The sequence below is a fragment of the Musca autumnalis genome, unplaced genomic scaffold (assembly GCF_047663935.1).
Source record: "Musca autumnalis isolate F117 unplaced genomic scaffold, ASM4766393v1 scaffold_2, whole genome shotgun sequence".
Lineage (NCBI taxonomy): Eukaryota > Metazoa > Arthropoda > Insecta > Diptera > Muscidae > Musca > Musca autumnalis.
Window position 1 is genome coordinate 67,485,623 of NW_027411755.1, and position 72,089 is coordinate 67,557,711.

Consider the following 72,089-nt stretch of genomic DNA (forward strand, 5'->3'; position numbering starts at 1 on the left):
AATCCTGAAATTTGAAATTGAGATTATTGTTGGAGCATAGGATTGGGGAAATTTTGGAAATTCGTATTTATGTGTACGAAAAGTACTAAATGGTACTAAATTTATTACAATTTGAATTTGGGTGAACGGATAGAACTGGAATCCTGAATTTTAATTATTTTAATTTTATTTATTTTAATTTAAAGTATGAATTTTAGTAAACGGAAAGAGTTAGAATTTGCAACCCGTTCGCGGTAGGCTATAGAGGTAGAATTTGGATTTGGGTGACGGATAGTGTTTGAGTCCTGAAATTTGAAATTAGGATAACTATGGGAGTGTAGGACTGAGGTAGTAAGGGTACGAAAAGTACTAAGTGGTACTACCTTTGGTTCAATTTGGATTTGGGGGAACGGATAGAGCTGGAATCCTGGAATTTGGTCAGACTGCTGTTGGAGTATAGGATTGAGATGGAAGTAGTTTTTGAAATTCGTACTTATGGGTACGAAATGTACCAAATGGTACAACTTGGATTTGAGTGCACGGATAGCGCTGGAATCCTGTTATTTGGAATTATGGTTACTGTTGAAGTGAAGGATTAAGGTTGTTTTGGAAAATCGAATTGTACAGAATTTGGTACAATTTGTTTTTGTGTAAAGGGGTTTTTGGAAATTCGTCGTAGAAAGGTACGAGAAGTGCTAAAGTGTACTAAATATGGAATCCATTGTATTAGGCAAACGCGAAGAGCTAGAAATCTGAAATTTTGAACGAGTGGTCATTGATGGAGAGTTAGGAAGATGTACCAAAGGGTATTTAGAAACTCGACCTATAAGTGCACGAAAAGTACTAAAAGTTTCTAAATTTGGTACCAATTGCATATTTTTAATGGATAAAGCTAGAATCTTCAAATTTGGTATGGGAATCAAGGTTGGGAAATGGCGTTGAAAGAAGAGCTAGAAAGGAAATGGTTTTGGAAGTTCGTATTGATGATTACGAGCAGTACTAAATTTGGATTTGGGTGAACGGATAGAGCTGGAATCCTAAAGTTTTGAATTAAGATTACTGTAGGGGTGTAGGATTGAGATAGTTTTAGAAATTCGTACCTTTGGGTACAAAAAGTACTAAATAGTACTAAATTTGGTACAATTTGGATTTGGATGAACGGATAAAGCTGGAATTCTGAAATTTGGAACTAAGATTACTGTCGGACAGTAGAATTGAGGTAGTTTTGGAAATTCGTACTTATGGGTACAGAAAGCACCAAATTTGGTACAATTTGAATTTTAGTAAACGGATAGTGTTGGAATTAGGAATTAAGATTACTGTAGGAGTGTAGTATTGAGGAAATTTTGAAAAGTCGTACGTATGGGTACGAGAAGTACTAAATGGTACTAAATATGGTACAATATGGATTTGGGTGAACGGGTAGACCTGGAATCCTGAAATTTTTGTTTGGGAAAGAAATGGTACTAAATTTGATACAATTTGGATTCGGGTGAATTAATAGAGCTGGAATCCTGAAATTTGGAATTACGATTACAGTCGAAGAGTAGGATTCAGGTTGTTTTGAAAAAGCAAACTTATGGTTACGAAAAGCACTAAATGGTACTAAATTTAGTACAATTTGTATGTATGTGAACGGATAGCGGTGGAATCCTGCAATTTGAAAGTATGATTATTGTAGCCCTGTTGCGTTGAGGAAGTTTTGAAAATTGGTACGAAAATTCTAAATTGTTCTAAATTTAGTACAATTTTAATTTGGTTTAACGGATAGAGTTTGAATCCTGAAATTTGGAAGTAAGATTACTACTAAAGTGAAGGATTGAGGTAGTTTTGGAAAATCTTACTTATGGGTACGAAGAGTTCGACTTGATACTAAGTTTGGTACAATTTAGAATTGGACGAACGGATACAGCTGGAATCTTGAGATTTGGAATTACTGTAATTATTATGGAATTTACTGTAATTATTTTGTATTGATGTCCGTGTATGGCTGAGATATGTCATCGAAATACGTACCATAAGCATACGAAAATTACTTAATGGTACTCAATTTGTTTTTGGGTGTAGGGACAGTGCTGGAATTTTTTTGTTTTCTTTGGAGTTAGGGTGTGTATTGGTGTGCAACGTTGATCTCGCTGTTAATGTGTAAGGGTGAGATACGGCTGATCTTTTTTAAAAACGAACTTAAGGGGTACGTACAGTACTAAGATAAAAATAAATATTGATTAAAATTGGTATTAGTGCGATCAAATTTTCAGTGTTTGTCATTTCCATTTTTTAAGCCGATATAAAAGTTATCAGCCACCCCGATAACTTAAGGCTAACTAAACCAATATAATAAACAAGTAAGCAAAGGCTATAGTGGGACGGGGCCGACCATGTAATACCCTAATCCATAACCTCAAGGAATTAGCTATGTGTAACCGCCTTGCACGCTGAATATCCGGGTTTGATTCCCAGGCCTGGCTCCACCGAATTTTCAACGGTGGCAAAATACCCCTTAGTAATGTTGGCGATATTTCCTGAGTATTTCAGCCATGAAAAACTTCTCTACAAAATGGTGTCTTAAGACACGCCGTTCGGACTCGGCGATAAACAGTAGGTCCCATATCATTGAGCTAATATGAATCGGGGTAACTCACTGAAATGAGAGAAGTCTCCCTTGTCCTTGAAAATTGCAAATTTAAGTGTCTAGAATAAAATATATTTTAGGATATATTTCAGAGCAATTCCTTCCTGGTACATGGTATAATTTCAGCTAAATACGTATAGTACTGTTAAAAATATTGTTATACTTGTTTTTGTTGTCGTCGTCAGGGTTTAAAATGCTAACGCCATATTAGCAAAAGCACCGAATATTTGCAGCTTTGCCTGCTAAAATTTCTACGAAATATGTTTAGCATCATTGAGGAAATAGTAGGCATTATGAGTCGAAAAAAATCATGGTTGCGGCGGTGCAGGAAACCAAGCTAAACAACAAATGAATCGTACAGGCCGATTTCGCTTTTGTCGCCTGTAGCAAAGACCCTTGAGGCCTTAGTCCTCCCCAGCGTCAGAAATAACTATCTAGTTGCCGATCATCAGCATGGATTCCGTAAGCAGACCAGCACGACAACAAGAGGAGGACTCAGTCTGGATAGGACGTGTGATAGAAATGTGATTGTTGTTGTAGCAGCATGAAAACTATGTAGAAGCATAGGTTTGATTCTGGGTTGGCAGTAGCATGAAAACTACCTAGAAGTAAAGTTTTGATGCTGGGTTGGCAGCCGTTAGCCGAAGCACAATGGTTTCGGGTCAATCCAGTACGTAAGAACCCGCTGCCGTGGGAATGTGTAGAACGGTGATGGCGGCGCTTGACTTATCAAAAGCCGTTGATACTGTCAGGCACTACACGCTGTTTGTGGACATTGAGCAGACAAACCTCCGACCAAGTCTGAAATATTGATAATCAATTATATGTGTGGACGCCAGCCGTACGTGGAATTCAGAAACAAGAACTCCAAGCCCCGTAGAATAAAACAGGGAGTTCCCCAAGGTGGGGTGATATTTCTGGAACTGTTTGACCTCTACTTATCCTATATTCCGCCCCCTCCAGACGGCATTGAAATCGTAATGTTTGTGGATGATTGTACGATCCTGGTGTCAGGTACCTACCCTGATGATATCTGTGATAGATTGAACTCCTATTTAGCCGATCCTACCACCTCTTTTTATCGCGATGAATATGCAGATATCCGCCATTAAATCTACGGCCACTCTGTTCACCACATGGACGGCGCAGTATAGAAGAGAGTTGAATGTCATGGTAGCAGAATTCCGACCACAAACTGCCCCAAAATTCTAGGGCCACATTCGACACTACCTTCACGTCGTTTGCCCATGTCGCAGCTATCTGCTACAAACTCAAATGTAGAAATAAGGTAGCACTCGGGGTGCAGATAAAGAAACCTTGTTGATCACATATAACGCGATAGGTCGGTCTGTGGCAGGTTATGCGGCGCCAGTTTGGTCTCCGAATTTAGTTGATACGCATTGGAAAGAGATTCAAACTTGTCAGAATGCCGTCCTGTGAACAGCAACAGGGTGCCTCTTCAAGTCTTCAGTGGACCATCTACATGAGTACGCAAAGATTCTTCCAGTACAGTAACACAATGAGATGCTTTCGTTGCAGTACTTGCTCGGATGTTACCGTGAGAGCTATCCCAATCACCATCTGCTGGCTAGGACCGACATACCCACGCATATCAGGAAGGATATTCATGCTCTAAAGAGGGAGGTCCAACAATATAGGAGAGAACCCCTAGGCTAACAGGCATATTAGTCAGGTCTGAATAGCATTCACACGGATGCAGTTGCTAATGCCATAAGAAAATACAGTGTGAATAAAGAAAGTCCTCGGAGTACATCCCCCATCTATCGCAGCTAAGAGCGTCAGCTGCCACGACAAACCAGAGTAGTTTTGGCTCAACTACGCTAGGGATCTTGCAGTCGCCTAAATTCTGAGGTGGCAGCCGCTGGCCGGAAAAATGATGTTGTGTAGTTGCCGGGTCAATCCGGTACAAAGAACCCCCTGCCGTGGGATTGCTCTCTAAATTTAGGCCTATTAGTTTTCCGTTGATTTATGGAAGGGCGGCGTTCAGAGGTGATGAAATCGGGCGGTCTGTTAATGGAGACAATTATGGGGATGTTATTTGTCAGTCCAGGTCCCATTATGGTTCTATCGAACTGTGACACTCTCCGCTAATTCTGGTCCTTATTGACCGTGCAAAAGATAAAGCTATCAACCTGCGCAACCAGCTTATACCCTCTAGTCATTTCCAGACCAGTTCGTTTTAACCTTCCAAAATCGGTCTAATGTTGGGCCTATAATCTAAGAAACTCAACTTCGGCAGTTAAGGCCTCGACACATATGAAGCATGGCATTCTTTGCGCAGCACCTGGCCAAAAAATAAAGAAACAAATAACTATGCCTTGTAAAGAATATATTGATTTTATATCACGAGTTTGCTTTAAAATACGTGGAATCTGTAGGTATCGTAATGAAGGGGTATACCAAAACAATCTTAGTAAGCTAACTTCTGATTTTGGAAAAAGTTTGAGATTTATTATACCCTACACCACTATGTGGGGGGGTTTTGACCAAAAAGTTTGTAACGCATCGAAATAATGGTCGTAGACCCATACTTATATATATCAAAATTAATGTCTCAGGTCTGAATAGCATTTACACGGATGCAGTTGCTAATGCCATAAGAAAATACAGTGTGAATAAAGAAAGTCCTCGGAGTACATCCCCCATCTATCGCAGCTAAGAGCGTCAGCTGCCACGACAAACCAGAGTAGTTTTGGCTCAACTACGCTCGGGATCTTGCAGTCGCCTAAATTCTGAGGTGGCAGTCGTTGGCCGGAAAAATGATGTTGTGTAGTTGGCGGGTCAATCCGGTACAAAGAACCCGCTGCCGTGGGATTGCTCTCTAAATTTATGCCTATTAGTTTTCCGTTGATTTATGGAAGGGCGGCGTTCAGAGGTGATGAAATCGGGCGGTCTGCTAATGGAGACAATTATGGGGATGTTATTTGTCAGTCCAGGTCCCATTATGGTTCTATCGAACTGTGACACTCTCCGCTAATTCTGGTCCTTATTGACCGTGCAAAAGATAAAGCTATCAACCTGCGCAACCAGCTTATACCCTCTAGTCATTTCCAGACCAGTTCGTTTTAACCTTCCAAAATCGGTCTAATGTTGGGCCTATAATCTAAGAAACTCAACTTCGGAAGTTAAGGCCTCGACACATATGAAGCATGGCATTCTTTGCGCAGCACCTGGCCAAAAAATAAAGAAACAAATAACTATGCCTTGTAAAGAATATATTGATTTTATATCACGAGTTTGCTTTAAAATACGTGGAATCTGTAGGTATCGTAATGAAGGGGTATACCAAAACAATCTTAGTAAGCTAACTTCTGATTTTGGAAAAAGTTTGAGATTTATTATACCCTACACCACTATGTGGGGAGGGTATTATAAGTTGGGTTTTGGCCAAAAAGTTTGTAACGCATCGAAATAATGGTCGTAGACCCATACTTATATATATCAAAATGAATGTCTCGACGAGCTGAGTCGATCTGGCTATGTGTGTCCGTCCGTCCGTCTGTCCGTCTGTCCATCTAAACCTTGTAATCACGCTACAGGTCGCAATTTTGATCGGATCGTCACGAAATTTTGGATGTTGATGGGGGTCCCGGAGGGGAAGAAGCCTATTGATTTTGGTGATGGTCGGATAATATTTAGGGGTCGTAGTGGGCAAAAAACTTATGTGGATAAAAAGACAACGTTTTTTTCCAAAGCGAATATCTCAGCTTCTGTATGGGGTATACCACAAGCAAAACCTGACAATGAAAGTAGAAAATATCACCTTTCTATTGATGTAAAATAAGTTATCGTAGGTGATCAAACAACGAAGATATCACAATAGTCGCAAATAAAACCCAAATTTTAATTTTTGCGATTTTAATTATAACGACGAATATTACAGCTTTGATTGGGGACTTTCCAAAAGCAAAGCCTTTTTATGAAATAAGAAAATTCCATCTTTACAATGATGCAAACTAGGTCGCCGTAGGTGACCAAATAACGGAGATATCGCAATAGTCGGTAATACATCCCATTTATCCATTTTTTTGGAAATCACGCTACAGTTCGCAATTTTGATTGGATCGTCACGAAATTTTGAGGGTTTATGGGGGTCTCACAGAGGAATAAGCCTATTGATTTTGGTGATGGTCGGATAATATTGTGGGGTCGGAATGGGCAAAAAACTTATTTGGATAAAAAGACAAAGTTTTTTTAAAGCGAATATCTCAGCTTCTATAAGGGGTATACCAAAAGCAAAACATGACGATGAAAGTAGAAAATATCATCTTTATAATGATGTTAGGTAGGTTCTCGTAGGTGACCAAACAACGAAGATATCACAATAGTCGCAAATAAAACCCAACTTTTCATTTTTGCGATTTTAATTATAATGACGAATATCACAGCTTTGGTTGGGGACTTTCCAAAAGTAACTAGGTCGGCGTAGGTGACCAAATAACGGAGATATCGCAATAGTCGGTAATACATCCCATTTTTCCATTCTTTTAGAAATCACGCTACAGGTCGCAATTTTGATCGGATCGTCACGAAATTTCGAGGGTTATTGGAGGTCTCACAGAGGAAGAAGCCTATTATTTAGGGGCGAAATGAGCAAAAAATTTGGGTATACAAAAAGCCAAACCTGGCAATGAAAGTACAAAATATCACCTTTACAACAATGCACAATGGTCCCAAATCCAAATTTTCTGGCCAAAACTATTTCAACGTCCATTTTGTATTGAAATTAATTATTATTTTTAATAAATGTGTACAGACAGCAATTCTTACGTTTTATCGACCAAAATGACCAAAAACTGTCAAAATTTGTTGAACAGGGTGGTCCCGTTGTGTGGGGTCTAAACCAAAACATTGACCTATGTTAACAATTTATGGTACGAAGGATTCATATCTTCCAAGAGGTCGAAATACCAAATTTCAACCGAATCGGTCATAAAGTGTCGCTAAAATTCACAAAATATCTAAAATCGGACGGTACTTTTATGTGAGGGCTATGACAAAAAATGGACCTATTTTCAAAAAACTTACACATACTTGTTTTCTACACTCTGAAACCCTTAAATATGAATTTTAAGAAAAATCAGTTGATAGATGTAGGTATTACCGTTCTATTTCAATTGGATACTACGTACAGTCACAACAGGTATTTACAAAAAATTCTCCCATCTTAAAATAGAAAAATCCACTTTATTTTAACTGTGGCAAATTTGAGCAAGAATTTATTTCTCAATTTATTAGTTCAGACCCCCAGCTATCTTCCAAAATCAATTTGGAGGTGGACAAACTTGGACATTTTTTTAAAAGTTTAAATATATTTTAAAAATATTTGTAAAAAACAATTTTTAATATATGTATAAAAATTGATTTTATTACGCTAATTTTACAAATTTCATCGCCCTTTTTGTAAATATTATGACATTAACAGCTTCCCAATTCATAATAACTTTGGTCTCACTTCTGTATATTTATGCAGCGACGCAATACAACAAAAATTGTATATTTTACAGCACAAAGTCCGTTTTATTTTTACATGAAAAAGTGTCAACTTTGGTAGTGCGCCAATCAACGAATACTAAAGTTATTTACAAAAACTAATTATTTTCAGATGACTTTAGGTGTTTTTTATTATTCCGTGCAAAAAAAAGTTAAAATTTCGAAACTTCAAAAATAGATTTTTGGCCAAAAATTGCCTGATTGAAACCTATGTGCAATGTCACGTAGGTTGTAGTAAGTGGTCAAAGAACGAAGATATCGCAATAGTCGCTAATAGAACCCAAATATTCATTTTTGCGATTTCATTGATAATGACGGATATCACACCTTTGGTTGGGGACCTTTTAAAAGCAAGGCCTGACTAAGAAAGTAGAAAATCCCATCTTTAAAATTATGCAAAGTAGGTTGGCTTAGGTGGTCAAATAATATAGATATCGCAATAGTCAGTAATGCATCGCTTTTTTCAACTTTTTCTGCAATCACACTCCAGGTCGGAATTTTAATCGAATCATCAAGAAATTTTCTCACAGAGATAGAAGCATATTGATGTTGGTGATGTCGATAGTAGTCAAATATAAAATTAAATATTAATTACTTTGTTTCAGTTCGCCTTAAGTCATTTGGTATAAAAGCCAGATAGATGAAAACTTTCGTATCTTCCTAAAAGAAATGTTTTCAAGTGAAAAGATTATGCACAGAGGGAGTGGTGTAGGGTATCACATAGTCGACCCCGCACCGACTAAAGCCTTTTCTCACTTGTTTTTTGTAAATTTTTGACCATTTTCTTAGGAAGTATGGACTTACTCCGGAAAAATTGTACCGTTGCAATAGGAACCGTGAAAAGAACCTTCTTGAAAAAAAATTAAATGGATCTGAGAGGGGTCCCCAAACTTCACTTTTCCCAAATTTCATGTGGGATGTACTAGAAGGACGGGGCCGATATAGTCCATATTTCAACCTGATACCTGACTGGATGAAATAATAGGATGTGCAATAGGGTTATGACTTTTTGACATTTTTCCTCAAAAATGATTTCCTGTAGCAGGGATGAATGAACTTTCACCTATTAATCACTATGCTATCGTTTATTCCATTGAAATATAAAAAAAGTTCACGCACAAATCGATTTTAAAAAAATAATTTTTTGAAAAAATATATGAAATGAAAAAAAAAAATTTTTCAAAAAATTATTTTTTGTTGCACGAATGAATAAATATAAGCCTACTAATAACTATAATAACGTTTATTTCATTCAAATATTAAAAAAGTCGCGAAAAAAGTCACTTTGAAAAAATTTTAAATTTTTTGTTTTTTGTTAAAAAATTATATTTTTGAATAAAAGCGTTTACGACATTTTTACGATTCTCAGAATTGAAGAAAAATAGTGAGAAATAAATTTTATGTCATTTTAATTATCTCATGTGGCTCTAAAGTTTATTTTCAATTATATATCTGTTTTCAGTGACTTCAAGAAATTGTCCATAATTTTGATAAATTCAAATTTTAAAATCATTTTGTGCGTGAGGTTTTTTCACCGAATCACCTTATAATTAAGATTTTATGTAATCTTATGGCAAAACTCATCACGCTATGATACAGGGATATGAGGTTGTAAAAAAGTCATAACCCTAATGTGCAATGTTTGGAGCAATCAGAAAAACCCCTTGAGAGCTATCTTGCGGATTTTCCATTTTAGCTTTTCTTTGTTTTTCAGGGTTTCTTGGAACTTCTCCGCCATAATCTCAGGAAGTATGGACTTGCTATTGCAATTGTACCATCGTAAAGGGCGCCGCGAGGACAATCTGCTGAAAAAAATCAAAACGAGTAGATATGACTCTTAAATGTCACTTTTCAGAATTTTGTGTGGGCGGTACTCGAAGGTGTGGATTGATATAGTCTTACCGGACATATATCTGGAAGGAATAATAATATATTGAAAGTTTAAACCAAATCGATTGCTCACTTCAACAGTTATCGTTTACACAGTTTTTCAGAAAAATTTTGAACTTTTGCGGGGGAGGTGACCAAAGGAGTAAACTGATATAGCCCATATTCGAAATTAAACTAAGTTTGAACAAAATATTACGAAGTGTAAAATGTGGTTCCCAACTGTAGATCCGTTCGACAGATGAACGGACAGGGCTAAATCGACTCCAAATTGTCTGAAACGAATTTCGTCCAAACATACTTGGGGTCTAAAACCATTATTTACCCTAAATGCCAAGGGTATAAAATAGGTGGTGAAGCGACCCCAAGCTGCAATATTTGTATAAAAAATCCTATTGGGCAACTGAGCAGAAATATTCTCTGTCATGACAGAGACAATTTGTAGTATGGGAAGAAATTGTGGTTCTCTACACAAAACCCATTATATATTAGGCAGTAGTGCCGTTATAAAGCAGAAACATAATTGCAATTTTCATCCGGGGAAATGTCTGTAGTTATTTTTCCATATGTAAGCTACTTTGCCGGTATATGCCATCCAGGATCCCGTACATCAACATTATTGACATCAATGGAAAGGTCAAGATATCGTCTTCCAACTATGGCTTACTTGGCCTGAATGTCTCTTCCAAGAATAAAGATATAAGCTGTATATTAAACATTTTCACAATTTTCACACAAAAGTTGTGGTCCATTTAACCCTCTAAATATCATCTGATCGTCATTTCTTATTGCAAGCTTCTTCTTTGTAATATACTCTTATTTCGCGTTGATCGGAATATTATTGCGACCTACAGAGCCGTTACAAAATCGGATAAAAATTATGTTTTTGGCCCATTTCACCCGCTAAATATTTCGCGATCATCACCAATAAGAATAGGGATCTATTCTGATCTGAATCCGACCTCCTTAGAAAATTTCGCGGCGATCGGTCCATAATTGCGGCCTGAAGTTTCATTACTACTTATAATGGACAGACGGACGGACACACATCTCAAAATCGCTTTTTCTCGTCGAGATATGAAGATTGGTATACCACATTGGGGGTCTCCGACGAATACTTCGCGGTGTTACATGAATTTTTACAAAAACAAACTTATAATAACCTTTCCACATACTGATCTTTGCCCTAATGCAAATTGCAATAATGTGTTTGCTAGATAACGGGCCTACTGCCTATAACACTGTGCGACAACAAAAAAAATGACAAGGAAAATCGAGCAGTTTATGAAAGTAGAGCTAAAAATATGAGACACGTGTATCGGCGTTTTTAAAGTTTACGTCGGAAAGTAACCAAAATAGGCGGGGCAAGTTCCGCCCATTTTTAATTTCTTCGAAATATTCGAATTGAGATATCTTGGAATCCTTGCATTTCAGGTATATAGTGTCTTTGGCAACTTTACACAGGAGGGTGTGGGGAATATTTTTGAAAAAAAATTTTAACACTCATGCGGTTCATCAAAAGGGTCTTTTTTGTCCTTTTTTTGAAAATCTTTCAAAACCTCCTTAAAAATGTAATCTTATCAAATCCAAATATTCTACAAAATTGTTGGCCATAAAATTTTACTATAGGTCTCAGAATACACCAAATCTGTAACTCTTGTCTAGTCGCCAGGAATCTCTAAAAATGAAAAACACGTTTTAGGGTTAAAGTCCGGCTTCATCTGAGTTTATTCAAAATTGTCCCACAAAACATAACTTTAGAGAGATGATGTCAGAGACAGAAATATTCTTCATCAAATTTCACTATGGGTCACCAAAGAAATGAAATGTCTATTTACATTTTATAGCATGAAAATATCAGTATCAATTTTGTTGAAAAAACATGAAAATATTCCCAATTTTTTTGATGAAAAATTTTTCCTTCTTTTTTCGAGTTGATACATGGAAGTAATATAAAACTTGGTTATAGGTGAAAAGTGTCAAAGGATGAAAAATTCAACACAATATTTCACTATGAGTTTCAAAATAAACCATATATCTATGTATACCATTTCCTTAAAAAAATAGATTAAAAATTTATATATATTAGGATGAAATTATATGTTTTAATTTTGGACTGTTAATTTTACATAATTCCATACTGGATCAAAATCTAGCAAAATCCTTTACTTTTTGGGAATATTGTTAAAGAAAGAAATGTTCCAAAAGAAATTTCATTGTGAGTCTCTGAATAAAAGAAATCTGTAACCATAACGTATAACATTCTTAGCAGCCCTTGTTTTTGGTGTAGGGTTTAGGGCCGTATTTTACAATTTTTAACCAGATTGTCGTTGTGATTAAAAAATATAAAAATCTTATTGATAGTCTTTCGTTATAAATTCATACAGAAGATGTTGTGTGTTCAATTTAAATAGCTTTAAAAACATTTGTGGTGAATATATATTTGAAAAATATAGAAAACCCAGATCGGACCTGCCAAAATTGCGTATTTTAAATATTTTTAACTTAAATTACGTATTTAGGATAAGCCATTGGTTGCTTATATTGTATGTGAAAATACATTAGAGGTCTACGGATATGGTCCAGTGAAAATACAGGTGTTATATAGGCTCTCGCATGTACAATTTGGTGTGGTCCAAAAAACTACAATGATGGGACTCACTCATACCTTTGGTGGCATTTACGTAATTAACTATAGCAATAGTAAATATAACATTTTTAAAAAAGTAGGGTATAGGAGAAGTACTCCGCCCCTTCCGAAATTCAACTGAATTTGTAGCCTTGTACATTTCCTGGCAAATTCAGGAAAATCGGTTCAGTAGTTCTTGTAGAAATGATAAAAATTGAAAATTGAAAAAATTGGTCGTAAATTTTCTTTGCATAAAAACCCAAATCGGGTTATGGCGCACATTTTGCAGAAAAAATTATCGAAATCGGTCCAGCCGTTCTCAACTGATGCCATGACCAACGAACGACATTTGATTTTTATTTTTAAAGATGTAAAAGTTTAGACAAAACGCATTTCCTTGAAAATCCCTACAGTAGTTTTGTAGATATAACCTAATTAGAAAGTGAGCGTGGTCGGATCTTAAGTCCCAAACTAAGTACGTAAGGTTGGAGACACAATCGCCATTAACTCGCGAATAAATTCCGAAACCGATACATTCGTATTTGTTGCAAATATTGCATTTTTACAAAAATAGGGCATAGGGGAGGTACCCGCCCGATCCGAAAGTCCAAAAATGTGTAGCCTATTTTTATCGGGGACCAACGCTGTACATTCGCTGAAAGTTTCAGGAAAATCGATTCAGTAGTTTCGTAGATATAAAATATTTAAAAAAAGTGGGCGTTGTCCAGTCTTAATGCCCCAAATAAGCACGTAAGGTCGGAGACACAATCGCCATTGACTCGGAAATTAGTTTTCAAAGCGATACCTTTATAATTGTTGCAAATATTACCTTTGTAATATTGCAAATCTGTTGAGTAGTTTCGTAGATATAACATATTTATAAAAGTGGGCGGAAAAGTGGGCGTGGCCAATTTTTCTTTGCATAAAAATCTAAACTGTCCTATGACTAACATTTCCACAAAAAATTATCCAAATCGCTCCAGCCGTTTTCAACTGATTCAATTACCAACAAACGACAATTTAGTTTTATATATAAAGATATACATATAAAATACAATTGTTCCACAAACATCCCAGGCTCTCTTATACCTAGCCTTCTCTCGTATCAATGAGTGCACCTCGATTCATTGGACCAACTGTTTATCACCGAGTCCGAACGGAGTGTCCTAAGATACCACCTTTAGAGAAGTATCACATAGCTGAAATACTTAGGAAATGTCGCCAACATTACTGAGGGTATTTTGCCAACGTTCAAAATTTGATGTGGTAATGTTGGCGACATTTTATGTAATTTCGGTAACAGAAAATGAACGGCTACGTTTTCCTCAATATTTAATTTTATGTATACGAGGGTTATCTATTATTGGCCTGGACAACATTAACACTGATTGGAAAGTTTGAAATTTTTAGCATAAACCTACTCAGTAAGGTTTGACGTATGACCATATATTGCGTTGTTTACAGTGACTTGTAAAATCAATTTGTCAACAAGTAGAATTACTTCGTGAACATTTTCGTGCGATCATATTTCACAACTTTCAACGTGTACTATCACGGCAAGAGTACATAGATGAACGAAGACGGGCCTCAGTTCATGTTGTTCAGTACTACTACTGACCTCCACAACAAACAATGTGCGAACATACACCACGATACTGCGTAAGAGCTCCAGGAAACCGCGTATCATGCCCTCGCACCCTCTAGATCTGCGTTGCATACGCCGTATTTACCCCAAAAAGGCAGCTGCAGATACAAAATTTGAGACCCCAGGCCCTATCAGCGTCATTTTGGGACAAGATGCCTCAGAAAGAATATATCTTGGGCTGCCAATATTAGAAGCTAACATGCCGTACTCACAAAATACAATCTTCGGGTGGACTTTTTTTGGCGAGGTTCCGCTGAAGCAATAAAACGCTTACCCTGGTCTTAATGCCGGCATATCTTCCGTCTTTCTCTGTCAACTAATGGATTCCGTTGCCACCATAACAGTTCCTGTCTATTGATCTCTTGGAGTAACCTTTTGTGTACCTACCTCATAATTATACTATTACACAATAATAATTATTATATGTAGTTAAGTAACTGAAATGCTATTTAGACTTGAATTCCTAATTTTTTTGATTAAATTTTTTTTGTTTAAAGCTTACGTTTTTAGGTCCTAGTCCCAAGGGGGGAGGATGTTTATGGGAAAACACACTACATTAGCAACATTGATAATTTTCATTGCTGGCAATTCCCATAAACGTCTTCTCCCCTCATAACCAACGGCGACATTGTTTGGTTGACCGTTCTTGCAGTTGTTGCCTTTGAGTTTGTTTGAGTAAAGAACATTCCTGTCATTGTAAACGAAAACGTCAAAGAAAAACAAAGCAGTGAGAAGAAAAAAAAGTAACCTTATTTTTTGTAACAGAATATCCCTGGTTTTTTCTTGCTAATTGAAAAACCCCAACAAAAAGTGAAATTAAATAAAATACAAATATTGTTGAAAACTAAAGCCTTCCTTGCTCCGTGTCGTTTTCCTTGGTGAAATTATCTAGCTCTTTGCGACGTCTTACTTTATTGCCCAACACGCAAGTTAATTGGTGTTCTGCGCAGACACACAAATTGGAACTTACAGTCCTCAACGAGAAAACGGAGCAACATCTGGCGGTGGGTAAAATATAAGTTTATAAGCGGTGATTTGGTGGCAAGCCGGGTGACCAAAGTGTTCCAATATTTGTGGTCCACCTAGACGAGTTGGGAGGATGTTTATGGGAAAACACACTACATTAGCAACATTGATAATTTTCATTGCTGGCAATTCCCATAAACGTCTTCTCCCCTCATAACCAACGGCGACATTGTTTGGTCGACCGTTCTTGCAGTTGTTGCCTTTGAGTTTGTTTGAGTAAAGAACATTCCTGTCATTGTAAACGAAAACGTCAAAGAAACACAAAGCAGTGAGAAGAAAAAAAAGTAACCTTATTTTTTTGTAACAGAATATCCCTGGTTTTTTCTTGCTAATTTAAAAAGACCCCAACAAAAAGTGAAATTAAATAAAATACAAATATTGTTGAAAACTAAAGCCTTCCTTGCTCCGTGTCGTTTTCATTGGTGAAATTATCTAGCTCTTTGCGACGTCTTACTCTATTGCCCAACACGCAAGTTAATTGGTGTTCTGCGCAGACACACAAATTGGAACTTACAGTCCTCAAAGAGAAAACGGAGCAACATCTGGCGGTGGGTAAAATATAAGTTTATAAGCGGTGATTTGGTGGCAAGCCGGGTGACCAAAGTGTTCCAATCTTTGTGGTCCCCCTAGACGAGTTGGGAGGATGTTTATGGGAAAACACACTACATTAACAACATTGATAATTTTCATTGCTGGCAATTCCCATAAACGTCTTCTCCCCTCATAACCAACGGCGACATTGTTTGGTCAACCGTTCTTGCAGTTGTTGCCTTTGAGTTTGTTTGAGTAAAGAACATTCCTGTCATTGTAAACGAAAACGTCAAAGAAACACAAAGCAGTGAGAAGAAAAAAAGTAACCTTATTTTTTTGTAACAGAATATCCCTGGTGTTTTCTTGCTAATTGAAAAAAAAACCCAACAAAAAGTGAAATTAAATAAAATACAAATATTGTTGAAAACTAAAGCCTTCCTTCCTCCGTGTCGTTTTCCTTGGTGAAATGATCTAGCTCTTTGCGACGTCTTACTCTATTGCCCAACAAGCAAGTTAATTGGTGTTCTGCGCAGACATATAAATTGGAACTTACAGTCCTCAACGAGAAAACGGAACAACATCTGGCGGTGGGTAAAATATAAGTTTTTAAGCGGTGATTTGGTGGCAAGCCGGGTGACCAAAGTGTTCCAATCTTTGTGGTCCCCCTAGACGAGTTGGTGTATTTCCCCAACATAGAACATGTAAAATCAACAATTGAAATAAAACACATAATTTTTTAATTTCAAATATAAAAAGTATCGTTTTTATTTTTTCAAAAGAACGTTATAAATGTGTTTAGTTTGTATATAGATATTTAGTAAAAATAAAGTTGTTTATGTGTAAAGTTAGTAATATTAATAATAATATCCAGTTAACGTTGGCCACAACCAGATTGGAATGCTATATCATCAAAGGCAGAGATTTGGCAAAGACCCAGTACCGAAAATGTGTGAAATGTGCCATGGTTCGAAAAAGGCTTCGCACACAACAAATGTCTGCGCTTCCTCCTGAAAAGACAACATTCGGGAGGCCATTTTCCACCTCAGGGGTAGACTTTTCTGGCCCGTTCGAGATTAAGAACTTCAATGTCCGGGGTTGCCGTATTTCAAAGGGGTACATATGCCTCTTTGTTTGTTTTATCACAAAGACCATACACTTGGAGCCGGTTAGCGACCTGTCCACTCCTGCCTTTTTAGCCGCTTTGTCTCTAGACGAGGCTGCCCAGCGCACATTTACTCAGGCAACGGTAAAAACTTTGTGGGGGCAGATCGTGAGCTCCGATCCATATTGGAGAAAACTATCGGAGAATTAAGGGACGAGGCCGTTACTCGATAAGGGTTTCAGAAGCTAGAGTGGCAATTCATCCCTGCTGCAGCGCCTCATATGGGTGGCCTCTGGAAGGCAGGGGTGAAAAGCTGCAAAACCCATCTTCGAAAAATGACTGGTCAGATTAAGCATACTTTTGAGGAATTCGCGACTATCCTGGCGGCTATAGAAATATGCTTGAACTCCAGGCCTCTGACCCCACTGTCTAACAATATAGACGATCTGACAGCTCTTACCCCCGGTCACTTCTTCATTGGGGGAGCCTTGTTGAAACACAAAGCAGTGAGAAGAAAAAAAGTAACCTTATTTTTTTTCTAACAGAATATCCCTGGTGTTTTCTTGCTAATTGAAAAAAAAACCAACAAAAAGTTAAATTAAATAAAATACAAATATTGTTGAAAACTAAAGCCTTCCTTGCTCCGTGTCGTTTTCATTGGTGAAATTATCTAGCTCTTTGCGACGTCTTACTCTATTGCCCAACACGCAAGTTAATTGGTGTTCTGCGCAGACACACAAATTGGAACTTACAGTCCTCAACGAGAAAACGGAGCAACATCTGGCGGTGGGTAAAAAAATATAAGTTTATAAGCGGTGATTTGGTGGCAAGCCGGGTGACCAAAGTATTCCAATCTTTGTGGTCCCCCTAGACGAGTTGGTGTATCCCCCCAACATAAATCATGTAAAATCAACAATTGAAATAAAACACATAGTTTTTTAATTTCAAATATAAAAAGTATCGCTTTTATTTTTTCAAAAGAACGTTATAAATGTGTTTAGTTTGTAATAGTATATAGATATTTAGTAAAAATAAAGTTGTTTATGTGTAAAGTTAGTAATATTAATAATAATAATAATATATTGTTATTTAGTAAAGCATTGATAAAAAGTTTAATAATAATAAAAAATTAATACAATTACATTGCATAATTTCTAAGAAAATATGAAAATAATGCTTAGATTTTAAAGAAAATATGAAAATAGTGCTGACATTTTAAAGATAATATGTTGTAATACTAACAATAATAATAATAATTGTTCCACAAACATCCCATAAGGGACAAGGGAGACTTCTCTCATATCAATGAGTGCACCCCGATTCATATTAGCTCAATGATATGGGACCTACAGTTTATCGCCGAGTCCGAACGGCGTGTCTAAGACACCACTTTTGTAGAGAAGTTTTACATGGCTGATATACTCAGGAAATGTCGCCAACATTACTGAGGGGTATTTTGCCACCGTTGAAAAGTGTTTTGATGTCGCTTGGCCGGGGAATCGAACCCACGACCTTATGCGTGCAAGGCGGGTGTGCATACCATTGCACCACGGTGGCACCCAAACAATATGACAATTAATATCCAATATTTATAGATTAGATTTTATTCCTTAATTTAATAAATTAACATTTTTAATCAATGTCCAATGTTGATAGTGGACTGTTTTTTAATAATTTAAAAAAGTCTTTTCCAAATGTATTTTTAGCATTTTTTCGGTGCATATTATTTTTTAATATATAGGGAGCTAACCAGGCACGTTGTTTAAATGACACAACTCTATGCACTTTCTTAAGAATCAGTCCATGTTGCAAACATTGTTTTAAAGCTGAGTAGTGAATTGTGTATAATTTTTTCTTCGGCAAGTCCGCAATTATCTTTTTAGTTTTGGAACCCCCAACACATTTGTTTTCTGGACAAAAGGGTAAGTCATTATGTTTGTCATGAAGATGCTGAGGGTAATCGAGATCAACCTCTAAAATATATCCCGTTATATTGTCATCTGGCATTGATTCTATTACTTTAGGATCATTAAAGTTTTCCAAGTCCTCTTCCCACTTGATGTTTTTTTCTGGGAGAGGTTTTGTGATGGCTGTTTCATATAAAATGGTTAACGTCCAAGTAATATACTGGTTTATTTTTGTCTTAATTGGGAGCATCTTCATTATTGGCTACAGAATGTCTATTTGAACACTGGGTTAGTCCATCTCTAATCGCATTTTTAAAGAAATTGTACATATTTATATATATAAACAGTTCAAGCTCAACCTTGGTGCAGAGAAGCATTGCATCCCAAGATAGAGATGGAGCTGTGAAATATTGACAAGGATCTAACTTGTTAATATCCATACAGACATTTCTAAAATTTTCAAAGACGTCTGTAATAAGAGGACATCTGTTTTCAGGTACAACTCCATGTAATCTTGCAAAGTCTGACAATAAAAATGTGACCAAACTTGTTTTGCATGGTTGTAGTCTTCTACTGAGCATTCAGAATCTGTCATGTTATTTTAAAATTCTTTAATGGGTGGTAGTTGGGTATCTTTTAATTTTTCAAATGATGAAAGATAAGCATAAGGGAAAACACCTTTCCTAGTCAATAGATCGAAATCTTCTTTAATAGGGAAATGTGATTTCACCGCATGGAAATCCTCTTTAGACAAATTCTTGGCCAATTTATCTAAACTAGTCGACATGAACCTAACACTGTCCAGGAAACGTAGTTCAAGTCTGTTTTGTCTCTTCTTTTTCTTCCTGTCTTTTTCAATTTGTCTTTCCTCCCTTCCTTCTTCTTCCTCTGAATCCTCTTCCTCATCACTCCATTCTTCTTCATCCTCTTCTCCTACAACAACACTTCTATTGGAACTAGTAGTGTTATTCGACTCATCATCTTTCATATTAATAAAATAGGACATGGATATATAAAGTTCCTTATTTTGAGGAAAAACTTGTATATCACCACCAAAAGTACATAATTCTTTAATAAAAAGGTGGCAGTCATAAGATAGGAAATTGTGGAAAAAATGGGTTTGAATTTAGGCAGTTGGTCCTGCAGATTGCAGCGATTATTTGCAGGCCCGCGATATTTACCACTTAGGTGGCAATCATCACGAACTCTATCACCACCTAAAAGTTCATCGCATATGTGACATCTGACACTTGTTTTAAATTGTGATACTTCTTTGGGTGTTAAAGCGATCATTAGTTTAACTTTTGTCAAATAGTTATTATAAAAAAACTTGCAATCATTAATTTAATTTTCTAAGAAGACTTTTGGCGCATCGGGGCCAGTATAACTAAAGAACTTATTTAAATCGGAATTAAAGCTACATTTTATATTATAACTAAAAGCACGTGGAATGTGCTCTTTTACCTTCTTTGTTTTCCACTGTTATTGGGACTCCATCCACATTTCGAAGAACACTCTCCGCATCAGCATATATACTAATACCCACTCTCTGCATCTTGTTGTAATAACCAAATTTGAGTATGGCATCCTTCTTCGTCTTGGGCATGCCGCAAACTAGACCCCCACATTGTTTTTTGAGAACATCGAGGTCCTTCTCTTCATGAAAGGGTTAGATGCATCCATTACAGATATACAGATATATTGTGATGATAAAAGTCTGAAATTAACAGAAATATACAATTAATTTGTCAATGATTTAAGTAGTTTTAAATGTTCTTATATTACCGTAACATGTTCTTTCACCATATGTAATGGAATTTATCTCCATCGTTGATTAAAATCATATTAACATGATGTGTCCTTTCCTCTTTTGTAAGGTAGTATGGGCCTACGATGGAATCTCGTTCATATACGAAAACGTTTACACTGATTTCAGGGTTGTTGTTTTCAAACACTTTTATATTTCTATGTGCTAATGGAAAACTTAAACCCCTAAAATTCGGTGTTATTCCTGTTTCGAAACGAATGACATCTTGCTTTATATTGTCTTTATATGCCAACGTTCTATTGGCATTTTCTTTTTTCGGGAAGTCTAGTGCCGCTACCATACACTTTTTAAAGCAATATTCATCGTAATTTTTGATATTTATGCATGCTTTTTTTGGTTCTAAAGTTGATGGTGTAGGGATGAATTGGGCTCTCCGAGTTAAATTGACTTTATTAATATTAACGTCAATTTTTAAAAGTTTTTCCAATGTTCATCCAGAATCTATTTCGTGAAACCCATCTGATTTGTCGACAAGCTGATTTTCATGGTTGTTAAAAATTTCCTCTAGTTCATCACCTAAGGATACTATTACAGACTTGGATATATGATTAAACACTTGTTCTGTTGTTGTCGCCTCGGTAGATTGTGACGGATTCTCTTTTACGACGGTGGGCTTGCAGCTCCATATTGACCTCGATACAATTTTTTTCATCCAACTCAAATTTTAAACATTTTTTATTGAGTCTTTAGCGTCTTTCAGGAAATCTCGGAGTAATATAATGTTTTTAGAATTCTCAACTTCATAACATGTAATGTTCTGATTGAATGCAATTTTTATAAGTTTTATATTTTCTTCTAAATTTTTATCTAACAACACTGCGATGATTGTCACTGCGAATATGAGATTCTTAACTGTAGTGTTGCATTCTTCACATAATTTATCACCACGTGTACTTTATTCTTTATATTTATACGACACAGTTGGTTGTTCTTCTTGTTTTGAGTTTTGATTAGATTTTACAGTTGGTTGTTGTTGAGTAACAGTTAAAGTTTCTTGTTGTTGTTCTTGAAGTTCTGAGTTTTGAATAGATGTTTGAGTTGGTTGTTGTTGAGTAACACTTAAAGCTTTTTGTTGATTAATGAATTGTATATTTCCTGCATTTAATTGGGCATGTTTTGTCATATGCTGAAATTTAAGTTGATAATTATTTAGATGAATGAAAGTATTGACAGTATTCTAGCATCAAGATCCCTCTCAAACATACGCTTTGTGGGTATTATAAAGCTTGGGTATGTTATGGATGTTGATCATCCCCCTCCCACAATATGATGATCAACAATCATAACATACCCAAGCTTTATAAAACCCACAAAGGACAATAATTCCTATGAACAAAGAAATATTCTTGTAGCATTGAATACTGCAGATTTGATTACATTTGCTAAATGTAAACAAATTGCCTACATTAGGCCGGGGCGATTTGAAAACTTTAATGGGCCCTTCGCGTTTCTGATTCCTGGGATTTAACTGAGCAAAAAAGTCCACTGGACCATACGTCTACCGCGAAAATCGAGCCTACCGATTTTGACATTAAGTTTTTTATTGGCGTTTTTTGCATATTTTGGCATATAACAGCCAAATTGTAGACAACACAATAATTAAGAACTTTCTAGTACATCGCGAAATTATAGGAATGCTCCTTCAGGCAGTTTTGGCCTTGATAAAGTGCACATTTGTCGGCAAATATCGATAAATGACATTGTGCTACAAAAGTTGACAAAAAAATATTCAAGCGTTCTGTTAAAAAATGCTATCGTGTTTGCAGTAGCCTTAGCACACAATTATGCAGTTAGCCTATCTATTGATACCATATACCCATCTATTACTGATTCATCATGGCATACCAACGTTTTTTTTTTTTTTCAGGCAAATATTTCCAAAATAGTTCACATTCATCTCCATTAAAGTTTATTTAAGGCTAAGTTTTTCAATCTACAACATAAATTGAAACATCCAATGTTGGTTGATCAGCGGTTTTTAAGGCTTCCCGGTTTTGCTACAAAAAGAATGGCTTTCTGCACAAAACTATAAACGATTTTCTTTGTGTTAGCTCACTGGAGATAGTGCTTTTGCAAATCAGAGGACGACTTGTGTAAATATTTAATGTACATAACCTAATGTACAAGGTCAGCCATCAAGAAAAGTGATCATGGTTTGAGCCATCAAAATACACTACTGCGATTTAATCCCAGAACAATTAGGAACAAAATTCGACATTAACATTTATAAATTTCATATGCTGGAGGTCGTTCCTACAAATCCTGTGAAGAGGAGAATGATCGATTATTCAAACTAATTCGAAAGTGCACATTTACTCCCGGATAATGGAGGTAATAACGAATAAAAGACGTAATGCAGAGGAATACTAAAAATTGTGTTCTCTCCCGGATAATGGAGGTTCATGGATAATCGATTCACGGATAATAGAGATTCGACTGTGTTATCTTTATTTAAGTCGGATACGAGAGATAATTGATAAATTAGTGAAATTTGTTTTCATTTTCAATTTGTTTTTCATTCGAAGCAATTTTAATAAAGTATTTTCTGCACCCAAGATTTATGGTGCATGCTACGAAGTAGAACACATACATACAGTGGCTCCAAGCGAAAGTCGTACACCTAATTAAAATTTTTTAATTGACATATCTCCGATACAAAAAGGGATATGAAGAAAGAATTTACGCAGCTTTATAGTGCATTTAGTCGACAATTTAGAAACACGATACACTAAGAATTTTTTCACCAAGCGAAAATTGAAAATCTCTTCTATAAGGATGTCTGGAAGTATAAGTCGTCTGGAGACATTTTCCATTTATAGAATCACTATAGACAATTTATTGTTCAAGCTTGGACTACAGTCCAGCCAACTCATGTTATTGAAACAATTATTTTATACCAGTGGTCCCAAATAATAAGCTTTTATGCTTGAAGTCAGAGTTTTGGCAGAAAGAACAACGCTTACCTTGACAAATACATTATTCACCAGGTAGTGAGAACTCATTTTAATTATAAAATCTCATAGTTCGATTCCCAATGACTTCAAAAAAATTATAAAACAAAGATTCAAATCTAAAAGATAAGCCCCACACACTCACAGATACACTGATGCGTTATCTTCTATTATTCGTGTATTAGACATGAAGCAATTTGTGGTATTTTTCACAATGTAATGTCAGGTTTCGCACAGAACTTGTTGCATCTATGAAAATTACACTATTTTAAGAAAATTTATGCATTCAACGCTATTGTCTTGATATTCTAAACATCGCTCTTGGATAAATTTATGTACAGCTTTTTTACGCCTTTATTTATCACTAATTGACTAGGTATTTAGGTTGTAAAAATTTTACTGTACATTGGAAAAATAAGCTTCCAAATATTTTTCTCAATCGATTAGAGTGTCGGGAAACTAAAAATCAACTCATTTTGCACTTCGTGTATTAAACTATCCAAAAGAAAATATTATTTATTTAATGTTTGAGTTATTCTAAATATTTCATATTTTTTTTCTTATTAGTAGACATTAAAGTATTGATTAGCTTTGCAGTTTTAATTTTCAATATCTGCTGAATCGAGAAAAATTGTTTTTGTAAAGTTGAATAAATCATTTTTTCATGTTGTTTCATAAAAATAATTTTTATTTCATTTTTACGCTTCTTTCCCATTTAACCTGATACAAGTTTCCAGAATTGACCCTCTCAATTGTAAAGAAGCACTGATGTTACACTAAATCGATCGTAAGATTTAACAAAAACAGGAACATTTACTAGAATTAATTATATTAACAAATACTTTGTCTTTATAATTACTGTACGTCTTTCGCTTGGTGCTAAAATTCTTAGTATTTTAGTTAGTTTAATTTTTCAAGATTGTAAACGGGTTGATTATTTTATTATATCGTGTTTCTAAATTGTCGACTAAATGCACTAAAAGGCTGCGTAAATACTTTCTTCATATCCCTTTTTGTGCCGGAGATATAATTCAATTCAAACAAGTAAAAAAGTATCAGTCGGCTTTGCCGACAGAGATATACCCTCAGCCTGTGTGGATTTAAATACTTTTTCCACGAAAAAAACTTATGTATTTAGGGGGGTTTTCAAAATGTTGGGGGTATGAACCGACTAAAGTATGGATAGGATTGAAGGTAAAAAATCTGCGGGGATATCGATAGATAGAGGTTTTTTATCACACTAGCCTACGAAAAACATAATATGCATGTAAACAGGGCCACTAGGAAAACCTTCGGTAAAACTGTCCAAAGGATCCTCCAACAGACCCTTAAACACACAAAAATGTTGAACATTTGTGTGGGTGGTACCAAAGGGATTGGACAGATATGGACTAAATTTGAACATAAACTAAGTTTCGACAATTATTATAGATCCAAATTTTGGACCAAATCGGTTGCTTCGTCTATGAGAAATCGCGCGTACCATTTTAGCGAATAGTTTCGAACTTTTGTGGGGGAGGTACTGGAAGGAGTGGACCTATAAGCACCACCTTCGAAGTTGATCTAATATTCGAAGATATATTATAATATCCAAAGTGTGGACGACCGCAGTATTCGGTTCGAGCTCTCCAGCCACTACATATGTTGCCATAGGGATTTTTTTACAACTTTCGGGCTGTTTTCTCAAGAAGTATGGACTTACCCCTAAAAAAACTTTTACTGTCGTAATTGAGGCAGCGAATGCAAGTTGCTTCAACAAAAACTAAAGTGATTCGAGAGCAGGTCTTAAAGTGAATTTATCTAAAATTTTGTGTGGGGGTACCAAAAGGAGTGGACAAATATAGTCCACATTCGATATCTTTTAGATATATTAACATGTGTAAAGTATGGACCAAATCGGTCAATCCCATCAAGAGTTATCGTGCGTACAATTTTTCCGAACATTTTGAACTTTTCTGGGGGAGGTACCTGAAAGAGTGGACCGATATGGCTTATCTTCGAACTTTAACTAAGTTTGCACAATATATTACGAAGGCCACATTTTCGACCGAATCGGCAGATCCGTTCGAGAGTTATCTTGCGCTCCAACCACTACACACGGTGTCATAGGGTTTTTGTAACTTTTAGGCTATTTTCTCAGGAGGTATGGACTTGCCCCTGATGAAACTTGTACCGTCGTTCGGGGGACAGTAAATACAAGTTGCTACAACAAAAATCAGAGCGATTCGAGAGCAGGTCCTAAACTGAACTTTTCCGAAATTTTGTTTGGGAGGTACCCGAAATTTCACGATATTCAAAATATGGACCAAATCGGTTACTCCCTTCAAGAGTTATCGTGAGCACAAATTTTCCGAACATTTTCGAACTTTTGTGGGGGAGGTACCGGAAGGAGTGGACCGATATAACCCATCTTCGAACTTAAACTAAGTTTGGACAAAATATTGCGAAAGCCAAGTTTTGGACCAAATCGGTTCATCCGTTCGAGAGTGACCGTGAGCACCAGCCAGCCAGACGGACAGACAGACAGACGGACATTGCTAAATCGACTCCAAATTGTCTGAAACACATTTCGTCCAAACATACTTGGGGTCTAAAACCACTATTTCGATGAGGCACATTTTGCCCGTATGAAAGTGTATATACCCTCGTTAGCATAAATGCTGAGGGTATAAAAATGTCATTAGGTGTACGACTTTCGCTTGGAGCCACTGTATGTTTAGGCAAATTCTTTTAGAATACGATTTTAAGTTTTTATTTTAAATATTTAGGTTAGGTTTTAACCTCCTTAGAGTAAGTTAAGTATGGGGTTGAAATTTCCGATTATGTAAATGGTCAAACTCTAAGCTGGCTGCAAATATTAAATATTTATTTAAGGTGATACTGATGTCAACATGTTAAATTTCTTTAAAATGCTTTCTAATTTACAATTTGTCGTACAAATATTATAAGAACTGTTGAAGTTTGTGCAGTCAAGGAGGTGAAAATATAAGACAGACCATTATTCGCACTACATGCTTTATGAAAACATATTTAAAAATAAAGTTTAATCAATGTAGGAGACCTATATAAGTTATTTTAGTTTTAAGCCGTTTGAATCATCTTTGTAGGAGTTGACAGACGTTTGTGGTTTAAGAAACATGCATGGCGGTGTTTAGGGCATACATATATTGGCATAGCAGAGCAGCAGATAATGTTACTACCGTCATTATATGGTACAATATCGAATAAAATCAGAAAACGAAAGACAAACCTCGAACTTAAATCGCCGTACCTTTAAATATTCCAAGAGCTAGTTATTTAAGGCGCTTTTTTAAGGCATCTCAAAAAGCAAGCAATAATTCATTTTGTAAATATACTTCTTACCACAAATTTCATTAATGTCTGTATAAAGACTGACTTGAGCCTTAAGGGAGATCACAAATCAAGTAAATATTTCTTCGTATTCTCTAGGATGACAGTACACATTTATTCTGGAGTTTCTCACAAACTATTATTTGCATCTGATAAATTCTTTAGAACCCATTTACGACTGGAACCCGCAACCTATCATTCTGCAAGGGAAATATAATTAGGCAGCAGAAGTATGACACTTTAGTTCTGTTTAAATTGCAATGTAATGTGATTTAACCGACACATCTCGTGTAAGGGTTGATCATATAGTTTTGCTTTTAGAGGTCAAGAAACAAAGAATCCTCATAAACAAGGTATAATATTGACAATTTTAAATTTTCAGCAACTGAACATAAGCCAATAGTTATACTACAAAAGAAAAACTCATACAGAACATGACAGCTAATGAAATCAATTCATACATCTCATCATACATAATACATCTTATTATTGGTGAAACTTGATGCTGTTGGTGTACATTTAACCAGGGTTTCGGAGTCGAGACTCTAGAGTCGACTTTTTGCACGACTCAAAACTCCGGAGTCGACTCCGAGGGTAATTTCCAATACCACCCAAAATGAATAATATTTGTACAAGTTTATGTACAATTTTTTCCATATGTTGGCATTTTCATAAGATATTCCTTGAGAGAACATTCGTTCTAATATAACACTCATCTACAAAAACTCGAAATATTCGGAACATTTGTGCGAAGTACTACCTGAAGGCAGTAACGGATTTGGTCCATACTTTGCACATCGTAATATTTCTACGAGACATAGATCAGGTTCGAATATGGACTATAAATGTCAACACCTTCGCAAAATTTCGGAAAAATGCAGTTTAAGGTCTGCTTTCGAATTGCTTTTATCTTTGCTGTAACAACTTGTATTCGCTGTTCGGTTCAAGTCTTTTCAGGGGCAAGTCCATACTTCCTGAGAACACATTCCGAAGGCTGTAAAAACTTCTATGGCACCATGGGTACGATATCTCTCGAGGATCCTTTGGAAAATTATACCGATGCTACTCTTTATACCAAATGAAATGACTGGTGGGCACACCCAATATCCACCGAAAAGAATCCACTTCCAAAATGGACTATATCGATCCATTCTTTCAGTATATCCTCCATAACACTTTTGAGCTTCAAACTTAATATTTTTGTTGTCGACAAGTTCAAAGGGCCACAAGATCGGCATAGCCAGTATTAGATTCGATAGGTATAAACGAGCAAACAACATTTTTGTTATTTTTCGTATAAGAATAAAACAAACCGTGTGTTAATAAATGTAGGAAAAAGTTTTGCCCGGAATCGGAGTCGAGTTATTTGTTCTATTCAGACTACTGCTCCAGCAAAATTGCTCGACTCCGGCTCCGAAACCCTGCATTTAACAATATTGGATGGATCGTTGTTAAACATAAATCGAAGGTACTACAAACGCTCACGACAGTAAATTTATAACTGCTAAATTCTTCACATTTCTGGATCCATAATAATTGGCTACTTTCTTGATAAACGAGACCAGCAATGAATGAATTCAATTAGGGTGTGATACTTCATGAAGAGCCAATGAAATCTATTCATAAATAGTACCGTTGCACGGTGGTCGAAAGCACTGATCTAGCGGCGCGAAATTAATAACTTGAAAACGAATTGAGATACGTCACTGAAATTTGGTACAAACTCAGCTTGTACCTGTGGGCAATAATGGTACCTTAAGATTATAAGGGTACCTTAAGATTTTCGGTATTTTGAGTATGTAACCACAATTTCGTAGCAAATTGCCTGTAATTTGGTACTTAGGGTTCCTAGTGGTCACAAAATATTTGCACCAAAAGTTATGGACATAGGTGCACGTTTTGATATAGCCCCCATGTAACCGTACCTCCCAATTTAAGGTATTTTGAATATCATGGCCACATTTTTAAACCAACTTGGCTGTAATTTTGCACTCCGTGTTCTCACTGCCTATAAAATCTTCTTACAAAACATTTTCAACACGGATTTATGTTTCGATGTAGCCCCTTTTATGGTACCCCCGATTCGTTGAATTTTTACTTGTTATCCCATATTTAATAACATATTTAGCTATAATATGGTATTATAGTGTCTCCGGGGGTAGAAATCCTCCTTGCAAACATTTCTCAATATAGGTCTATATTTTGATTTAGCTCCCATACAAATGCACAGCTAAATTTGTATGCATTTCATGCACAATCCCTTATTTTAAAAGTGCAGTTATCAAAAGATTTCCAAATATTTGCAGCCCTAATGTAGTTATTCCGTATCCAGAGGGTCCAATTTCATTCCCCAAAAAATAATCGAACCTAAGTTCGGCCAAGTTTACAAGATGCACTCTATGGAACAAGCACGTACAACCCATAAAAACACTAAAAAATTGAATTTTTTGAAAACTTATTGCTATATAACTAAGTACCTCCAGACCCCAAACTAATATTTATAATTTAAATCTCACCCTCTGCTATTAATTAAAAATAAATCTTGTCCAGTTTCATTACGAATTTATTTAACATTTAAACAAATATGAAGTCAATTTTTTTGCAACAATTTTTAAAATCTTATGCAACAAAAACTCTTGTATTTGATAGTGAATTACTGAGTGAATATTTACAACAAGAAAAATGAAAAAAAAAAACAAAATCTTTGTATGCAAAGTGTCTGTAATCGATACAATGGAAAATATTTCGCAATTTTATAGTTCGATTTTTTGACTTTCGCGTCGCTAGATCAGTAGTTTCGACCAGTGTGCGTTGGTGCAAATGGAAGTTGTTGGTGTATATAAAATAGGCTTAGATTCTCGACACACTCTTTTGATGGTACTGCAAGAGCAGACGACTGTTTAGCTTTTGAATTCCAAAGATTCCTGGAAAATAGCTGGCAACTTTCCTGATCAGTAGGTTCCCCAAAGATGAATTCATTTAGGTAAATTGCCATACTTGACCTATAAATTAAACGTTGAGCACCATAATTTCAGACATTTATACCGAAGTTAATGATTAATTAAGGAAAAAAACTTGGGAATGTTTCGGAATCTGTAAATCAAAGTTTAACGTTGTGTTAAATTATATGTGCTATGCAGATGTAGATTGAATTATTGCAATATTTTTGAGCCAATCGCGTGCAAACAACTGCTGTCCAGAATTTTATGAAAGTAGAGGACCAATAGGCAAAAATAATTTTTGGGTTTTGTTTTCTTAGATCGGGTTTGGATTTTATGGCCTCATCTAAACATGGTTAAATATCGAATTTTAAAAAAAAATCGGGGCTGAATCTCTGAAACCAATACGAATCAGCTTTTAGGTTAATACACAATAAACAAAATACGACCAAAGATGTGCCCATCGAAAAAATGGTTTTAGACCCCAAGTATATTTGGACGAAATTCGTTTCAAACAATTTGGAGTCGATTTCGCCCTGTCCGTTCATCTGTCTCTCTTACTGTCTAGCTGGTTGGTGTGCACGATAACTCCGTAACGGATCTACCGATTCGAACCAAATTTTGCACTTCGTAATTTTTTGCCTAAACTTAGTTTAATTTCGAATATGGGCTATATCGGTTCACTCCTTCGAGTACCTCCCACACAAAATTTGGAAAAGTGAAATTTACGATGGTACAATTGCAATGGCAAGTCCATACCTCTAGATATTATGGCCAAAAAGGTCCAAGAAACTCTGAAAAACAAGCAAGAAACCGAACTAAAATGGCACCAGTAATGTATCAGGTTGGAATATGGACTATATCGGTCCCGTCCTTCGAGTACCTCCTACACAAAATTTGGGAAAAGTGCAGTTTGAGGACCAGTCTCGGATCTATTTGAATTTTTTGAAGAAGGTTCTCTTCACGGTACCTATTGCCACTTGTAACAAATGGCTGAAATACTCGAGAAATATCGGCAGGATTACAAAGGGGTATTATGTCACCGTTGAAAATTTGATGTGGCCAGGCCTGGGAATCAAATCCGGACATTCAGCGTGCAAAGTGGTTGCACATAGCTAATTCCTAGAGGTTGTGGTGTAGGGTATCACATGGTCGGCCCCGTCCGACTATAGCCTTTGCCTACTTGTTTTTTGAAATAAGTTGTGTAGAAGGTATGTTATGAAATATCCCTTAAACAACGTGAATTAACCATTTTAGCGTTTCAGAATGTTCTGAAGAATTGATGGTTACATTATTTGGAAATATTTTCGACTGGTTACTTGCTTTAACTCCCAACAGTTTAGTTGCTACTGACCGGAATTCCAGAAATTATGTAAACTTTTCTATATTTTAACGAGTTTGATTCGCTAGACGCAGCTTTTCATCTGTTTGACACGTAAGTTCTACTACTCGTACTCGTATTCCTGAAGCAAAATTCTTATTAGTTTCGGAGATAAAGGTCCAATCATTGGAAAAAAGGCCATAAAGATGATGGCCATAAAATCCAAACCCGATCAAACAACACAAACCCCAATTAAGGCTTTTGTAGTGTCAATATGTACTTTCAAAAACTGCCCATTAGAAGTTGTTTGCATTTCCAGTGTTGCACAGTGTAATATACCTTGAAAAAATATCAATTGAAACATTATGGCAATGTGTCTACAAAGCACAAGCCTCCAAAATATAAAGGTTATGTACGCTGAGAATCGCAGTAGGAAGACACGAAGAATTTCAAAATGTAAAGGATTTGTGCGCTACACTTGAGAATCGCAGTGGAAAGACAATTATCAAAAATTTGTATACCCTCAGCATTTATGCTAACGAGGGTTTATACACTTTCATACAGGCAAAATGTGCCTCATTGCAATAACGGTTTTAGATACCAAGTATGTTTGGACGAAATGTGTTTTAGACAATTTGGAGTCGATTGAGCAATGTCCGTCCGTCTGTCTGGCTGGCTGGAGTGCACGACCGGATGAACCGATTAGGTTCAAATTTTGGCTTTCGTAATATTTTACCCAAAAATGTTCGGAAAATTTGTACGCACGGTAACTCTTGAAGGGAGTAACCGATTTTGTCCATACTTTGCCCATCGTGAAATGTGTACCAGACATAGATAAGGTTTCAATATGAACTCAATCGGTGCACTCGTTCGGGTACCTCCCACACAAAATTTCGGAAAAGTTCAGTTTAGGGCCATCTCTCGAATCGCTTTGATTTTTGTTGTAGCAACTTTTGTTCAACGCTCTCATACGACTGTACAAGTTTCATCAGGGGCAAGTCCATACTTCTTGAGAAAATAGCCTGAAAGTTGCAAAAAAACCCCTATGACACCGTGTGAGATGGTTGGAGCGCAAAATAACTCTCGAACGGATCTGCCGATTCGATCCAAAATTTGGCCTTAGTAATATTTTGTCCAAACATAGTTTAAGTTCAAAAATGTTCGGAAAAATTGTTCGTACGTTACCTCTGTAAGGTAGTGGCCGAATTGGTCCATACTTTACACATCCTAATATATCTACCAGATATAAATCAGGTTCAAATATGGACTATATTTGTCTACTCCATCCGGTACCCCCACACAAAATTTCGGATAGGTTCACTTTAAGACCTGAAATCGAATCACTTTGATTTTTGTTTAAGCTACTTGCATTCGCTGCCTCATTTACAATGGTAAACATATTTTAAGGCCAAGTCTTGAGCAAACAGGCCGTTTTGTGTAAAAACCCCTATGACACCATATGTAGAGGCTGCAGATCCATTCTTTTTAGTATCTCCCCCGCAAAACTTTTGATCTTTAATACTAATCAACATTTTTGTCGGTTCAAACGCCTAAAATTTTTTAAACCCTCTAAATACATGTTTTTGGGGAAAACATTGTTTCAATATACACAGACTGAGGGTTAGGCCGGGGCGATTTGAAAACCTTAATGGGCCCTTCGCGTTTCTGATTCCTGGAATTGAACTGAGCAAAAACGTCTACTGGACCATATGTCTACGATGAAAATCGAGCCTCCCGATTTTGACTTGAAGTTTTTTATTGACGATTTTTGGATATTTTGGCATATAACAGTCAAACCATTGAGATATGCGATCCAATAACGATACCAGAACTGTAGCCAACACAATTATCAAGAACTCTCTAGTACATCGCAAAAGTATTGGAATGCTCCTTCAGGCAGTTTTGGCCTTGAGAAAGTGCAAACTTTTCGGAAAATGTCGATAAACATTGTGCTATTCATTTTGTTCTTTATAACGCTAAAAGTAGTGAAAATCTGTCTTTCTTACATTTTCAAATTTAAACGGACATATCTTCTTTTTTCACAACGGATATCTATTGATCCATTTTCCTTTTAAAGTGGCGAATAATATCTTTCGAACAAGTTATTATTTTTTTAAATCGGTTAACAAATGGCTAAGTTGTAGTGGTTTAAGTCTGAAACCCCCCACAAAAAAAAACTATAACTGAATTTCTCACAATTTTCAAAATAAATATTGAACAAAACAAAAATTTAACAGCCTGTTCATGTATGTCGACCGAAAGGTTTCTTGCGCTTCGGAAGTGGAAAAAAATCATTTTCTGTTCATGTAAACACTTTCGAAACGAAAATCTATGCGACCGACAAGCCATACGAAATAACACGTAAACGTACACTTTTCCATTAAATTTGGGTTTATGTATGTCGAAAGGACTGTCTCTTATAGAAAGAGAATGTCAAAATCACTCACTTGCTTTGTAGCTGCCGAGTAGAACGTAAACTCGCGAATAACACCGAAAATCTTAAAACAAATTTATGCAACACATTCTTGAAACAAAATAAAAATTTTACAGACACATTTCAATGGCGGCTTCATTTATTATTTTGAAGAAATCAATTAAATAAAATAATTCAAAATACCGACACATTTTATTTTTCAAACAAAACAAATCACACATATTCCAATATTTGTATGTATATGTGGATTTTGTTTTCATTTCTCATTTGGCTCTCATTTATGGAACATAGTTGTACAAATGTACATTCAAATTAGTAGTATTTCGCATAGGATACGTAACGGCAGTCGCACGATAGTTTGCGAAATACATGAACGCATTTTTAGACGGAAGCGAGCGACTGCTTTCCTTTCGTACAGGTTTCCGTGCGACATACATGAACAGGCGGTAAGACATTTTAGAAAATTATGTGAAATTCTGTTATTTTTTTGTGGGGGGTTTTCAGACTTAAGCCGCTATAACTTAGCCATTTGTTGAAAGATATTATTCGCCCACCACGTAATGTCGCAGATCTAATGAATATTGTTGTTAAGATGTGTAAGATTTACGTAAGCAAGAAATTTAAATGACGCATTTTGATGTATTGGCTTTATTGTAGTTAGAAATATTATTAAAAATCCGAACGTTGAAAGTAGTCAGGGATTTATTGGTGCAATTTTAGAAACGTCACTGCTGATGGCTTGTTTGTAGATTTTCGGGAATATTAATTGGCAGTTCATTAGCAATCAAAGTCTTCATTCTTAAATTATTTCGTAGTATTAAACCTAAACCTGGAAGTCTATAGAAACTAGCAATGAAGGAAAGAAAACAGTTTTCAGGATTTCAATCAAAGCCTTAATATTTTTGAGGATATTGCCGTTTTTCTTAATCGGACCTGTTAATGCTGTAACTGATGTTATATTTTAGGAATAATAATAAAGACTTTGGTGCTGGAACACCCACTGTTCCTGAAAGAAACTATTGGCTTTCATTCTCCAAGCCTTGCACAGCAGGAAGGTTGTCAATGCAATTGGGAGTACAAACACCTATTCATGCATCTACAAATGTTTTGCAGATCTTGTTAATTTGCGGCAGAATGTTTTTTCGAATTGAAGAAAGAAGTCATCTGATGTGATATTTCAAATATAAGGTTGGTAAAGTATAAATTGATAACTGTAAAATAAATGAAAACAAGAATAAATCTATAACATAACAGTGCATGTTATAGATTTACTATTGTTTTCATTTATTTTACAGTTATCAATTTATACTTTACCAACCATATATTTGAAATATCACATTAGATGACTTCTTTCTTCAATTCGAAAAAACATTCTGCCGCAAATTAACAAGATCTGCAAAACATTTGTAGATGCATGAATAGGTGTTTGTACTCCCAATTGCATTGACAACCTTCCTGTAGCTGTATTAAGAAATGTCGGTTAGTCAAATAAAATAAACAATATGTTGCGCCGAATTTCGAAAATGTTTATAAAAAAGCTAGATGGAAAATTTTCCGAATAGAGACATAATATTTGGAGTTTTGCCAAAATATTTGGAGTTTAGCAAAAAAAAAAAAACTTGTAATGAACTGGAACAAGTTTCTGAGTAGTTGGTACAAATGACACCATGAAAAAAACTTCTTTCTAAAAATTGTTTCATATCACAGTAGATGCGCCCAAAAAACAAAAAATCCATGTCATCATTTAACAAATTTAAAGATGCAATTTGCTTCCAAACCTTAGGAGAAAAAGGCTTACAAACATCACTAATTTTGGAGATTTTTTTAAATAAGAAAAAATGGTTATAGTATTAGCGAATTTCTGAAACAAAGGACTATTATTATTGCCCACCTATAACAATTCATCTATCTTTCAAGGGTTTCCAAATATTTAACTTATAATATTGGCCAAAATAAAAATATTTAATATAGATTTATGGATTTCCTTAAAGTTTCAATTATTTTCAAGCATATGCAAGAATCGCCACTACTATCAAATTAAAGCCAATATCCTGTAGATTTCGGTTTTTATGAGCTGAATTTAGTAATTTTATTATCCTTTCATATATTTATGTTCAATGTAATATTTTTTGTGCTATTAGCGATTTATATTGTCATTGTAACTTAGAGCCTCAATAAAAACTCGTGAAAGAAAATGAAAAAATGAAGGTATTCACTTTAACAAATACTTTTTCTCTGTTGGGACAACCTACTGTTGGCCCCACCAAAACGTGGGAATTTCCCAGCAGAAAAAGGTGATAAAATCGTATACAGTACCGAAAAATGGATGGTAACCCTATTATATAGAGGCTGTGGCCAAAAGTGGACCAATATCGGCTCTGCGAACAGTGGCCCCAAAACAAAATCACCCCAAATTCAAAGTGCAAAATTACCCCAAAAAACTATATGGGCTACAACAACACGAAATTTGGGTCTATTTTTCGCCTTTTTTGGGGTACTTTTGCATATATTTGTTGGGGCAAAATTGCATTGAAATAAAAATGAAAAATTGCCCCATAACATTAAGAAAACCCCAAAATTTATTATTTATTGTTTGGGGCCATTTGCCTTTCATAGTTATTTTGTAGATGTAAATTTTTCTGAAAATGCAAAATTGCACCAAAAAATGCCTTGTAATTTTTGGGGTCATTTTGCACTTGGTTAAAAATTTTTAATTCAGTTTACATTCTGACTAATATAACGGTACAATCGTAGTTTCTAAAAAAATATGAATGGTTTGTTGTAAGAACTTTCAATTTCATTATTCTTAAAAGTTCTGTAAAGCTGTGAAGAAGTGCCAATCTGAATAAACAAAATAATAAATATTATGGAGTGCGTATTTGGGTCTATTTTTCGCCTTTTTTGGGGTACTTTTGCATATATTTGTTGGGGCAAAATTGCATTGAAATAAAAATGAAAAATTGCCCCATAACATTAAGAAAACCCCAAAATTTATTATTTATTGTTTGGGGCCATTTGCCTTTCATAGTTATTTTGTAGATGTAAATTTTTCTGAAAATGCAAAATTGCACCAAAAAATGCCTTGTAATTTTTGGGGTCATTTTGCACTTGGTTAAAAATTTTTAATTCAGTTTACATTCTGACTAATATAACGGTACAATCGTAGTTTCTAAAAAAATATGAATGGTTTGTTGTAAGAACTTTCAATTTCATTATTCTTAAAAGTTCTGTAAAGCTGTGAAGAAGTGCCAATCTGAATAAACAAAATAATAAATATTATGGAGTGCGTATTTTTTGCGAAAAAAATCAATTCAATTCTTCTTTTTTTAAAAGAAAATAAGATGATTTACAAAAAAAAAAAAAAAAAAATCAGTGTATAAAGACGTAGTTAAGTACGAGTGTTGGAGAGATGGGTGTTAGTCCCGACTTAATTATTTACCTGACGGAACGTGCGAATATCCAAAAAAGTTTGTAAGCCATAACCATCCCCACGAGGAAAAGAATTTAAAAAACTTTGTGCCCCCAAAATTAAGGAGGAAAGCGCAAACATTTCAAAAAATCTTGGGGCTCAGACCAACGCTATAAGCGTGGCCAGAAATTCTTTTAGAAATGTCTCTGAAAATTGGGGAGACAAAGGTGAGTACTAAGTGAACTATTGAATGATGAAGTGTTTATAATTAAAAAAAAACTCTTAATTCGAGGTTATAAAATGAAACAAAATACTTGGAAATCCAGAAGTTAAGGCGGGGGCTACAATTCATTGCGTCCAAGAATTTCATTACATATTCAAAAAAATGGAAAGGAGATCATTGACGCATTTACAATGGAGACAGTGTGGGAGGCTTATGGAAAGTCCCAAGATATGGAAAATCCTAGACCTTTTTATACCGCCTGTATTGTCGGGGACGAGTTTACATATTGTATTTTTACATCTCAAAAATCTCTCCATTTAATTGTTGAAAATGTCACTGATAATAAACGAAAATGGCTGTTTCTAGTGGATGTTTTAACCAGCTGTTGGATATATACATCGAGTACTGTGACCACGTAAGTAAAACATCATTCGTTCTATTTTTTTAAATATGTTTTTAATATATGATTTTTTTCAGATATTTCCAATATTTTTTGAGCTAACTGACAAAAAATCGTCTCAAATGTTCTCATACATTTGGGGTAATTTGGTCTTTTTTTGGTGACAAAATGCTAATGGGGCCAAACTTCGCAATGCACTGAGACCCCAAATTTGGGGCCATTTCGCACTTTGAGTTTGGGGTGATTTTGTTTTGTGGCCACTGTTCGCAGAGCCATATCATATGTGTTTATAAAGTGGGGTTTTGAAGTCTGAGTTCATTATTAAAGTCTATTCGGTTTGAATGTTTGGTTAACATCTGCCGAAATGAAGCGAGATGTAAATCATATAAGGAGTATACCAAATCATGGACCAATACTGATAATTTTTCGCGGGAAGTTTGCTGTGCTATAGGAACTTCTGGTACCGGATTACAGATAATTCGTTGAACAATGTGTTAGTAACAGTAAAATGTTTCAATTCAGTATGATTCGTTATATCAGAACCACGCGAAAATATGGACCAAGGACTGCAATATTTTTGTTAGAGCATTTGTAGGTCACTAGGAACCGTTGTTAAAATTTTCATTTCGATATATTATCAAGAAGTATTTTTGTCACACCTTCGCTTGTAAGTGCCACCACTGTGCAATGACAGGAAATTCTTCTAGTTCGTGTGTATATTTGAACTTAATCCAAAATGTTACTGTAATCAATTTACAATTTTATAAATTATCAACATGGTGAATGAATATTTTCATAATATTGAGAAATTTCACTTATAGTTGTATGATGAATAAACCGACGTATGAAGAATATAGTAGAGCTGTGAAACGCTGCGACGATAGGAAATTTTTTCTTGGCATATGTTTTTGCAGGCTTTTTCTTTATTGACCGACCGAAAACTCTTCCATGACGGGACTACAATCCGCAATGTCCATAGAATGTTTCAACCGACCGATGATGATTCCACGATGGCCCCGAGAGCCGTTATGATCACTTATATTGTCACATCAATCGATTAACGTCTCTAAACATCTGTTGAGATTAGTAGAATGCTGGACCATTACACTGACGAAGCCACCGATTGTTAGTTGACGTCACGACGTTTTACCACCTTCGTCGTATGAGCAGAATCAGCTACAGTTTTCGACAATAAAGAAATTATTTGTTATATTTTGTCAGAATATTAACGACTGTACTACAGTCAATGATAAATTTACGAAAAGAAGAAAAATTTACGGAGATCGGTTGATCTTTGTTGAATTGTTGAAGGGGAAAAAATTTAAATTAAGGACAACATTATTTCCAGAAAAAATTGGCATTCTAGACAACTTATCCAAATGAATTAATTGTCAGATGGAGCCGCAGGGGTGTTTAAATACGCACGTAATTTTTTTTTCAACCTGTGGAAGCCAGGTTTGGAGAAAAATGAAAGACAGAAGACATTTTTAGCTTCGTCTCAGCACTCAGTAAATATTTAATTTTACGAAACTATTGAATTTTTAGAATAAACACAAATACCGCACGTTCCGTACACGATAGTCGCAGAAAACCAACTGAGGATGATCGAAATTAGTCGCTGGTATTTGTACTCGTCTTCGATAGACAGGCAGGAATAAAAACATCCCTTGAAAATCGAAGACAGCTGTTCATTTTTTCAAAGGGAAGATTAAGAAATAAGACGTCTGCCTGCATATTGCACACAGCAGGCAGGCCGTGGAGATAAGGAAACACAAACGACGCAATTTTTTTAGTTTTTGGTCACTGATTACACTGTCCGACAGCCAAAATTACACTTGAACCGGTCAATATACATTTGAAAGTATAGGCAAAATGGAGTATAATGGTATTTTTAATTTTTGTTGTCTCATCGTTTTGATCTTTTAAAGGTCAAACAAATTTAAAAGGTCAACATTTTTCAAAAAATATTTTAAATACTTGTAATCGTCGTACGATGCTGGTATTGGTGTCATATTAAGGAGGAGAGAAGGAACCGTTGATAAGATTTCAGTTCGATATATTGTCAAAAAGTATTTTTGGCACACCTTCCCTTGTAAGTGCCACCACTGTGCAATGACAGGAAATTCTTCTAGTTCGTGTGTATATTTGAACTTAATCCAAAATGTTGCTGTAATCAATTTACAATTTCATAAATTATCAACATTTTGAATGAATATTTCCATAATATTGAGAAATTTCACTTATAGTTGTATGATGAATAAACCGACGTATGAAAAATATACAGTGAGTCAATTAAGTATTTTGCCTATTTAGAAAATTGAAAAATTTTCAATAAAATCGTTTGAAACCATCAAATTAGTGGTCAAAAAGTCGAATATTTATGTGTAGTATGTTTGTGGGTAGTTTAGTATCCAATATCTGCAAGAAACGCAGCGAAATGCTTAATGGTCTTCTAGATATTGACCAGAATTTATAACAACATGAAATATTTTACCTCAAAAAAGTATTTTGCCTTTTACATATTTTTTGAGAAAAAGACATTTTTGTTAAACTCTAAAGATTTTTATTGTAACCGTTGGAGATTATGACATTATGCAACTGTTTCGGCACCAGTTCTACCACCTTGCGACATGTTTACGCGGTTATTTTCTCCAATTTTCCTACATTAATTTCTTTGACAATATGTTTTAATAATTTTGGTCATTACCGACATTAATATCTAAGAAAATCAGTGATAAATGATTCGCCGCTACCTTCAAATCATAACAAAAGCGAAAAAAATAAATAAAAAGCTAAAATACATCGCAAATAGTGAAAGAAATTACAGTTTAGAACTATGAAAATCAAGAACAGAGGCAAACAATTATTTAAAAAATCGCGAAGATCCTTCCTGACCGCTTCCAAAAATTAATCGTGTCTTAAATATTAATCTCGGAACCAATGTCTTGCATAAATTGCCCACAAGTTTCCAAAATCCAGAGATACTGATGGTTTTGTAGCAAATAAAACATTAGAAAATAATTGGAAAATATAGAGAAACAATCATCCCTTGCCAAGACCTCTGAAGTTATAGAATTGGATTTTAAAAATGGTGCGGTTTAGTGGCGAAGGTATTTAAATATATTTGCATCGAATGACCCTCACATGTTGCGGGAAAATACCAATAAAGAGCGATCTATTTTGTCTTATTTATTAAAAAATAATACGGTTTTTTTCTTTCTATAACACCGTCAATATCTTTGGATTTTGAAACCTTGTGGACACTTCATCCAAGACATTGGTTCCGAGATTAGTATTGAAGACACGATTCATTTTTGGAAGCGGTCAGGAGTGATCTTCCCGATTTTTTAAATATTTTTTTGTCTCTGTTCTTGATTTTCATAGTTCCAAACTATAATTTCTTTCACTATTCGCGATGCATTTTAGCTTTTTATTTACTTTTTAAGTTTTTGTTATGATTTGAAGGTAGCGGCGAATCATTTATCACTGATTTCCTTAGAGATTAATGTCGGTAATGACCAAAATTATTAAAACATATTGTCAAAGAAATTAATGTAGGAAAATTGGAGAAAATAACCGCGTAAACATGTCGCAAGGTGGTAGAACTGGTGCCGAAACAGTTGCATAATGTCATAATCTCCAACGGTTACAATAAAAATCTTTAGAGTTTAACAAAAATGTCTTTTTCTCAAAAAATATGTAAAAGGCAAAATACTTTTTTGAGGTAAAATATTTCATGTTGTTATAAATTTTGGTCAATATCTAGAAGACCATTAAGCATTTCGCTGCGTTTCTTGCAGATATTGGATACTAAACTACCCACAAACATACTACACATAAATATTCGACTTTTTGACCACTAAATTGATGGTTTTAACCGATTTTATTGAAAATTTTTCAATTTTCTAAAGAGGCAAAATACTTAATTGACTCACTGTAGTAGAGCCTTGAAACGCTGCGACGATAGGAAATATGTTCTTGGCGTATATTTTTGCAGGGCTTTTCTTTATTGACCGATCGAAAACTGTTCCATGATGGGACTACAATCCTCAATGTCCATAGAATGTTTCAACCGACCGATGCCCTAAGAGCCGTTATGATCACTTATATTGTCACATCAATCGATTAACGTCTCCAAACATCTGTTGAGATAAGCAGAATGCTGGACCATTACACTGACGAAGCCACCGTATGAGCCGAATCAGCTACAGTTTTCGACAATAAAGGAATTATTTGTTATATTTTGTCAGAATATTAACGGCTGTACTACAGTCAATGATAAATTTACGAAAATAAGAAAAATTTACGAAGATCGGTTGATTTTGCTGAATTGTTGAAGTGGAAAACATTTAAATTAAGTACAAAATTATTTCCAGAAAATATTGGCATTCTAGACAACTTATCCAATGGAATGGATTATCAGATGGAGCCGCAGGGGTGTTTGAATACGCACTTAAAAAAATTTTAGGGCCTGTTTATGTATGTCGATAAGAAAACGAATGCGGAAGAAAAACTACCAAATTTGAGTGTGTATTTCAAATTTGTTTTTTGTTTTGAAGCAAATGAAATAATATTTCAAAAACTAAAGTTTGGGTGTCTTTCATGCGCACAAATTTTCGTTTCGAAATACATCAACTGGGGGTTAAACTGGCTTCCACAGGTTTGGAGAATAATGAAAGACATAAGTCATTTTTAGCTTCGTCTGAGCACTCAGTAAATATTTAATTTTACGAAACTATTGAATTTTTAGAATAAACACAAATACCGTACGTTCCGTACACGATAGTCGCAGAAAACCAACTGAGGATGATCGAAATTAGTCGCTGGTATTTGTACTCGTCTTCGATAGAGAGGCAGGCATAAAAACATCCCTTGAAAGGCGAAGACAGCTGTTCATATTTTCAAAGGGAAGATTATGAAATAAGACGTCTGCCTGCATATTGCACACAACAGGCAGGCAGTCGGAGATAAAGAAAAACAAACGATGCAATTTTTTTAGTTTTTGGTCATTGATTATATAGACATTTCCTTTAAATTCTCTAAATACTGAAGTGCCAAGAGCAAACACGATTTACTTACTATGTACATTAACAATATATGTATGTAACACGTCAAGACAAGCCAGATGCTGAATTTTTGAATATGTCATTAAAACAAAACATAATAGCTTTAAGTGTTTCATTTTATGTGCGTTTTAAACTTGTATGTGATACAAAAAAGAACTCAATAAATTTGAATTTCCTTTAAATTTACATTTGTATTTTTGATAGAGTTTTTAAGGAAGAAGTAGTTAATACACGAATGAATTACCTTGGGGAAGGTAAACGTGTTTGTGGAAAATAACACTGATCAACATTTTAATAGTTGTTCTTTTAACATAATCACATCTGGACTGATATGTTCCAGGTATGGCAGCAATGGTTCAATGAGACGAAGCTTAATCATCCATTCTATATGTTAAGCATAGTAGGAGATGACCCAAAGACAGTATTGGATGTTCCAAATAATTGTTTTAGACAAAAAATGAAATATCTTACAAATATAGTCTCTTTATAACGAAGTTTCCATGTAACCTATTAATTTGTCGTCCCCAACAGCCACGTTATAGAGATAATTGACTGCACATGCCATCTCAAGTTACCCTTATGCGGGAGCTACATATATCAAGAATTAAATCATATGGTACACCTTTGAACTTAATCTAAGTCGGGAGAAATATTATTATCTTGCCCTCAGATCCACCAGACAGACTGACAAGTGGACGGATCCATATCTTCCAAATGAAATAAAGTTATGTAAAAAGTTCAAAATGTCATTATAATGATCAACTTGCGATTTTTCAACCAATAAAAACATTCTGAAATAAATCGCGAAAATGATTTTAATCGATTTGACTAGGCAGGAAAAGAGTATACACTTTCAGGGCAAGGCCTGTAAGTAGACTCTTGCGGTGGCAACTCCCTCAAATGTATCGGTGGATTTAGTTGTGAAAAATGAAATGCAGATTGTGTCATCAAATTAAAAATGTAATGATGCAGTAGGTTTTTTATTTTAATCTGGATGCTTTGGAACAAGTAAAGTTTTATATATTTTCGAACATTTTGGTTTTTATAAAAAGCTAATTAAAAACAAGTAAAAAAGCGTTAAGTTCGGCCGGGCCGAACTTTTCATACCCTCCACCATAAAATATTCTGAACTAAAATGGAATAAAATCCTAAAATCCTCATAATACCGAAAAACGGTACATAACTGGGAACTTCAAATGTCATTAACAGCTAGTTCGGAGGTACCCCTATATGTGAGCTATACAAAAATATGAACTTAAATGAACAATTTTTGTTGCAGAATTCTTGTTGGCTCTCAAATTTCAAATTACAGAAAGTTTGTCCAAAAACTAAAGCCGAGGTACGGAAAATCGGGAGGTTTGTTTTGGGGCTATACCAAAACATGGACCTACGTTCGGTTAAACATTTTAAGTAAAATCCTCAAAGTACCGAAAATCAGGAGGTATCGTTATCTTGGGGCTATGTTGAAAATTGTTGATGCAGATGTGTGGTGACCACTACAACCTTCAAATGTCAAGTTACAGTTAGTTCGGTTCAAAATTGTAGCAAAAATTTCCAAATTACTGAACATCGGGAGGTACCGTTATATGGGAAGTATATCCAAACATGGACCTATGTTGAAAATTTTTGATGGAGAGGTGTTTTGACCACCAAGAACTTCAAATGTCAAATTACTGCTAGTTCGATTTAATATTGTAGTTAAAATCATCAAATTACTGAAAATCGGGAGATACCGTTATATGGGGGATTTATCCATACATGGACCTTTCATGACAATTGTTGGTGGAGAGGTGTGGTGACCACTAAGAACTTCAAATGTCAAATGTTCAAGTTACAGCTAATTCGGTTAAAACTTGTAGATAAAATTATCAAAATACCGAAAATCGGGATGAACCACAAGTTTTGTTATATAAGTTTATTGACACTTAGAAACCCTAAATGTCAAATTATAGCTGAATCGGTCTGAAAATTTAGCTAAAAACGTCAAAATACGGTAAATGGGGGTACCGTTATATGGGGGCTATACCAAAACGTGGACCTATGTTCACAAGTTTTGTTACATAAGTTTATTGACACTTAAGAACCCTAAATGTCAAATTATAGCTGAATCGGTCTGAAAATGTAGCTAAAAACGTCAAAATACCGTAAATCGGGGGTACCGTTATATGGGGGCTACACCAAAACGTGGACCTATGTCCACAAGTTTTGTTATATAAGTTTATTGACACTTAGGAACCCTAAATGTCAAATTATAGCTGAATCGGTCTGAAAATTTAGCTAAAAACGTAAAAATACCGTAAGTCGGGGGGTACCGTTATATGGGGGCTATACCATAACGTGGACCTATGTCCACAAGTTTTGTTACATAAGTTTATTGACACTTAAGAACCCTGAATGTCAAACTATAGCTGAATCGTTCTGAAAATGTAGCTAAAAACGTCAAAATACCGTAAATCGGGGGGTACCGTTATATGGGGGCTACACCTAAACGTGGACCTATGTCCGCACGTTTTTTTTATATAAGTTTATTGACACTTAGGAACCCTAAATGTCAAATTATAGCTGAATCGGTCTGAAAATTTAGCTAAAAACGTCAAAATACCGTAAATCGGGGGTACCGTTATATGGGGGCTATACCAAAACGTGGACCTATGTTCACTAGTTTTGTTACATAAGTTTATTGACACTTAAGAACCCTAAATGTCAAATTATAGCTGAATCGGTCTGAAAATGTAGCTAAAAGCGTCAAAATACCGTAAATTGGGGGGTACCGTTATATGGGGGCTACACCAAAACGTGGACCTATGTTCACTAGTTTTGTTACATAAGTTTATTGACACTTAAGAACCCTAAATGTCAAATTGTAGCTGAATCGGTCTGAAAATGTAGCTAAAAGCGTCAAAATACCGTAAATCGGGGGGTACCGTTATATGGGGGCTATACCAAAACGTGGACCGATATAGCCCATCATCGAACTTGACCTGCCTGCAAACAAAATACGCATTTTCCCAAAATTTCAGGGTCCTATCTCCATTTTTGTAGATGCTAGAGTGATTACCAAAGACGGACGGACGGACGTGCACAGATCGACTCAGAATTTTACCCTGATCAAGAATATATATCGTCTGCTCCGTCGGAAAAGGTCGTAAGTCCACTTTTTTTGGAAATCGCGTTTTTGTTACAGGATGATAGTACAGGTCAAAACACGTCGTATGATACAAAGAAAATGGTAGGATGTCGCGTTTTTCTATATGTTTTGCCCTTGTCGGAAAAGGTCGTAAGTCCACAAAACGAACAAATTTTAGTACGAAAAGGTCGTAAGTCCACAGGAAAACGATACTTTAAAAGAATACTACAGCTAATGTAGTTCAGATATAATGTTTAACGTCATCCATGGTTGGGGTACAATGTAAAGAACTAGCCTACACTTTTGGATGATAATCGGGTGATATTTGGCGGAGCCTGTGGACCAAACTTTTGAACAAAAATGTGATAATTTCTATATTGCAACGAAAATTTACATTTGAAATTTATTTTCCCCTATAAGCGAACTGATTATGAAAGATGGACTTCTCGCCTTTTCATTGATACAAACTGGGATGCTGTATGTGTTCAAATACCTCATATATTGAAAAATTTAAAAAAAAAAATCAAAATTTTAACTGTTTCTACTGTCGTATATATTACTTAACTTTATCACCTGACCATTTGTGGTTTCTCTAGGGACATTCATAGGACATAGGACATTTACATAACGAGATTAGTTTGAATTCCGAATTCAATAAAGTAATACCTTTTAACGGACGGGTAAGTGCAATGTTTATATTATTAAATGATTCTAAAATAATAATTGATTGAAATGTTATTAAGCTAAGAAGTTATCATGGTTTTTGCTATCAAAGAGCAGTATGAATTTGGAATGGAATTAGACGATGGTGTCATGGGTCTAGTTCCCTATGGTTTTCACGGTGATTCTGAAAGCTCTGATGACGTCAATACCAAACATCCTAGAAGTAATAGAAACCACTATACCAAATCACGAAGATCTATCTTAAAAATTGCGAGCTGTATCTTTATTTCAAAAGACGGACAGACGGACAGGGTTATACCGACTTAGAATTTTACTCTGGTCGGGACTTATTGCTAAAATATGTACCCAGGATTGGAGAAACCGAATCGTTCGTAAGTTTTATATATAGCGCATTTAAAAAAATAGAGCACAGTTTTAACCCGCTCCTCCGAAATTCAACAAAATATATAGCCTACTTCCACCAAGGGACATTCCTGTGCATAATCTGAAAACTACATGGAAGAAGTACTTAGGGTCGGAGATTCAACAACCTCGCAAATTAATTTTCGGAACGATACTTTCATACTTTTGCAAAAAAGCGTTTTTTAAAAAATAGGGCCCCCTCCGAAATTCCAAAACTAAAAGGCCTATTTTCACCTCGGTTATTCCTTGTATATTCTCTGAAATTTTCAAAAAAAAAAAAAAAACAAATCGGTTTAGCCGTTTTTGAGTCTAACATACACACATTGTCTTTTATATATAAGATTTCATACAAAAGTTTTGGTCCATTAAACCCGCTAATAATTATCTCATCACCATGTTAAATTGCAAGCTTATTCTTTGTCTTAAACCCAAATCATTCTTAAAATTTCGCTCCGATCGGAATATTACTGCGATCTACAGGACAGCTACAAAGTCGGGTAAAAAATGGGGTCACTACTGGTCGGAACCCGACTTCTCAACAAAATTGACGATCGGCCCAAAATTGAAGACTGGAGTTTTATTACAATTGTTAATGGATAGACGGACACACATAGCGAGATCGCTTTATCTCATCAATATATAAAAAAATGGCAAGGGGAGGGGGTCTACGACGAATACTTCGCGATGTTACACGAATATTGGACAAAAAAAACTTATAATACCCTTTCCACATTGTTTTGCAAAGTATAATTATTTTATTTTAAAAACGTCCGTAAATTGTAGGAAAAGGTCGTAAGTCCCTACAAAAATACAAAACTGTACAAGGAAAAGGTCGTAAGTCCAAAGACATCCAATTATCTCCCAATCGCGATGGAATTTTATCAAACAAAGTACAGGTATTGATGCGGAATAAATAAACGAAAAATACTGCCTTTACCACCATAATAAAATCTTTAATACAGAAAGCGCTGGAATGTTTTTTCTTCCTCCTGAAAAATTTATTGAGAGGGACTTACGACCTTTTCCGACGGAGCAGACGATATACTTTATAGGGTCGCAAATGAGTATTTCAATGCGTTACAAACGGAAAAACAAACATAACATACCCTCCATACTATGGTGGAGGGTATAAAAATGGAAAAAAGTACTATTATTTATAGCCTTTTGTCTATATGAGTAAAAGCTCTTTTAGATCAAATGCTGCCATGTTATGATTATTCTATTTAATGTCTGTTAAAGTATTTTAAAATTCAAAAGTTTAATTCATAGTTTGGAATTCATTAACTTACTTAAAATTATTTTGTTGGGTTCAACAAAGAGAGAATGTCCAATTAAAATGACAAAACCAAAAGATAGAAGATTGAATTTTTTCCTTACGGAAAATATGTTTTTTGTTTTGATTACGTATTCCTAGTTATGTTAGGGAATAAGTTGCAACCACTGATCCACAACATGCTTTCGAAAATGTTCAACAATTAAGTCCTGATATCATTATTAATGTTGTTAATGGGATACCCTACTGTCTGGATTCCATAAGACTGTGCTTCTGATTCTATTGTGGGCACAATATCCCAACAAAAACGTCATTACAGATCGATCATTAATGTATTAAGGCAATGTTACCATTAAAAGTCGACGAATAAGTTACGACTTTTATTAACAAAGAGTAACTATATATCTATGTGTCTAATTTTAGTGGCCAAAACTAACAAGTTTTTTTCCTTTCCTGGGATGCTGAATAAGTTTCTAAATTTCACCAAAAATTATGCAACTGACTTATTTTGCATGATTTCCTAAGACGATCCGAAACCAAATTCCCTCGAGTTACTCCACAAATTATTACATTACAGGAGACATGTTAATGGGAATAAAAATAATAGTTTCTTCAAATTACCCGAACGAATATTTATTGTTTGTCAAATACTAAAGAAGAATGAATGTTTTAAAAAAAAGATCTCACGATTTTGAGGGATGAAGAAATTACCAACATATTTTCATACATTGCTTCCAAAGAATTGATTTTCGAAATCATCCCTTAGTTTAAAGAATATATTATTTGACTTCTGAAAACCGAAAAAGTTTTTGGTGGAATTCTTAAAGAAATTAAAAACAAAGAAATTTATCTTAATGCCACCTAAAACTGATGTGCGCCCAATAATGACAAGACAGCATACAAGGAAATGTTATAACTCCCATGTGTTCACAATTAAAGGAGGAAGATTGGTATAATCTTTGAAGAATAAATGCACTAACAAACTGTTCTTGTTTTTATTTTTGATACGGAGTCTTATTAAATATGCCGTACAAATCATGGAATCGTCTCAAAAGTATGAACGGCTAATATAGAGAAATATGTATTTGATATTTACCTGATCGTTTGTCGATTCTCTCGTGTCTGTCACAGGTGGTACAACATCACTTTCTGGATACTTTACAGATCTGAAGAAATATTCATATAGCACAATTATCTAAAAACAACAGCTAAGTATTTCTTACGCTTTCAAAACTGATATTGAAAAACATCAACTGGAAAGGAGTTATAACGAAACAAAACATATTTATGAACTGGAGATGTTATTGTTTGGTTTTTCTTGGAAAGAGTGAAAAGTATAAGTAAATATTACTAAAAATAATAATAATTTTCTTTTATTTCAGGTTTGAATAATAATTTGAATGTTATTGTTATGAATGACTGAATTGATAACAAAGCCGAATATGTATGCACCAAAGGCAAGGCAACGATCATAATACCGACAAATCTATGAAATTTTGATTTTTATTGCAATACTTTGTACACACATTTTTTCTCCTCCTAAAAGGTCTATATCGCAATATCTTTGGGTACCTCCCTTACAAAAGTTCAGCATTTCGCTTAAGTGTAATTTAAACCTATTAGAGAATCTTTCGAAAATGTTTACCGAAGGTATTTTTTTGTCCTGTTAATATCGATATTATGTTTTTCGTGGGCAAGCCTATTCTTTTCGACATATTGATCCAAAAACTATAATTCCTACGGTGACCATCTAAAATTGGTGGTAGGCGCGAAGGCAGTTGTAAGAAATGACTCTCAAAATAAAAGCCAATTCCAAAATAAATCCATCAATTCTCAACTCAATTTGATGTAGGACGTAAAGCCAACAATTTTTGGGAGTTATGTTATTTTTTTTTTAATTTAAATAATTGATATAGACAGTCTACCTTCGGCCGGGAAATAAGACAGATAATGGACAGATAGAAAATCCCTTAACACATACAAAATCTTATTTGCATTATAAAATATCTAAACATATTTGGATTTCTTGTTAATGCGTTAAATGTACCAAAAGCTTTCTCTGAACATTTTTAATAAGCAGTGTATATAATTATTCGTAAAAGACACATTGCTTATTTGAACGAGGTTGGAAAGTAGTAAGAAAATGTATCGTATTTCTAGTCTTTGCATCTCATCTTATAACTGTTAGTTAATTTTCCTGCTGCCCTGTTAAAATGATTTCGTTTGTTCTTTTTCGGGGTTAATTGTTTCCCACGGTAATTCCCCAAACAGTGGTTCTTGGAATAAATTTCTTATAACGTTCTACAATTCCAAGAAAAATCAACACCTTTAACAGGTGTGCAATGTCCATTCACAAATCGAAAAACACTGGATAAACCCAGCTGCAGTTACATTAATCACAGGATGTGGTTACATTTCACAAAGTGTTTCTTATTTGAAACATTCAATAGAACACACTTGGAAAGATTTTATGAATCATAAAATATAAATAAATATAATAGTATCCTCACCAAATGAGACAGTCTTTTTTCATCGGTGGATAAACATCTGCCAATTTTCTAGGTAAAATACAAGTACGCTGGAAAACCACACACACTTCGATATTCATTACAGAGATTTGTTACACTTACACTTTTTTAATTTGCAGGTGTGACTGCAGCATGCTATTTTTTATTATTCCCTCACTAGCAGACATCTTTCATATGGAAACTCCTACCTGCATCACTGTGTAAGATTATAAGTAGCACAATGGGAAACGCCTTTGCCAGGTGAATATATATACCACAAGGATTTTCTGGTCACACCATCAGAATTCGATTTTACATCTAAGATATTCGTGGGATTCGATAATAAGCATATTAAATAAATGTGAAGTAAAGTCATATGTATTTTTCATGATTTTTTGTTGCCTACTTTGGAATTTTCTCAAACTCTAATGTATTTTAAAATTTATTGACTACGAATGCAAAGAGATGTGCATTTGTATTGTAGGGGATATGTCTTTGCCGGAAAGGGGAATAGTGGCATCTGCAAACTATTTCAAACGATAAATTTTTTTCCCGCAATAATTTAAAGATGACTATTGTGAACATGAACAATAAGGGATGGAGAAATCAGGAACTGCTCACACTGTTTTCACAACAAATTTCGTTAAGAAAACTTCCCTCCATTCAAGAATATGTTTTGGGAATTCCCAAAACCGGAAATGTTTTTGATTGGAATGCTTAAAGTATAAAGAAACAAAAGAAATTTCTCTTAACGCTACCTGAATGTGATGGGCGCCTATTAATGCAATGACAATGTGAAACGTTTCCAAAAACGCCACATGTTTGTTCACAATTAAGGGTTTTTGGAAACAATCTATGGAATTTGAAGAATTAAGGGACCTTGTTTGCAAAGATTTTTCATAAAAGTATGAAAGCCTAATACAGAGAAATATTTTATCTTTACCTGATCGTTTAAGTATTTTCTCACACCAGGCACTACGTACATATGTGGCATGTTCATGAGTATTTGTAGATCTAACTCAACAGCCACGCGACGTTTATCTGAAGCAATCATACATACATGCATTTATGCAAAAAAGTGTAACAACTTAGTATCCCTTCCCTCTGAAAAACCGAGAATCATTACCATGAAAAACATCTTTAAAACAAAAAACAAGAAAAAAAGTATCAGTCAGCTTTGCTGACAGAGATATACCCTCAGCCTGCGTATATTGAAACAATTTTTTTCCCAAAACGTATGTATTTCAGGGGTTTTAAAAATTTTGGATGTATGAACCGACAAAAATGTTGATTAGGATTAAAGATCAAAAGTTTTGCGGAGGAGATACTTAAAGGAATGGATCGACATTGACCATTATGGAAGTGGATCCCCAGCCACTACATATGGTGCCATAGGGGGTTTTTACACCCCCGGGCTGTTTGCTCAAGAAGTATGGAGTTGCCCCTGAAAAAATTTTACCATCGTAATTGAGGCAGCGAATGCAAGTTGCTTCAACAAAAATCAACTTGATTCGATTGCAGGTCTTAAAGTGAACTTATCCGAAATTTTGTGTGGGAGGTACCGAATGGAGTGGACAAATATAATCCATATTTGAACCTGATCTATATCTGGTAGATATATTAGGATGTGTAACGTATGAACCAATTCGAACACTCCCTTCAAGAGTTACCGTACGAAAATTTTTTCCGAAAATTTTTGAACTTTTGTGGGGGAGGTACCTGAAGGAGTGGACCGATATGGCTTATCTTCGAACTTAAACTACGTTTGGATAAAATATTACTAGGGCCAAATTTTGGACCGAATCGGCAGATCCGTTCGAGAGTTATCTTGCGCTCCAACCACCTCACACGGTGTCATAGGGTTATTTTGCAACTTTGGGGCTATTTTCTCAGGAAGTGTGGACTTGCCCCTGATGAAACTTGTACCGTCGTATAGGGGGCAGTGAATACAAGTTGCTAAAACAAAAATCAAAGCGATTCGAGAGCAGGTCATAAACTGAACTTATCCCAAATTTTATGTGGGAGGTACCGGAAGCAGTGGACAAAATATCACGAAAGCCAAATTTTGGGTCGAATCGATTGATCCGTTCGAGAGTTATCGTGCGCTCCAGCCAGCCAGACAGACGGACGGACATTGCTCAATCGACTCCAAATTGTCTGAAACACATTTCGTCCAAACATACTTGGGGTCTAAAACCATTATTTCGATGAGGCACATTTTGCCCGTATGAAAGTGTATATACCCTCGTTAGCATAAATGCTGAGGGTATAATTAGGTCATGTTAGCTCGATTAATTCAATTAATAAAAGACTTTCATAAATATTTACCTTCGTCCTAATAAGACAACAATAAATAAGAAATGCTATTTGGCTATTCTTTTGTATCTCAATAAAAACAGAAACACTTTGTCATGAAACGGTCATGCCTAGAAAACTCCAAATATTTTATGAAGCTAAATTTAGTTCAAATTTATTAATATTTTCATAACAATGTGGAGAGGGTATTAAATTTCGTTTTAACCGTTACATGTCGCTTAAATGGACTTCTGCGAAACAATATAAAATTTTGTGTTGGAGGACCGAAATGGCTCACATTGCAACATGAGATGTATGTTTGACAAAATATTACGGTGTGCAAAATTCGAGAGTTATAGTGCTAACCATTTTAGTTGAAAATGTTAAACTTTTGTCTGGGAGGTATCCGATGAAGTGGACCGATATGGCTCATCTTCGAACTTTATTTAAGATTGGACACAATATTACGAGGTCTAAAGTTTGAACCAAATTTCATTTGATTTAACTATTTCGATTAATACAACATTTATGCACAACATAAACAATGGCAAACATTGCGCGTGGTGTACATAAGAACCCTATAACACTATCTTACTCGTAGTCATTTTTCCTGTTGTCCTATTCAAATGATTGCGTTATTTGTTTTTATACCCTATACCACAATGTGGAAAGGGTATTATAAGTTTGTTTTGGTAAAAATGCATGTAACACCGCGAAATATTCGTCGGAGACCCCCAATGTGGTATACCAATCTTCATATCTCGACGAGATAAAGCGATTTTGAGATGTGTGTCTGTCCGTCCGTCTGTCCATTATAAATTGTAAACACGCTCCAGGCCGCAATTATGGACCGATCGTCACGAAATTTTGTATGGAGGTCGGGTTCAGATCTGAATAGATGCCTATTCTTACTGGTGATGATCGTGAAATATTTAGCGGGTGAAATGGACCAAAAACATAATATTTATCCAATTTTCTAGCGGCTCTGTAGGACTCAATAATAGTCCGATCAACGCGTAATTTTAAATAAGGTAAGAGTATATCACAAAGGAGAAGCTTGCAATTTGAGATGGCGATCGGATAATATTTAGAGGGTTAAATGGACCAAAACTTTTGTGTGAAAATTGTGAAAATTTTTAATATACAGCTTGTATCTTAATTCCTGGAAGTGACATTTCGGACAAGTGAGATATACTTGAAAATGGAACGCTTGACCTTTCAATTGTTGCCAATTATATTGGTGTGCATGATCAGATAACAGAGTTACAGCCTAATATATTCCGTTATTTGTTTGTAGTGTAATAATAAACTCGCTAGAAGTCGCAATTATACATCAATAGTCACGAAATTTTGCACCGAGTAAGAGTATAGGTCGAAAAAGATGCCTACAATTTTGAATGATGATCTGATATTCTTTAGCGGGTGATATGGACCGTTACTTTTGCATAAAAAATATAAAAATTTTATTTTTGGTCTATAATTTAATTTCTTGAGGACATATATATTTCTCAAAGTAGCCTTCATATGGGAAAAAACTACTGACCTCTCCTCTGGTGTAAATTGCAATAAAGTGTTTGTAGATAACGGGCCTACTGCCTAATATATAATGGGTTCTGTGTAGAGAACCACTTTTTTATCCCATGCTACATATTGTCTCTCCAAAAGTTTATGTAACACCACGAAATATTCGTCCTAGACCCCTTATTTGGTACCCAAAATTCATATCTCGACGAGATAAAGCGATTTAGCGATGTGTGTCTGTCCATTAAAAATTGTAAACAAGCTTAAGGCCGCAATTATGGACCGATTGTAAAGAATTTTTTAAGGAGGTTGGGTTCGGGCCATAATAGAAATGATTACCCAGCAAAAAAAGTCCTCCCAAAGTCATGGGTTTTGTAAGGGATATTTGGCAGCCGTAACTACTCGCAAACCCCCTTTCTTCCCCATTATTTTTACAAGGGCATGTCGCACTCAGTTTGTAGTTATTTTATGACCACTAGAATAACTAGTTATTCTGTGGCCACTAGAAGTTGAAAAAAATTCTATTTTTAGAACAGTTGATGTAGAGATTTTTTTTATTTCATCACACTTCTTACTTTTATTTTACTTTATTTTATTTCGCTTGCTGTGCGAGTTGAACACACGACCCTCTGATTTCTAGCCAAAGACACTACATACTATGCCACGCACACGAACATTAAGGGTTACTTAAGAACTTAAATGTGCAGTTAACATGTGCACCACGAACTGTTATTTTTATTTATTATTTTTAATTAAAAAAAACTCGCATGCCGACAGTTGAACACACAACCCTAGGATTTATAGTCGGACACACACTCACTGTGCCACCGTCCTCATTACTTAGTGAGGAGCAAAGTAAGTAGGTTTGCCTTGTATTTTTTTTAAGAAGTATCCCATTACTTTTCAGATTACTTGTAATGGGAAAAGAAGCTTGTTTACATTACTTTGTAATGGGTTAGTTTTTGGTGATGATCGTGAAATCTTCAGGGGATGAAATGGACCAAAAACAAGATTTTAACCAATTTTGTAGCGGCTCTGTAGGTTAAAATAATAACCCGCAAAATTTTAAACAAAGTTTGAGTTTATGATGAAGAAGAAGCGTACAAACCAACGTGAAGATCAGATAATACTTAGCGGGTTAAATGGACTGATACTTCTGTGTGAAATTGGTAAACATATCAATAACATAGCGGTTAAACAACGGAAGTAGTAGTACTACATAAGTGGGTTTCATTACATTTTAGTTTAGTTTAAATTTTCCTTTCCTGCTACAAAAATGTCTTTGTCATGCTAGATAACTTTTTGTTTGATCACCTACGAGAACCTACTTTACATCATTAGAAAGGCAATATTTTCTACTTTTATTGTCAGGTTTTGCTTTTGGTATACCCCGTACAGAAGCTGAGATATTCGCTTTGGAAAAAAACGTTGTCTTTTTATCCACATAAGTTTTTTGCCCATTCCGAATCAATAGGCTTCTTCCCCTCCGGGACCCCGATCAACATCCAAAATTTCGTGACGATCCGATCAAAATTGCGACCTGTAGCGTGATTACAAGGTTTAGATGGACAGACGGACGGACGGACGGACGGACACACATAGCCAGATCGACTCAGCTCGTCGAGACATTCATTTTGGTATATATAAGTATGGGTCTACGACCATTATTTCGATGCGTTACAAACTTTTTGGCCAAAACCAACTTATAATACCTTCCCCACATAGTGGTGTAGGGTATAAAAAGTGTAAATGTAACAAATCTCTGTAATGAATATCGAAGTGAGTGTGGTTTTCCAGTATACTTCTATTTTACCCTGAAAATTGGCAGATGTTTATCCACCGATGAAAAAAGACTGTATCATTTGGTGAGGATACTATTATATTGATTTATATTATATGATTCATAAAATCTTTCCAAGTGTGTTCTATTGAATGTTTCAAATAAGAAACAGTTTGTGAAATGTAACCAAATCCTGTGATTAATGTAACTGCAGCTGGATTTATCCACTGTTTTTTGATTTGTGAATGGACATTGCTCACCTGTTAAAGGTGTTGATTTTTCTTGGAATTGTAGAACGTTATAAGAAATTTATTCCAAGAACCACTGTTTGTGGAATTACCATGGGAAACAATTAACCCCGAAAAAAGAACAAACGAAGTCATTTTAAAAGGGCAACAGGAAAATTAACTAACAGTTATAAGATGAGATGCAAAGACTAGAAATACGATACATTTTCTTACTACTTTCCAACCTCGTTCATGTGAGCAATATATCTTTTACGAATAAATATATACACTGCTTATTTAAAATGTTCAGAGAAAGATTTTGGTACATTTAACACATTAACAAGAAATCCAAATATGTTTAGATATTTTATAGTGCAAATAACATTTTGTATGTGTTTTTTTCAATCTGTCCAATATCTGTCTTATTTCCCGGCCGAAGGTAGACTGTCAATATCAATTATTTAAATTAAAAAATAACATGTCTTCCAAAAATTGTTGGCGTTACGTCCTACATCAAAAGCAGAAAAAATTCTCAACATTGAGTTGAGAATTGATGGTTTGATTTTGGAAGTGGGTTTTATTTTGAGAGACATTTCTTTCGACAGTCTTCGCGCCTACCACCAATTTTAGATGGTCGCCGTAGGAATTATAGCTTTTGGATCATTATGTCCGAAAGAATAGGCTTGCCCACGAAACACATAATATCGGTATTAACAGAACAAAAAAAATACCCTAGGTAAACATTTTCGAAAGGTTCTCTAATAGATTTAAATTGCACTTAAGCGAAATGTTGAACTTTTGTGATTGAGGTACCCAAAGATATTACGAAAGAAAAGGTCTATAACCTTTTAGGAGCTGTTCGAAGTTTCGGTAAAATCGGTCATTATTCCCCGAAAAAATGTGTGTACAAAGTATTGCAAACAAATTCAAAATATCCTAGACTTGTGGGTAGTATGATCAATGCGTTGCCTTTGGTGCATACATAATCGGCTCTGGTTTCAATTCAGTCATTCACGACAATAACATTCAAATTATTATTCAACCTGAAATAAAAGAAAAGTTTTATTAATTTTCAGTAACATTTACTTATACTTTTCACTCTATCCATGTTCATAAATATGTTTTGTTTCGTTATAACTCCTTTCCAGTTGATGTTTTTTAATATCAGTTTTGAAAGCGTAAGTAATACTCATCTGTTGTTTTTAGATAATTGCGCTGTATGAATATTTCTACAGATCTGTAAATTATCCATAACGTGATGCTGCACCACCTGTGACAGGCATGAGAGAATCGATAAACGATCAGGTAAATATCAAATATTTCTCTTTATTAGCCGTTCATACATTTAAGACGATTCTTTTTAGACCTTTTAGAGGACAATAAAATTTCAAAGATAAACATGTTCCAGAAAATATATTTCAAATACTTGTACTCGTCGTACGATTCTGGTGTTGGTGTCATGTTAACTGGGTGAGTATAGGGTTTACCAAATATGGTACCCTATTTGTATTAGGCAAACGGTAAGAGCTAGAATTCTGAAATTTGGAATGAGGGTCACTGATGGAGAATTAGAAAGATGTACCAAAGGGTATAGCTAAAAGAAAATGGGTTTGGAAATTCGTACTCATGTGTACGAAAATTTCTAAATGGTACTGAATTCAGTACAATTTGAATTTGGGTGAACGGATAAAGCTGGGAACCTAGAATTTGGAATTAAGATTATTATTAAAGTGTAAGATTGAGATATGGGTGTAGTTTCGTAAATTCCTACTTATATATACGAGAAGTACTGAATGGTACTAAATTTTTTACAATTTGGAGTTAGGTAAACGGATAGAGCTACAAACCGAAATTTGGAATTAGGATTATTTGTTAGGTGTAGGATTGAGATATTGAGATATCTTTGGAAATTCGTACTTATGTGTACGAAAAGTACTAAAGTGTACTAAATTTGGTACAATTTGGATTTGGATAAATTGAGTATGTGTACCAAGAGTATTAAACGGTACTAAATTTGGTCCAATTCGGATTGAGCTGCAAACCTGAAATTTGGAACTAGGCAACAGCTTTGGAAATATGTACTTATGTGTATGAAAAGTATTAAATGGTACTAAATTTGGTACAATTTGGATTTGGGTGAACGGACAGAGCTGGAAACCTATTATTTGTAATAATGAGTACTGTTGAAGTAAAGGATTAAGGTAGTTTTGGAAATTCGTACTTATGTGTACGAAAAGTACTAAACGGTACTAAATTTGGTACAATTTGGATTTGGGTGAACGGACAGAGCTGGGAACCTAGAATTTGTAATAACGATTACTGTTGGAATATAGGATTGAGATAGTTTTTTGGAAATTCCTACTTTTTGAGTACGAAAAGTACTAAATGATACCAAATTTGGCACAATTTGGTTTTTGGTGAACGATGGAGACATCTTTGGAAAATCGGAAATGATACTAAATTCGGTACAATTTAGATTCGGATGAACGGGTAGAGCTGGAAACCTGAAATTTGGAATAAAATTACTTTTATAGTGTTATCGATTGAGGAAGTTTTGGAAATTCGTACTTATGGGTACGAAAAGTACTAAATGGTACTAAATTCGGTACAGTTTAGATTTGGGTGAACGGATAGAGCTAGAGTCCTGAAAATTGGAATTAAGATTACTGTTGGACTATAGGATTGATAAAGTTTTGAAGAGTATTAAATTTGGTACAAGTAGTTTTGGTACTAAATTTGGTACAATTTGGGTGAACAGATATAGATTATTTTGTAATAATGTCAGTGTAGGGTTGAGAATGAGGGTTGAGATATGTGGTTGTCGAAATAAGTACCTTAAGTATACGCAAATTACTAAATGGTAATCAATTTAATGTTGGGTGTATTGACAGAGGTGGGATCAGTTGGGATTTGTTTGGGGAGCATTAGTGTGTAACGTTGTTACATGGACATGTTTTAAGAAATACCTACTATAATTTTACGAAAAGTACTAAAGCGGCGTAAATGTTGTATAGGGTGTAGGAATAGATCTGAAATTGTAAAATTTGTTCTCAGAGCCACTGTTGGTATGTGGGGTTAAGATACGGAGATGGTTTTGGAAATACATACTATGAAAAGTACTAAATGGTACAGAATTTGGTATAATTTGTTTTTGTGTAAAGGTGTTAGCAGGAATTTTTGACTTTTTAGTAGGAGGTTTCAGAAATTCTTATTTGTGTATTTATGCTATGATTGGGTATGGGGGATTCATAGAGCTGGAAATGAGAATCGCGGTTGCTATAAATGGTTTGTATAAGAAGGTATTTTTTAAGGTTATACCCATGTGTACGGAAAATATTTTGTTATTGCGTACAATTGTGGAATTTGTTATGAGGGTCGGTGATGGCTGAATTTGTATTGGAAATATAAGGCTACGAGAAGTACTAAATGGTACTAAAATTGATCTTGGGCTTATTTTTTTGCAAGAATGTTTTACCTTCTGAGGACAGAGAGCTCTTAATTAAAATGCCACAAAAATGTGGCTCGCTGTTAATGTGTAGGGGTGGGATGTGGCTGAGTTTTTTGAATATCGAACTAAAGCGCTACGAGCAGTACTTATATAAAAATTAAGATTGATTAAAATTGGTATTAGTACAACAAAATTTTCAGTGTACGCTATTTCCTATTATATATTGCTTATTTGTTCTTTATATCCTTTTCGCATACGAAGAGGGCATTTTGCTGGTATTTACATAAAAGAAACAAAGCATTTTATTTCAAAGCATTATATAAAGCTTATACTCTCTCTTTAATATGACACCAACACCAGCATCGTACGACGAGTACAAGTATTTAAAATACTTTTTTGAAAAATGTTAACCTTCGAAATTTGATTGTCCTCTAAAAGGTCAAAACGATGAGAAAACGAAAAACTTAAAATGTCATTTTACTCCATTTTGCCTATTGTTTCAAACGGACGGTGTTATATAATTTGTAAAAACCTGATCGGATTTGGATAAAGCTATATAAGGCCTAAAATCGGCAAAATATGTATATTGGAGCTATATCAAAAAAAATTTAAATAACTTTTTATACCTTCCACCATATTCTGAACTAATGATCTTTATATATGGGCTACATCCTATGTTGATGAGGTATTTTGTTGGGCTATAGCAAAACGTGAAACTATATTTGTTGGTTGAAATCTTACGGAAACACGAAATCCCAAATTAAAACCAATTCATAATTCAGCTGGAAGTAATACCTTCAAAATTCCCTAAAGGAATGCGTCGTTTTATGGGGGCTACAACAAAACGTGAACCATAGCAACTTTTCAACACCAAAAGATCGGCGTGCCCACAAAGTATTTCACAAAAGTTGATCCACCTTTTTGAACCCGATAGTAATTTCCACAAAAGAACGGACATGGCTATGTTGATGTAGAGTTGCACCGTTACAAACAGAATGACAAACTTAATATACCTTCCATAGTACGATGGAGTGTAAAATGACGAAAATTTATTTTATTTAATTATTATTATATTAACTTGTAGTAAATACAATGTTAATAAGGCCATCAGCTAGGTTGGAAAATTTATAACTTTTGAGTTATACTATTTTCTGTGCAAACCACAGAATTTTTATTATCCTGTTTGTTAGACTTCTAACAATTGGAAGGGTTATATTTATACTTACTAACACATTAAGGTATAATTCGTACTTCCAATTACCGTAAATTTAATTATTCAACACCACTACAGCCAAAATAATTTATGCTACTAATGTGTTTTACGGCCAGAACCAACCACATGGATTTACCAAAAATATTCTAACATCCGAAAAAGATAAATCTGATAGTATTACAAATAATTCCAGGTCTTTAGGTAAATTAATGCTGCTATTAAGGGAACTTTAACAAATAAACGATAGATACTTAACCAATATTAAAACAGCGTTGACAAAACACAATATTTGCTAACACTTGCTTCTCGTTCAGAGAATTAGGGAGATTTAATCGTTATAAATTACGTGCATTTAGTTTAATTTATTTCTCTGGTGTACAAACTCACTTCATATATGGCTTATCGTTTTTGATACAAACTCATCTATTTCTATTTGCAGATTCTAAGCAAAAGTATTTGATATCCAAAGGATGAGTATTTTATGGTTTCGAATTTATTGATAACCTCCGACATACCCACTCTATTATTGAATTATCATTGTGAGAAAGAAAGAAAGCTGCTCTTTCGGAAGATGTTCGTGTGACCTTTAGCGTTTATTTTATAACTTTTTAACTTTCTCTTAATTTCAATTATGTTAAAGCACGCTGTCTCAATTTAAATGTCAGTGGCGGATTCATAACTCAGACATCATAAATCTTTGAAAATTTTCCATCATCCACCTCCTTTAAAGAAGTAATCCGACGGATGCTTAATCAAGACAATTGTTGTGGGGTATGACATTGGTGGCCACATCCGCCTAAATACCTTTGTTATTTGTTTTATATCCATTTGTGTTTTTGTTATCCATTCATTTATTATTTTACTCTAGTAGACATGTTTGAAGGTTTTGCGTATGTTTGCAGCAAATTGTTATTTATTATGTAGATTGAACTTAAGTCTAATCATTTCTAATCATCAATTTATTTGACAGTCTCATTACAGTTGATTATGGATATTAGCCGGAAGGTCATTTTCTTCTTTTCTTCTCGCACTTTTAATGTACACAAGTGGAACCTAATGTTTGACAGACAAAATCTAATACTCCTAAATTCTATAAGGTTATCGCAATTATTTGAGTGTGCTATTTGTTCTTCGAAATTTATGTTTTCCTAGGTCTTGAACTTTTTTAGCGCATTTATTTAGCGCCCGTGTATTTGAAAAAAAAATAGGTATTTGTGTATAAGCTGTCATTGCCTTTGAGAAAGATATGTGTCGAATGTTATGTTTATACCCTCAGCATTTATGCTAACGAGGGAATATACATTTTCATATGTGCAAAATGGTTTTAGACCCCAAGTATGTTTGGACAAAATCCGTTTCAGACAATTTGGAGTCGATTTAGCAATATCCGTCCGTCTGTCTGGCTGGCTGGTACGCACGATAACTCTCGAACGGAAGAACCAATTTGGTCCAAAATTTGACTTTCGTAATATTTGTCATATCGGTCTACTCCTTCAGGTACCTCCCCCACAAAAGTTCGAAAATGTTCAGAAAATTTGTTCATAAGATAACTCTACGATCGTTCCGAGGTGCAAACATAGACTCGGACCACTACCTTGTTGCAGCAAAGGTTCGTACCAGATTAAAAGTAGTAAACAAAGTGCGAACAGACACAACACGGAAGTTGGACACCGGTAAGCTGCAATCACAACAGATAGCCACAGCATAATCCACTCAACTGGCCCAACTGCCTAATCAAAGCACTCCTCGTCCCGATAACATATCACAATGGCAAAACATTGCCCACTCCATGCAAACAGCCGCAAAATCAGTACTTGGATACCAGAGACCTCCACCAAGGAATCCATGGTATGACCAGGAGTGTCGTGCTGCTATCAAAGAGAAAAATGCGGCATATAGGGCTACTTTACAATGCTTAGCAACGCGTAGCGCACGAGAGATGTATCAGGAGAAAAGGAGAGAGGAGAAACGTCTTCTCCGCAGGAAAAACAGAGAGATGAAAAAGTGGGAGTGTGAACAAATTGAGATGTACAGGAGAATGAAGTCCGAAAATTCTACCAAAGAGTGCAAACTGATGGCTTTGGAACTGGCACATTCTCCTGTAGAGACCAGCAGGGTAATCTGGTAACTGATACAGATGGTGTGCTAAGGATATGGAAAGAGCATTTTTCCAAACTTTTGGTATCCAATAGTAGCGAAGTCGACGAAAATACCACAGATCCAATCCCAGAAGATGGTATTGAATGTATACCACCCGGCCAAGATGAGGTAAAGACAGCAATAAACCGGCTAAATAATAATAAGGCAGCTGGGGCTGATGGCCTACCAGCCGAGCTGTTCAAAACCGGAGGGGACACGCTGATAAGGTGTATGCGTCAGCTAGTTAGTACCATCTGGCAGGAGAGACGCGTACCCGACGATTGGAACTTAAGTATCATGTGTCCAGTCCATAAGAAATGAGGTTAGACTTTATGCTTCAACTATAGGGACATAAGTCTTCTCCCTATCTCCTACAAGATAGTGTCAGGGCTATTGTGCGAACGACTAAAGCCCATGGTCAACGACCTGGCAAGTCCACCATCGACCAGATATTTACCTTGCGGCAAATCCTGGAGAAGACCCAAGAAATGCAGATCGACACCTACCACTTTTTTGTCGATTTTAAAGCAGCCTTCGACAGTCCGCTACGTTCAAACGTATTCCAAGCCATGTCTGAATTTGGTTTACCCGCAAAGATCATTCGGCTTTGTAAAATGACTCTAACTGACACAAGATCTTCAGGTAAGATAGGAAAGAACCTCTCCGAAGAGTTTTCTTCCCAAAGAGGTTTCAGATCTTTTGATCTTTTCAACATCTTGCTTGAAAAGTTTATACAAGAGGCAAACGTCAAAAGAAGTGACACAATCTACACCAATAGCGACATCTTACTTGCTTATGCTGATGATATAGACATCATGGGACGATCAGAAAAGAAGTAACCGAAAAGAAGTAACTGGGTCTGGCGGTAAACAGCGAGAAGACCATACTGTGGGCATCGACGGGAAATTCGTCCATTGAGCTCGGACCAGCTGTTGAACTTAGTTCCTTTAATTTTGAGGTAGTACAAGTCGTCGTATACCTCGGCACTGCCGTAAACACAACAAACGACATGAGTTGTGAAATACGAAGAAGAATAGTGTTCGGTCTGAGTAAGCAGTTTAGGAATAAAGCCACATTTCGTCAAATAAAAACAACGATTTACAAAACACTGATACTACCCGAGCTGATGAATGGTTCAGAAGCCTGGGTGCTTGCGCAAGCAGACAAGGCAGTGCTTGTTGTGTTTGAGAGAAAAATTATTCGAAAGATCTATGGACCAATCTGCGTTGACGGTGAATATCGACGTTGTATGAACCACGAGCTGTATCTGCTATACAACGACATCAGTAAAGATAAACGTATGGAGATGCAACGATTGCGTTGGCTAGGCCATATCATAAGAATGAGCGATGATTAACCCGCTAAAAAGGCGTATAAATTCGGGCCGCATGGTGTATACTTACCTGAATATTCCTATGTAGCCTTGCTTGAGTACTCAATACGGTCTCTTGCAGTAGTATCTTTACTTAGTCTTGGTTAGGTACTTAGATCTATCGCCGAAGTATCCTTTTGTATTTTACAATAATTATCTTGACTATCTTTACTTATTAAGATCTTTTGCAGTAGATTCCTTGCCAAACTTTGCTTGAGTATTTATTTAGGCGTCTTTCAATAATTTCCTTAGGCATCCTTGTAGATTCTTACTTGAGTATTTATTAAGGTCTCTCTCAGTAGAATCTTTTAGTATCCTTGCCTAAAAAGTCTTTCCCAAGCTATTCAGTGAGAACCTTCCCCATATCCTTGAGGGCTACACCTGTTGTCCTGGTCTCGAAGTTCTCAATCCGGAAGCATCTTGCGACTCACTTTAGTCGTAGAAACGTCTTTACAGGTCTAGAGTTATTTACAAGCCATCATTTACAAAAAGGCTAACGAACTGTTGGGAAACACACACAAGTACACACAAAATGCCAATCGCCTTAGTCCGGATGAAAAAACGGGACGTACAGGCTCTGTATCAACTTTGCTATTTATCTCTCTGGATGCTAGGGTAGTTACGGATTCAGCATTTTCCCCTGATCAAGCTTATATGTAATTTATAGGGTCGCAAATGATTATTTCAATGCGTTATAAACGGAAACACAAATATTATATACCCTCCAAACTATTTTGGAAGGTATAAATACAAATGAAAATGCACTCTATGATCAGAACGAATGAAAGGCAAATGTTTTCACAGTAATACAACATTAATATATCGTCTGCTCCGTCGGAAAAGGTCGTAAGTCCCTCTCAATAAATTTTTCAGGAGGAAGAAAAAACATTCCAGCCTTTCTGTATTAAAGATTTTATTGTGGTGGTAAAGGCAGTATTGTTCGTTTATTTATTCCGCTTCAATACCTGTACTTTGTTTGATAAAGTTCCGACGCGTTTGGGAGATAATTGGATGTCTTTGGGCTTACGACCTTTTCCTTGTACAGTTTTGTATGTTTGTAGGGACTTACGACCTTTTCCTACAATTTACGGACGTGTTTAAAATAAAATATTTTACTTTACAAAACAATGTGGAAAGGGTATTACAAGTTTGTTTTATCCAATATTCGTGTAACATCCCGAAATATTCGTCGTAGACCCCCTCCCCTTGCCATTTTTTCATGTCTTGACGAGATAAAGCGATCCACTAACAATTGTAATAAAACTCCAGGTCTCAATTTTGGACCGATCGTCACGAAATTTTGTGGAGAGGTCGGGTTCCGACCAGAAGTGACCCCATTAGATGTTGGTTATGATCGAAAGGTGTGAAATCGACCAAACACACAATTTTTACCCAACTTTGTAGCTGTCCTGTAGATCGCAGTAATATTCAGTAATACAAAGAATAAGCTTGTAATTTAACATGGTGATGAGATAATTATTAGCGGGTTTAATGGACCAAAACTTTTGGATGAAATCTTATATATAAACGACAATGTGTGTATGTTTGTATGTTCCGCATAGACTCAAAAACGGCTGAACCGATTTTTTTGAAAATTTCAGAGAATATACAAGGAACAACGGGAGTGAAAATAGGCTCTATATTTTTTTGAATTTGGAAAGGGCGGGGCAAGCACTATTTTTTTAAAAAACACTTTTTTGCTAAAGTTATGAAAATATCGGTAAGAAAATTAATTTGCGAGGCAACTGTTGTTAAATCTCCGACCCTAAGTACTTATTCCATGTAATTTTCAGATTATGCACAGGGATGTCCCTTGGTGGAAGTAGGCTATATATTTTGTTGAATTTCGGAGGAGCGGGTTACACCTGCGCCCTATTTTTTAAATGCGCTATATACATTTGTAAAACTTACGAACGGTTCCGTTTCCCCAATCCTGGCTACATATTTTAGCAATAAGACCCGACCACCCCCACTTTCTTAAATATGCTACAAATCAATGGAAATACCAGATGTTATGCGTAACGAAGCTTTGGTCTTATTGGAAAGCAAGTGTTTAGATAAGAAGGCAACATATCGATAGCTATAGTTTCATCAGGTATATAAGATACATTTTAAGAAGGTGAACACAGTCGGCATGCCTCAAGTCATCAGTTATTTGGCGGTATGTTAAAATTATATATCGACAACACCATTTCTGAAGTTTTTTACACCCTCCACTATAAGATGGAGGGTATAAATAAATTTGTCATTCAGTTTGTAACATATCGATATATTCAGCGGAGACCCTATAAATCTATATATATAAAAGAGTAGTGAGGTCAGTGACTGACTGACTGATTGACTGACTGTTTCATCAACGCCCAGACGAAACGGCTGAAGCTAGAAACTTGAAATTTTTAGTGTGGGTTGCTGTTGGTGTGTAGGGGTGAGATAAGGCTGGATTTTTCGAAATTCGAACTGGAAGGGTACGAAAAGTACAAAAAGTACTAAATATGGTACCCTTTGTATTACGCGAACGCGTAGAGCTAGAACTCTGAAATTTGGAATGTGGATAACTGATGGAGAGCTAGAAATATGTACCAAAGGGTTTTTGGAAATTCGAACTATAAGGTTTTCGTACCCGTACTAAATGGTACTAAATTTAGTACAATTTGGATTTCGGTTAACAGATAGAGCCGGGATCCTGAAATTTGGAATGAGGATCACTGATGGAAGGTAACAAAGAAAGGTTTTAGAAAATTCGAACTATAAGCGCACAAAAAGTACCAAATGGTACTAAATTTAGTACAATTTGGATTTGAATGAACGGATAGAGATGGTATCCTGAAATTTGAAATGAGAGTCACTGATGAAGAGTAACAATGAAAGGTTTTTGGAAATTCGAACTATAAGTGTACGAAAAGTACTAAATGGTACTTAATTTTAGTACTTACCTCAATTTAGTACGGATAAAGCAGGAATCTTGGAATTTTGAATAAGGGTCACTGATTAAAGGAATTAAATCGATTAAATGTTGGTATTAAAAATAGGTTTTAATACAACAGAATCATCAGCGTTCACCACTTCCATATTAAATATTGTTCATATATATTTTATGCCCTTTCCGCATACGAAGTAGCGGGCATTTTCCTAGTTATACATATTCTTGATCAGAGTAAAATTCTAAGTCGGTACAACCATGACCGTCTGCCGTCTTTTGAAATTAAGATACAGCTCGCAATTTTAAAGATAGATCTTAGTGATTTGGTATAGAAGTTTCTATTACTTCTAGGATGTTTGGTATTGACGCCTTCATATAGCACCCATAGAACGGTACCTACCGATTTCCGGTATTTTGAAGGTGTGGCCTCAATATTCCTCAGAAATGGCTGAAATTTGGTATTTATTCTTCGTTTGGGGTTTTTTGTTTTTGTCTGCAAACCATGTAGAATCTTCAGCGTATAATGTCTTCCTGCGCTTAGGAAGTTTATCATCAGAGCTTTCAGAATCACCGTGAAAACCATAGGAAGCTAGACCCATGACACCATCGTCTAATTCCATTCCAAATTCATACTGCTCTTTGTTAGCAAAAACCATTATGTCTTCCATCAATTATTATTTTAGAATCATTTAATAATATAAACATTGCACTTACCCGTCCGTTAGAAGGTATTACTTTATTCAATTCAGAACACAAACTAATCTCGTTATGTGAATAAATGTCCCTAGAGAAACCACAAATTACCAGTTAATAAAGTTAAGTAAGATATACGACAGTAAAACAGTAAAAATCTTAGTTTTTTAAAATTTTTTCAATATATGAGGTATTTGAACACATACAGCATCCCAATTTGTATCAATGAAAAGGCCAGAAGTCCATCTTTCATAATCAGTTCGCTTATAGGGGAAAATAGATTTCAAATGTAAATTTTCGTTGCAATATAGAAATTATCACATTTTTGTTCAAAAGTTTGGTCCAAAGGCTCCGCCAAATATCATCCGATTATCATCCAAAGGTGTAGGCTAGTTCTTTACATTGTACCCCAACCATGGATGACGTTAAAAATTATATCTGAACTACATTAGCTGTAGTATTCTTTTAAAGTATACATTTTCCTGTGGACTTACGACCTTTTCGTACTCAAATTATTACGTTTTGTGGACTTACGACCTTTTCCGACAAGCGCAAAACATATAGAAAAACGAGACATACTACCATTTTCTTTGTATCATACGACGTGTTTTGACGTGTACTATCATCCTGTAACAAAAACGCGATTTCCAAAAAAGTGGACTTACGACCTTTTCCGACGGAGCAGAAGATATAATAAAGTACAGGAAAATGTTTACTGATTGTTGTTTCCATTATATATTCCTTCATTAATTTTTCCACACAATTCAGCATAGTTTTACTGCTATTGTTCGTATCAAATAATAAAGGTTATTAACCTCAATTCAAGAGGAAACAAATAAATGAAAAAAAACAAGTTAAAAAGTATCAGTCGGCCTTGCCGACAGAGATATACCCTCAGCCTGTGCAAATTGAAACACTTTTTTCACAAAAAGAAACTTATGTATTTAGGGGGTTTCAAAATTTTGGTCGTATGAACCGACAAAAATGTTGATTAGGATTAAAGTTCAAAAATTTTGCGGAAAATGTACTTAAAGGAATGGACCGACATAGACCATGGGGTGCCATAGGGGGTTTTTACACCCTTCGGACTGTTTTCTCAAGAAGTATGGACTTGTCCCTGAAACAACTTTTACCATCGTAATTGAGGCAGCGAATGTAAGTTGCTTCAACAAAAATCAAAGTGATTTAATAGCAGGTCTTAAAGTGAACTTATCCAAAATTTTGTGTGGGAGGTACGGGATGGAGTAGATATTTGTCCACTCCATATTCCATATTCGAACCTGATCTATATCTGGTAAATATTATGAGAATGTGTAAAGTATGGACCAAATCGGTCACCCACATCAAGAGTTATCGTTCGCACAATTTTTCCGAATATTTTCGAACTTTTGTGGGGTAGGTACCTGTAGATAAGCCATATCGGTCCACTCCGATATGGCTTATCTACGAACTTAAACTAAGTTTGGAAACAATATTACGAAGGCCAAATTTTGGCCGGAATCGGCATTTCCGTTCGAGAATTATCTTGCGCTTCCACCCATAAACGTGGTGTCATAGGGTTTGTTTTTCAACTTTCAGGCTATTTTTTCAGGAAGTATGGACTTGCCCCTGAGGAAACTTGTACCTTCGTATAGGGGACAGTGAATACAAGATGCTACAACAAAAACCAAGGCGATTCGAGAGCAGGTCCTAAACTGAACTTTTCCGAAATTTTGTGTGGGAGGTACTCGAAGGAGTTTACCGATTGAGTTCATATTGGAACCTCATCTAAGTCTGGTAGAAATTTCATAATGTGCAAAGTATGGACCAAATCGTTTACTTCCTTCAAGAGTTATCGTTCGCACAAATTTTCCGAACATTTTTGAACTTTTGTGGGGGAGGTACCGGAAGGAGTGGACCGATATAATCCATCTTTGAACTTGAACTAAGTTTGGACAAAATATTACGAAAGCCAAATTTTGGACCGAATCGGCAGATCCGTTCGAGAGTTATCTTGCGCTCCAACCACTACACACGGTGTCATAGGGTTTTTTGTAACTTTCAGGCTATTTTCTCAGGAAGTATGGACTTGCCCTTAATGAAACTTACAGCGTCGTTTTAAGGACAGCGAATACAACTTTCGTAAACAAAAATCAAAGAGATTCAAGACCAGGTCCTAAAGCGAACTTTTCCGAAATTTTGTGTGGGAGGTACCCGAAGGAGTGGACCGATTGAGTCCATATTGAAACCTCATCTAAGTTTGGTAGAAATTACACGATGTGCAAAGTATGGACCAAATCGGTTATTCCCTACAAGAGTTATCGTGCGCACAAGTTTTACGACAATTTTTGAACATTTGTGGGGGAGGTACCTGAAGGAGTGGACCTATATGGCCCATCTTCGAACTTAAATCGAATCTGGACAAAATATTTCGATACCCAAAATTTGAACCGAATCGATTGATCCGTTCGAGAGTTATCGTGCGCACCAGCCAGCCAGACAGACGGACAGACAGACAGACAGACAGACAGACGGACGGACATTGCTAGATCTACTCAAAATTGTCTGAAACGGATATCGTACAAACATACTTGGGGTCTAAAACCATTATTTCGATGAGGCACATTTTTGGTCGTATCAAAGTGTAAATACCCTCTTTAGCCTAAAGGCTGAGGGTATAATTAGTCGACTAGTGAAGCGGGTATTCATAGAATTACAATAACAACAAATCAGCAATAAATTTCGGTATATAACTTAATTTGCATTCAAATTGGCATGTGTTCTAATCGACTTCTACGTAACAGCTCTTAATGAAGTCTTTCTTTGAAAGACAGTCATTTATGAAAACATACAAATACCATTCCGCTGAGTAATTTCTTATTAATGTCTTTCGCACCCATTGTCCGACATGTATTTAGTCAAGGTTCAATACATCCGCATTACAATTTTAGTTCTTCTCTTTCCTTATGCATTCTTAATTTTTACAGTGTTTTATTTAACTTGCTGTTAATATAAGTTCTAATTTGCCAGGAAATGTCACAACATAAATACCTTTGTCGGAATTCGTTATATTCATCAATCAATCATAAACAATACAAATAATTATTGCTGTAAATGTTATTAGATCGTTAGCTGATGAATTTTAATATTTTGAATATTGTATAAATGCAGGTATAAAATGCACCTTCCAATAGATATTGCACCCATCAGTATATTCAATTGGTCAACGTATAATTTAGAGCTTTTGGACCATTATGTCAGGAAAGATTGACTTCCCATGAAAAACATAATATCGCTGCAGAAAGGACCACAAGGAGTATCTTCGGTAACAATGTTCAAAGGATCCTCGAACAGAGCTTAAACTGCACTTAAACAAAAATGTTGAAGCTTTGTGAGGGAGTTACCCTAAAGAGCGCATCGATACGGCCCATTTTGGAGTTTAAACTATGTTTGGACAAAGTATTACTAAATCCAAAGTTTGGAACAACAACGCTTACTCTGTTTAAAAATATCGAGCGTACAATTTTAACGAAAATGTTTGAACTTTTGTGGGAAAGATACCGAAAGGAGTGGGTCGATAAGCACAATCTTCGAACTTTATCGAAGACTCGCAGAAATATTACGATATTCTAAGCTTGGACCAACGCACAAGCCACTGCACATTGTGGCTGTTGGCCGGTGGTGCTCAAAATATTTTGTGCATTAGTCTCTCTAAGCAAGTCTTTCCTTTGCTAA